The sequence below is a fragment of the Taudactylus pleione genome, unplaced genomic scaffold, assembly GCF_031769625.1.
Source record: "Taudactylus pleione unplaced genomic scaffold, aTauple2 ptg000174l, whole genome shotgun sequence".
NCBI classification, from domain to species: Eukaryota; Metazoa; Chordata; class Amphibia; order Anura; family Myobatrachidae; genus Taudactylus; species Taudactylus pleione.
The window spans coordinates 5328669-5400757 of record NW_028284576.1 but is presented as its reverse complement, the minus strand read 5'-3'; the positions used below and the strand labels follow the sequence as shown (position 1 = coordinate 5400757).

At 35.6% G+C, this 72089-nt stretch overlaps 14 non-coding genes across 14 annotated transcripts; all 14 read right to left on the bottom strand.

Annotated features, from left to right (window-relative positions):
* Window positions 1-18967: 18967 nt before the first annotated feature.
* On the bottom strand, window positions 18968-19041 carry TRNAN-AUU (transfer RNA asparagine (anticodon AUU)). The gene has a single exon. It is a non-coding gene; the product is annotated as a tRNA-Asn (tRNA).
* An 11205-nt stretch (window positions 19042-30246) lies between these two features.
* On the bottom strand, window positions 30247-30320 carry TRNAN-GUU (transfer RNA asparagine (anticodon GUU)). Its single transcript has one exon. It is a non-coding gene; the product is annotated as a tRNA-Asn (tRNA).
* Window positions 30321-33048: 2728 nt separating this feature from the next.
* On the bottom strand, window positions 33049-33122 carry TRNAN-GUU (transfer RNA asparagine (anticodon GUU)). The gene has a single exon. It is a non-coding gene; the product is annotated as a tRNA-Asn (tRNA).
* A 2728-nt stretch (window positions 33123-35850) lies between these two features.
* Window positions 35851-35924, bottom strand: TRNAN-GUU (transfer RNA asparagine (anticodon GUU)). Its single transcript has one exon. It is a non-coding gene; the product is annotated as a tRNA-Asn (tRNA).
* A 2729-nt stretch (window positions 35925-38653) lies between these two features.
* TRNAN-GUU (transfer RNA asparagine (anticodon GUU)) lies at window positions 38654-38727 on the bottom strand. Its single transcript has one exon. It is a non-coding gene; the product is annotated as a tRNA-Asn (tRNA).
* A 5390-nt stretch (window positions 38728-44117) lies between these two features.
* On the bottom strand, window positions 44118-44191 carry TRNAN-GUU (transfer RNA asparagine (anticodon GUU)). The gene has a single exon. It is a non-coding gene; the product is annotated as a tRNA-Asn (tRNA).
* Window positions 44192-45628: 1437 nt separating this feature from the next.
* TRNAN-GUU (transfer RNA asparagine (anticodon GUU)) lies at window positions 45629-45702 on the bottom strand. Its single transcript has one exon. It is a non-coding gene; the product is annotated as a tRNA-Asn (tRNA).
* Window positions 45703-49479: 3777 nt separating this feature from the next.
* Window positions 49480-49553, bottom strand: TRNAN-GUU (transfer RNA asparagine (anticodon GUU)). Its single transcript has one exon. It is a non-coding gene; the product is annotated as a tRNA-Asn (tRNA).
* A 1074-nt stretch (window positions 49554-50627) lies between these two features.
* Window positions 50628-50701, bottom strand: TRNAN-AUU (transfer RNA asparagine (anticodon AUU)). Its single transcript has one exon. It is a non-coding gene; the product is annotated as a tRNA-Asn (tRNA).
* A 1437-nt stretch (window positions 50702-52138) lies between these two features.
* TRNAN-GUU (transfer RNA asparagine (anticodon GUU)) lies at window positions 52139-52212 on the bottom strand. The gene has a single exon. It is a non-coding gene; the product is annotated as a tRNA-Asn (tRNA).
* A 1438-nt stretch (window positions 52213-53650) lies between these two features.
* Window positions 53651-53724, bottom strand: TRNAN-GUU (transfer RNA asparagine (anticodon GUU)). The gene has a single exon. It is a non-coding gene; the product is annotated as a tRNA-Asn (tRNA).
* Window positions 53725-62546: 8822 nt separating this feature from the next.
* On the bottom strand, window positions 62547-62620 carry TRNAN-GUU (transfer RNA asparagine (anticodon GUU)). Its single transcript has one exon. It is a non-coding gene; the product is annotated as a tRNA-Asn (tRNA).
* A 6034-nt stretch (window positions 62621-68654) lies between these two features.
* On the bottom strand, window positions 68655-68728 carry TRNAN-GUU (transfer RNA asparagine (anticodon GUU)). The gene has a single exon. It is a non-coding gene; the product is annotated as a tRNA-Asn (tRNA).
* A 2700-nt stretch (window positions 68729-71428) lies between these two features.
* Window positions 71429-71502, bottom strand: TRNAN-GUU (transfer RNA asparagine (anticodon GUU)). Its single transcript has one exon. It is a non-coding gene; the product is annotated as a tRNA-Asn (tRNA).
* Between the last annotated feature and the right edge of the window lie 587 nt (window positions 71503-72089).

Here is a 72089-nt window from a genome sequence, read left to right as displayed (position 1 = left end):
TTGCAGTGTTATGAAAAATTCTGGTGATGTATTCACAATGATAGATATGCCAAATTGTATTTACAATAAAGATAGAGAATGGTGGAACTGAGTTTTTTCAATAAAAAGCTAAATGGCATTTGGTAGCACTCAAAATATGTCTTATAAATGTTTGGGTATACTTAGGAATATCAGAAATATAATGAGATAAAAGGGAATATGACAGGGAGCTTGGCATTAAAATTCCTATGAGAAGGAAAGCAAGACAATGTATCTCTGTCCTCAATGGAAGTAAGTTGGGACAGTGCCACCAGATGTGGGACAGTTTCCTCAGCCCCACAAAGTCTCCAACACAATAGTGATAAAGAAGGAAACATTTTATGAAATCATTAAGGTACTAAATACCAACGATAATGGGATTTCACTAAACTTGAGGCTAATTGATGTTTTTGAGATGTTATCTCTAAATGTAATCCAGTCCTCTTGGTGTGAGTGGTGTAAATGGTTTTAACATCAAAGGGGAATTAGCTCAAATGGTAGAGCGCTCACTTAGCATGCGAGAGGTAACGGGATTGATGCCCTCATTCTCCAGATAAAATTTTGGAACCAAAATTTGCTTCAATATGTCAAGTGAAGAATAACATTCCTGACCAAAATTCTTCACTGTTTTCATTTTCTTCTGATGCCCCAGAGGAATGCTGAGTTACATATAGTTGTCTTGAAAATTACATGCAAACAATTTGGGGATGATTCAAAGAGCTGATACATCACATTTCCTGTGAGTAACTGACTATAAGCCACACTTATGGTAGCTCCAAACTTGCAGCAAATTGTTGTAGCCCCATAATGCTGCATAAAAAATTGATTTTGGGTTGCTAGGGGTCCAATTTCATCTGCTGTAACTGGTGTTACTATACTGTTGCAAGGTTAACTTATCCCCTTTGTAAATAATTTAATCAACTTCTCAGAATTAACCCAGTGGATCCCAGTATCTGGTATATATTAATACATTTTTCTTATTCTTCTGGCTAAAAGTCACTGTGAATTTTTAGCTTATTCTCTATATCTTCTTAGGACTGATCACTTGTTTTCAATTTGTAAAGTTCTTTCTAGTATTATCTAACACTAGCTGGAAAGCCATGGATGTAGAGTTAGTAAAGTCATAGCTGTTAATTTCCATGCAAGTTTGTGTATTGAGGTAAAATGAAGACAAATGCCTGGTAAATTTTGTCAAATACAGAATCCTCCTGCCACAGAATAACAAATACTAAACACATCCTTGGGTGGGCTTGAACCACCAACCTTTCGGTTAACAGCCGAACGCACTAACCAATTGCGCCACAGAGACACGTGAAAGTGCTTTCTAATGGATATTATCAGTAAGGCAAGATGAACCAGCAGAACTGAACTTAAACTACTTAAAAGTTTCTTTCTTGGATCATTTCTTACAAATGGACACTATAATATGAACTTGTGCAAAGTAAGAAATAACAGGATTATACCCTGTGAATTGAGAATTTTGTCAGGGTGTCAAAATATCTTAGTCATGATGGGGGCGAATCAAACCAGTTATAAAAGGGTTGAAATAGGGGGATTTCAGTTAGTCCAAGGATCCAAGTATATGAGAACTTATTTGCAGTGTTATGAAAAATTCTGGTGATGTATTCACAATGATAGATGTGCCAAATTGTATTTACAATAAAGATAGAGAATGGTGGAACTGAGTTTTTTCAATAAAAAGCTATAAGGCATTTGGTAGCACTCAAAATATGTCTTATATATTTGTGGGTATACTTAGGATTATCAGAAATATAATGAGATAAAAGGGAATATGACAGGGAGCTTGGCATTAAAATTCCTATGAGAAGGAAAGCTAGACAATGTATCTCTGTCCTCATTGGAAGTAAGTTGGGACAGTGCCACCAGATGTGGGACAGTTTCCTCAGCCGCACAAAGTCTCCAACACAATGGTGATAAAGAAGGAAACATTTTATGAAATCATTAAGGTACTAAATGTCAACGATAATGAGTTTTCACTAAACTTGAGGCTAATGGATGTTTTTCAGATGTTATCTCTACATGTAATCCAGTCCTCTTGGTGTGAGTGGTGTAAATGGTTTTAACATCAAAGGGGAATTAGCTCAAATGGTGGAGCACTCGCTTAGCATGCGAGAGGTATCGGGATCAGTGCCCGCATTCTCCACATAAGATTTTGGAAACAAAATTTGCTGCAATATATCAAGTGAAGAATAACATTCCTGATGAAAATTCTTCACTGTTTTCATTTTCTTCTGATGCCCCAGAGGAATGCTGAGTTACATATAGTTGTCTTGAAAATTACATGCAAACAATTTGGGGATGATTCAAAGAGCTGATACATCACATTTCCTGAGAGTAACTGACTATAAGCCACACTTATGGTAGCTCCAAACTTGCAGCAATTTGTTGTAGCCCCATAATGCTGCATAAAAAATTGATTTTGGGTTGCTAGGGGTCCAATTTCATCTGCTGTAACTGGTGTTACTATACTGTTGCAAGGTTAACTTATCCCCTTTGTAAATAATTGAATCAACTTCTCAGAATTAACCCAGTGGATCCCAGTATCTGGTATATATTAATAGATTTTTCTTATTCTTCTGGCTAAAAGTCACTGTGAATTTTTAGCTGATTCTCTATATCTTCTTAGGACTGATCACTTGTTTTCAATTTGTAAAGTTATTTCTAGTATTATCTAACACTAGCTGGAAAGCCATGGATGTAGAGTTATTAAAGTCATAGCTGTTAATTTCCATGTAAGTTTGTGTATTGAGGTAAAATGAAGACAAATGCCTGGTAAATTTTGTCAAATACAGAATCCTCCTGCCACAGAATAACAAATACTAAACACATCCTTGGGTGGGCTTGAACCACCAACCTTTCGGTTAACAGCCTAACGCACTAACCAATTGCGCCACAGAGACACGTGAAAGTGCTTTCTAATGGATATTATCAGTAAGGCAAGATGAACCAGCAGAACTGAACTTAAACTACTTAAAAGTTTCTTTCTTGGATCATTTCTTACAAATGGACACTATAATATGAACTTGTGCAAAGTAAGAAATAACAGGATTATACCCTGTGAATTGAGAATTTTGTCAGGGTGTCAAAATATCTTAGTCATGATGGGGGCGAATCAAACCAGTTATAAAAGGGTTGAAATAGGGGGATTTCAGTTAGTCAAAGGATCCAAGTATATGAGAACTTATTTGCAGTGTTATGAAAAATTCTGGTGATGTATTCAGAATGATAGATGTGCCAAATTGTATGTACAATAAAGATAGAGAATGGTGGAACTGAGTTTTTTCAATAAAAAGCTATATGGCATTTGGTAGCACTCAAAATATGTCTTATAAATTTGTGGGTATACTTAGGAATATCAGAAATATAATGAGATAAAAGGGAATATGACAGGGAGCTTGGTATTAAAATTCCTTTGAGAAGGAAAGCAAGAAAATGTTTCTCTGTCCTCAATGGAAGTAAGTTGGGACAGTGCCACCAGATGTGGGACAGTTTCCTCAGCCCCACAAAGTCTCCAACACAATGGTGATAAAGAAGGAAACATTTTATGAAATCATTAAGGTACTAAATGCCAACGATAATGGGATTTCACTAAACTTGAGGCTAATGGATGTTTTTGAGATGTTATCTCTAAATGTAATCCAGTCCACTTGGTGTGAGTGGTGTAAATGGTTTTAACATCAAAGGGGAATTAGCTCAAATGGTGGAGCACTCGCTTAGCATGCGAGAGGTAACGGGATCGGTGCCCGCATTCTCCACATAAGATTTTGGAAACAAAATTTGCTGCAATATTTTAAGTGAAGAATAACATTCCTGACCAAAATTCTTCACTGTTTTCATTTTCTTCTGATGCCCCAGAGGAATGCTGAGTTACATATAGTTGTCTTGAAAATTACATGCAAACAATTTGGGGATGATTCAAAGAGCTGATACATCACATTTCCTGTGAGTAACTGACTATAAGCCACACTTATGGTAGCTCCAAACTTGCAGCAATTTGTTGTAGCCCCATAATGCTGCATAAAAAATTGATTTTGGGTTGCTAGGGGTCCAATTTCATCTGCTGTAACTGGTGTTACTATACTGTTGCAAGGTTAACTTATCCCCTTTGTAAATAATTTAATCAACTTCTCAGAATTAACCCAGTGGATCCCAGTATCTGGTATATATTAATACATTTTTAAGTGCTTTCTAATGGATATTATCAGTAAGGCAAGATGAACCAGCAGAACTGAACTTAAACTACTTAAAAGTTTCTTTCTTGGATCATTTCTTACAAATGGACACTATAATATGAACTTGTGCAAAGTAAGAAATAACAGGATTATACCCTGTGAATTGAGAATTTTGTCAGGGTGTCAAAATATCTTAGTCATGATGGGGGCGAATCAAACCAGTTATAAAAGGGTTGAAATAGGGGGATTTCAGTTAGTCCAAGGATCCAAGTATATGAGAACTTATTTGCAGTGTTATGAAAAATTCTGGTGATGTATTCACAATGATAGATGTGCCAAATTGTATTTACAATAAAGATAGAGAATGGTGGAACTGAGTTTTTTCAATAAAAAGCTATAAGGCATTTGGTAGCACTCAAAATATGTCTTATATATTTGTGGGTATACTTAGGATTATCAGAAATATAATGAGATAAAAGGGAATATGACAGGGAGCTTGGCATTAAAATTCCTATGAGAAGGAAAGCTAGACAATGTATCTCTGTCCTCATTGGAAGTAAGTTGGGACAGTGCCACCAGATGTGGGACAGTTTCCTCAGCCGCACAAAGTCTCCAACACAATGGTGATAAAGAAGGAAACATTTTATGAAATCATTAAGGTACTAAATACCAACGATAATGGGATTTCACTAAACTTGAGGCTAATTGATGTTTTTGAGATGTTATCTCTAAATGTAATCCAGTCCTCTTGGTGTGAGTGGTGTAAATGGTTTTAACATCAAAGGGGAATTAGTTAAAATGGTAGAGCGCTCACTTAGCATGCGAGAGGTAACGGGATTGATGCCCTCATTCTCCAGATAAAATTTTGGAACCAAAATTTGCTTCAATATGTCAAGTGAAGAATAACATTCCTGACCAAAATTCTTCACTGTTTTCATTTTCTTCTGATGCCCCAGAGGAATGCTGAGTTACATATAGTTGTCTTGAAAATTACATTCAAATAATTTGGGGATGATTCAAAGAGCTGATACATCACATTTCCTGTGAGTAACTGACTATAAGCCACACTTATGGTAGCTCCAAACTTGCAGCAAATTGTTGTAGCCCCATAATGCTGCATAAAAAATTGATTTTGGGTTGCTAGGGGTCCAATTTCATCTGCTGTAACTGGTGTTACTATACTGTTGCAAGGTTAACTTATCCCCTTTGTAAATAATTTAATCAACTTCTCAGAATTAACCCAGTGGATCCCAGTATCTGGTATATATTAATACATTTTTCTTATTCTTCTGGCTAAAAGTCACTGTGAATTTTTAGCTTATTCTCTATATCTTCTTAGGACTGATCACTTGTTTTCAATTTGTAAAGTTCTTTCTAGTATTATCTAACACTAGCTGGAAAGCCATGGATGTAGAGTTAGTAAAGTCATAGCTGTTAATTTCCATGCAAGTTTGTGTATTGAGGTAAAATGAAGACAAATGCCTGGTAAATTTTGTCAAATACAGAATCCTCCTGCCACAGAATAACAAATACTAAACACATCCTTGGGTGGGCTTGAACCACCAACCTTTCGGTTAACAGTCGAACGCACTAACCAATTGCGCCACAGAGACACGTGAAAGTGCTTTCTAATGGATATTATCAGTAAGGCAAGATGAACCAGCAGAACTGAACTTAAACTACTTAAAAGTTTCTTTCTTGGATCATTTCTTACAAATGGACACTATAATATGAACTTGTGCAAAGTAAGAAATAACAGGATTATACCCTGTGAATTGAGAATTTTGTCAGGGTGTCAAAATATCTTAGTCATGATGGGGGCGAATCAAACCAGTTATAAAAGGGTTGAAATAGGGGGATTTCAGTTAGTCCAAGGATCCAAGTATATGAGAACTTATTTGCAGTGTTATGAAAAATTCTGGTGATGTATTCACAATGATAGATGTGCCAAATTGTATTTACAATAAAGATAGAGAATGGTGGAACTGAGTTTTTTCAATAAAAAGCTATAAGGCATTTGGTAGCACTCAAAATATGTCTTATATATTTGTGGGTATACTTAGGATTATCAGAAATATAATGAGATAAAAGGGAATATGACAGGGAGCTTGGCATTAAAATTCCTATGAGAAGGAAAGCTAGACAATGTATCTCTGTCCTCATTGGAAGTAAGTTGGGACAGTGCCACCAGATGTGGGACAGTTTCCTCAGCCGCACAAAGTCTCCAACACAATGGTGATAAAGAAGGAAACATTTTATGAAATCATTAAGGTACTAAATGCCAACGATAATGGGTTTTCACTAAACTTGAGGCTAATTAATGTTTTTCAGATGTTATCTCTACATGTAATCCAGTCCTCTTGGTGTGAGTGGTGTAAATGGTTTTAACATCAAAGGGGAATTAGCTCAAATGGTGGAGCACTCGCTTAGCATGCGAGAGGTAACGGGATCAGTGCCCGCATTCTCCACATAAGATTTTGGAAACAAAATTTGCTGCAATATATCAAGTGAAGAATAACATTCCTGATGAAAATTCTTCACTGTTTTCATTTTCTTCTGATGCCCCAGAGGAATGCTGAGTTACATATAGTTGTCTTGAAAATTACATGCAAACAATTTGGGGATGATTCAAAGAGCTGATACATCACATTTCCTGAGAGTAACTGACTATAAGCCACACTTATGGTAGCTCCAAACTTGCAGCAATTTGTTGTAGCCCCATAATGCTGCATAAAAAATTGATTTTGGGTTGCTAGGGGTCCAATTTCATCTGCTGTATCTGGTGTTACTATACTGTTGCAAGGTTAACTTATCCCCTTTGTAAATAATTTAATCAACTTCTCAGAATTAACCCAGTGGATCCCAGTATCTGGTATATATTAATACATTTTTCTTATTCTTCTGGCTAAAAGTCACTGTGAATTTTTAGCTTATTATCTATATCTTCTTAGGACTGATCACTTGTTTTCAATTTGTAAAGTTCTTTCTAGTATTATCTAACACTAGCTGGAAAGCCATGGATGTAGAGTTAGTAAAGTCATAGCTGTTAATTTCCATGCAAGTTTGTGTATTGAGGTAAAATGAAGACAAATGCCTGGTAAATTTTGTCAAATACAGAATCCTCCTGCCACAGAATAACAAATACTAAACACATCCTTGGGTGGGCTTGAACCACCAACCTTTCGGTTAACAGCCGAACGCACTAACCAATTGCGCCACAGAGACACGTGAAAGTGCTTTCTAATGGATATTATCAGTAAGGCAAGATGAACCAGCAGAACTGAACTTAAACTACTTAAAAGTTTCTTTCTTGGATCATTTCTTACAAATGGACACTATAATATGAACTTGTGCAAAGTAAGAAATAACAGGATTATACCCTGTGAATTGAGAATTTTGTCAGGGTGTCAAAATATCTTAGTCATGATGGGGGCGAATCAAACCAGTTATAAAAGGGTTGAAATAGGGGGATTTCAGTTAGTCCAAGGATCCAAGTATATGAGAACTTATTTGCAGTGTTATGAAAAATTCTGGTGATGTATTCACAATGATAGATGTGCCAAATTGTATTTACAATAAAGATAGAGAATGGTGGAACTGAGTTTTTTCAATAAAAAGCTATAAGGCATTTGGTAGCACTCAAAATATGTCTTATATATTTGTGGGTATACTTAGGATTATCAGAAATATAATGAGATAAAAGGGAATATGACAGGGAGCTTGGCATTAAAATTCCTATGAGAAGGAAAGCTAGACAATGTATCTCTGTCCTCATTGGAAGTAAGTTGGGACAGTGCCACCAGATGTGGGACAGTTTCCTCAGCCGCACAAAGTCTCCAACACAATGGTGATAAAGAAGGAAACATTTTATGAAATCATTAAGGTACTAAATACCAACGATAATGGGATTTCACTAAACTTGAGGCTAATTGATGTTTTTGAGATGTTATCTCTAAATGTAATCCAGTCCTCTTGGTGTGAGTGGTGTAAATGGTTTTAACATCAAAGGGGAATTAGTTAAAATGGTAGAGCGCTCACTTAGCATGCGAGAGGTAACGGGATTGATGCCCTCATTCTCCAGATAAAATTTTGGAACCAAAATTTGCTTCAATATGTCAAGTGAAGAATAACATTCCTGACCAAAATTCTTCACTGTTTTCATTTTCTTCTGATGCCCCAGAGGAATGCTGAGTTACATATAGTTGTCTTGAAAATTACATTCAAATAATTTGGGGATGATTCAAAGAGCTGATACATCACATTTCCTGTGAGTAACTGACTATAAGCCACACTTATGGTAGCTCCAAACTTGCAGCAAATTGTTGTAGCCCCATAATGCTGCATAAAAAATTGATTTTGGGTTGCTAGGGGTCCAATTTCATCTGCTGTAACTGGTGTTACTATACTGTTGCAAGGTTAACTTATCCCCTTTGTAAATAATTTAATCAACTTCTCAGAATTAACCCAGTGGATCCCAGTATCTGGTATATATTAATACATTTTTCTTATTCTTCTGGCTAAAAGTCACTGTGAATTTTTAGCTTATTCTCTATATCTTCTTAGGACTGATCACTTGTTTTCAATTTGTAAAGTTCTTTCTAGTATTATCTAACACTAGCTGGAAAGCCATGGATGTAGAGTTAGTAAAGTCATAGCTGTTAATTTCCATGCAAGTTTGTGTATTGAGGTAAAATGAAGACAAATGCCTGGTAAATTTTGTCAAATACAGAATCCTCCTGCCACAGAATAACAAATACTAAACACATCCTTGGGTGGGCTTGAACCACCAACCTTTCGGTTAACAGTCGAACGCACTAACCAATTGCGCCACAGAGACACGTGAAAGTGCTTTCTAATGGATATTATCAGTAAGGCAAGATGAACCAGCAGAACTGAACTTAAACTACTTAAAAGTTTCTTTCTTGGATCATTTCTTACAAATGGACACTATAATATGAACTTGTGCAAAGTAAGAAATAACAGGATTATACCCTGTGAATTGAGAATTTTGTCAGGGTGTCAAAATATCTTAGTCATGATGGGGGCGAATCAAACCAGTTATAAAAGGGTTGAAATAGGGGGATTTCAGTTAGTCCAAGGATCCAAGTATATGAGAACTTATTTGCAGTGTTATGAAAAATTCTGGTGATGTATTTACAATGATAGATGTGCCAAATTGTATTTACAATAAAGATAGAGAATGGTGGAACTGAGTTTTTTCAATAAAAAGCTATAAGGCATTTGGTAGCACTCAAAATATGTCTTATATATTTGTGGGTATACTTAGGATTATCAGAAATATAATGAGATAAAAGGGAATATGACAGGGAGCTTGGCATTAAAATTCCTATGAGAAGGAAAGCTAGACAATGTATCTCTGTCCTCATTGGAAGTAAGTTGGGACAGTGCCACCAGATGTGGGACAGTTTCCTCAGCCCCACAAAGTCTCCAACACAATGGTGATAAAGAAGGAAACATTTTATGAAATCATTAAGGTACTAAATGCCAACGATAATGGGATTTCACTAAACTTGAGGCTAATGGATGTTTTTGAGATGTTATCTCTAAATGTAATCCAGTCCTCTTGGTGTGAGTGGTGTAAATGGTTTTAACATCAAAGGGGAATTAGCTCAAATGGTGGAGCACTTGCTTAGCATGCGAGAGGTAACGGGATCGGTGCCCGCATTCTCCACAAAAGATTTTGGGAAAAAAATTTGCTGCAATATATCAAGTGAAGAATAACATTCCTGACCAAAATTCTTCACTGTTTTCATTTTCTTCTGATGCCCCAGAGGAATGCTGAGTTACATATAGTTGTCTTGAAAATTACATGCAAACAATTTGGGGATGATTCAAAGAGCTGATACATCACATTTCCTGAGAGTAACTGACTATAAGCCACACTTATGGTAGCTCCAAACTTGCAGCAATTTGTTGTAGCCCCATAATGCTGCATAAAAAATTGATTTTGGGTTGCTAGGGGTCCAATTTCATCTGCTGTAACTGGTGTTACTATACTGTTGCAAGGTTAACTTATCCCCTTTGTAAATAATTTAATCAACTTCTCAGAATTAACCCAGTGGATCCCAGTATCTGGTATATATTAATACATTTTTCTTATTCTTCTGGCTAAAAGTCACTGTGAATTTTTAGCTTATTCTCTATATCTTCTTAGGACTGATCACTTGTTTTCAATTTGTAAAGTTCTTTCTAGTATTATCTAACACTAGCTTGAAAGCCATGGATGTAGAGTTAGTAAAGTCATAGCTGTTAATTTCCATGTAAGTTTGTGTATTGAGGTAAAATGAAGACAAATGCCTGGTAAATTTTGTCAAATACAGAATCCTCCTGCCACAGAATAACAAATACTAAACACATCCTTGGGTGGGCTAGAACCACCAACCTTTCGGTTAACAGCCGAACGCACTAACCAATTGCGCCACAGAGACACGTGAAAGTGCTTTCTAATGGATATTATCAGTAAGGCAAGATGAACCAGCAGAACTGAACTTAAACTACTTAAAAGTTTCTTTCTTGGATCATTTCTTACAAATGGACACTATAATATGAACTTGTGCAAAGTAAGAAATAACAGGATTATACCCTGTGAATTGAGAATATTGTCAGGGTGTCAAAATATCTTAGTCATGATGGGGGCGAATCAAACCAGTTATAAAAGGGTTGAAATAGGGGGATTTCAGTTAGTCCAAGGATCCAAGTATATGAGAACTTATTTGCAGTGTTATGAAAAATTCTGGTGATGTATTCACAATGATAGATGTGCCAAATTGTATTTACAATAAAGATAGAGAATGGTGGAACTGAGTTTTTTCAATAAAAAGCTATAAGGCATTTGGTAGCACTCAAAATATGTCTTATATATTTGTGGGTATACTTAGGATTATCAGAAATATAATGAGATAAAAGGGAATATGACAGGGAGCTTGGCATTAAAATTCCTATTAGAAGGAAAGCTAGACAATGTATATCTGTCCTCATTGGAAGTAAGTTGGGACAGTGCCACCAGATGTGGGACAGTTTCCTCAGCCGCACAAAGTCTCCAACACAATGGTGATAAAGAAGGAAACATTTTATGAAATCATTAAGGTACTAAATGCCAACGATAATGGGTTTTCACTAAACTTGAGGCTAATGGATGTTTTTCAGATGTTATCTCTACATGTAATCCAGTCCTATTGGTGTGAGTGGTGTAAATGGTTTTAACATCAAAGGGGAATTAGCTCAAATGGTGGAGCACTCGCTTAGCATGCGAGAGGTAACGGGATCGGTGCCCGCATTCTCCACATAAGATTTTGGAAACAAAATTTGCTGCAATATATAAAGTGAAGAGTAACATTCCTGATGAAAATTCTTCACTGTTTTCATTTTCTTCTGATGCCCCAGAGGAATGCTGAGTTACATAAAGTTGTCTTGAAAATTACATGCAAACAATTTGGGGATGATTCAAAGAGCTGATACATCACATTTCCTGAGAGTAACTGACTATAAGCCACACTTATGGTAGCTCCAAACTTGCAGCAATTTGTTGTAGCCCCATAATGCTGCATAAAAAATTGATTTTGGGTTGCTAGGGGTCCAATTTCATCTGCTGTAACTGGTGTTACTATACTGTTGCAAGGTTAACTTATCCCCTTTGTAAATAATTGAATCAACTTCTCAGAATTAACCCAGTGAATCCCAGTATCTGGTATATATTAATACATTTTTCTTATTCTTCTGGCTAAAAGTCACTGTGAATTTTTAGCTTATTATCTATATCTTCTTAGGACTGATCACTTGTTTTCAATTTGTAAAGTTCTTTCTAGTATTATCTAACACTAGCTGGAAAGCCATGGATGTAGAGTTAGTAAAGTCATAGCTGTTAATTTCCATGCAAGTTTGTGTATTGAGGTAAAATGAAGACAAATGCCTGGTAAATTTTGTCAAATACAGAATCCTCCTGCCACAGAATAACAAATACTAAACACATCCTTGGGTGGGCTTGAACCACCAACCTTTCGGTTAACAGCCGAACGCACTAACCAATTGCGCCACAGAGACACGTGAAAGTGCTTTCTAATGGATATTATCAGTAAGGCAAGATGAACCAGCAGAACTGAACTTAAACTACTTAAAAGTTTCTTTCTTGGATCATTTCTTACAAATGGACACTATAAAATGAACTTGTGCAAAGTAAGAAATAACAGGATTATACCCTGTGAATTGAGAATTTTGTCAGGGTGTCAAAATATCTTAGTCATGATGGGGGCGAATCAAACCAGTTATAAAAGGGTTGAAATAGGGGGATTTCAGTAGGTCCAAGGATCCAAGTATATGAGAACTTGGTTAACAGCCGAACGCACTAACCAATTGCGCCACAGAGACACGTGAAAGTGCTTTCTAATGGATATTATCAGTAAGGCAAGATGAACCAGCAGAACTGAACTTAAACTACTTAAAAGTTTCTTTCTTGGATCATTTCTTACAAATGGACACTATAATATGAACTTGTGCAAAGTAAGAAATAACAGGATTATACCCTGTGAATTGAGAATTTTGTCAGGGTGTCAAAATATCTTAGTCATGATGGGGGCGAATCAAACCAGTTATAAAAGGGTTGAAATAGGGGGATTTCAGTTAGTCCAAGGATCCAAGTATATGAGAACTTATTTGCAGTGTTATGAAAAATTCTGGTGATGTATTCACAATGATAGATGTGCCAAATTGTATTTACAATAAAGATAGAGAATGGTGGAACTGAGTTTTTTCAATAAAAAGCTATAAGGCATTTGGTAGCACTCAAAATATGTCTTATATATTTGTGGGTATACTTAGGATTATCAGAAATATAATGAGATAAAAGGGAATATGACAGGGAGCTTGGCATTAAAATTCCTATGAGAAGGAAAGCTAGACAATGTATCTCTGTCCTCATTGGAAGTAAGTTGGGACAGTGCCACCAGATGTGGGACAGTTTCCTCAGCCGCACAAAGTCTCCAACACAATGGTGATAAAGAAGGAAACATTTTATGAAATCATTAAGGTACTAAATGCCAATGATAATGGGATTTCACTAAACTTGAGGCTAATGGATGTTTTTGAGATGTTATCTCTAAATGTAATCCAGTCCTCTTGGTGTGAGTGGTGTAAATGGTTTTAACATCAAAGGGGAATTAGCTTAAATGGTGGAGCACTCGCTTAGCATGCGAGAGGTAACGGGATCGGTGCCCGCATTCTCCACATAAGATTTTGGAAACAAAATTTGCTGCAATATATCAAGTGAAGAATAACATTCCTGACCAAAATTCTTCACTGTTTTCATTTTCTTCTGATGCCCCAGAGGAATGCTGAGTTACATATAGTTGTCTTGAAAATTACATGCAAACAATTTGGGGATGATTCAAAGAGCTGATACATCACATTTCCTGAGAGTAACTGACTATAAGCCACACTTATGGTAGCTCCAAACTTGCAGCAATTTGTTGTAGCCCCATAATGCTGCATAAAAAATTGATTTTGGGTTGCTAGGGGTCCAATTTCATCTGCTGTAACTGGTGTTACTATACTGTTGCAAGGTTAACTTATCCCCTTTGTAAATAATTTAATCAACTTCTCAGAATTAACCCAGTGGATCCCAGTATCTGGTATATATTAATACATTTTTCTTATTCTTCTGGCTAAAAGTCACTGTGAATTTTTAGCTTATTCTCTATATCTTCTTAGGACTGATCACTTGTTTTCAATTTGTAAAGTTCTTTCTAGTATTATCTAACACTAGCTGGAAAGCCATGGATGTAGAGTTTGTAAAGTCATAGCTGTTAATTTCCATGTAAGTTTGTGTATTGAGGTAAAATGAAGACAAATGCCTGGTAAATTTTGTCAAATACAGAATCCTCCTGCCACAGAATAACAAATACTAAACACATCCTTGGGTGGGCTAGAACCACCAACCTTTCGGTTAACAGCCGAACGCACTAACCAATTGCGCCACAGAGACACGTGAAAGTGCTTTTTAATGGATATTATCAGTAAGGCAAGATGAACCAGCAGAACTGAACTTAAACTACTTAAAAGTTTCTTTCTTGGATCATTTCTTACAAATGGACACTATAATATGAACTTGTGCAAAGTAAGAAATAACAGGATTATACCCTGTGAATTGAGAATTTTGTCAGGGTGTCAAAATATCTTAGTCATGATGGGGGTGAATCAAACCAGTTATAAAAGGGTTGAAATAGGGGGATTTCAGTTAGTCCAAGGATCCAAGTATATGAGAACTTATTTGCAGTGTTATGAAAAATTCTGGTGATGTATTCACAATGATAGATGTGCCAAATTGTATTTACAATAAAGATAGAGACTGGTGGAACTGAGTTTTTTCAATAAAAAGCTATAAGGCATTTGGTAGCACTCAAAATATGTCTTATAAATTTGTGGGTATACTTAGGAATATCAGAAATATAATGAGATAAAAGGGAATATGACAGGGAGCTTGGCATTAAAATTCCTATGAGAAGGAAAGCAAGACAATGTATCTCTGTCCTCATTGGAAGTAAGTTGGGACAGTGCCACCAGATGTGGGACAGTTTCCTCAGCCGCACAAAGTCTCCAACACAATGGTGATAAAGAAGGAACATTTTATGAAATCATTAAGGTACTAAATGCCAAAGATAATGGGATTTCACTAAACTTGAGGCTAATGGATGTTTTTGAGATGTTATCTCTAAATGTAATCCAGTCCTCTTGGTGTGAGTGGTGTAAATGGTTTTAACATCAAAGGGGAATTAGCTCAAATGGTGGAGCACTCGCTTAACATGCGAGAGGTAACGGGATCGGTGCCCGCATTCTCCACATAAGATTTTGGAAACAAAATTTGCTGCAATATATCAAGTGAAGAATAACATTCCTGACCTAAATTCTTCACTGTTTTCATTTTCTTCTGATGCCCCAGAGGAATGCTGAGTTACATATAGTTGTCTTGAAAATTACATGCAAACAATTTGGGGATGATTCAAAGAGCTGATACATCACATTTCCTGAGAGTAACTGACTATAAGCCACACTTATGGTAGCTCCAAACTTGCAGCAATTTGTTGTAGCCCCATAATGCTGCATAAAAAATTGATTTTGGGTTGCTAGGGGTCCAATTTCATCTGCTGTAACTGGTGTTACTATACTGTTGCAAGGTTAACTTATCCCCTTTGTAAATAATTTAATCAACTTCTCAGAATTAACCCAGTGGATCCCAGTATCTGGTATATATTAATACATTTTTCTTATTCTTCTGGCTAAAAGTCACTGTGAATTTTTAGCTTATTCTCTATATCTTCTTAGGACTGATCACTTGTTTTCAATTTGTAAAGTTCTTTCTAGTATTATCTAACACTAGCTGGAAAGCCATGGATGTAGAGTTAGTAAAGTCATAGCAGTTAATTTCCATGTAAGTTTGTGTATTGAGGTAAAATGAAGACAAATGCCTGGTAAATTTTGTCAAATACAGAATCCTCCTGCCACAGAATAACAAATACTAAACACATCCTTGGGTGGGCTTGAACCACCAACCTTTCGGTTAACAACCGAACGCACTAACCAATTGCGCCACAGAGACACATGAAAGTGCTTTCTAATGGATATTATCAGTAAGGCAAGATGAACCAGCAGAACTGAACTTAAACTACTTAAAAGTTTCTTTTTTGGATCATTTCTTACAAATGGACACTATAATATGAACTTGTGCAAAGTAAGAAATAACAGGATTATACCCTGTGAATTGAGAATTTTGTCAGGGTGTCAAAATATCTTAGTCATGATGGGGGCGAATCAAACCAGTTATAAAAGGGTTGAAATAGGGGGATTTCAGTTAGTCCAAGGATCCAAGTATATGAGAACTTATTTGCAGTGTTATGAAAAATTCTGGTGATGTATTCACAATGATAGATGTGCCAAATTGTATTTACAATAAAGATAGAGACTGGTGGAACTGAGTTTTTTCAATAAAAAGCTATAAGGCATTTGGTAGCACTCAAAATATGTCTTATAAATTTGTGGGTATACTTAGGAATATCAGAAATATAATGAGATAAAAGGGAATATGACAGGGAGCTTGGCATTAAAATTCCTATGAGAAGGAAAGCAAGACAATGTATCTCTGTCCTCATTGGAAGTAAGTTGGGACAGTGCCACCAGATGTGGGACAGTTTCCTCAGCCGCACAAAGTCTCCAACACAATGGTGATAAAGAAGGAAACATTTTATGAAATCATTAAGGTACTAAATGCCAACGATAATGGGATTTCACTAAACTTGAGGCTAATGGATGTTTTTGAGATGTTATCTCTAAATGTAATCCAGTCCTCTTGGTGTGAGTGGTGTAAAAGGTTTTAACATCAAAGGGGAATTAGCTCAAATGGTGGAGCACTCGCTTAGCATGCGAGAGGTAACGGAATCGATGCCCGCATTCTCCACATAAGATTTTGGAACCAAAATTTGCTGCAATATATCAAGTGAAGAATAACATTCCTGACCAAAATTCTTCACTGTTTTCATTTTCTTCTGATGCCCCAGAGGAATGCTGAGTTACATATAGTTGTCTTGAAAATTATATGCAAACAATTTGGGGATGATTCAAAGAGCTGATACATCACATTTCCTGTGAGTAACTGACTATAAGCCACACTTATGGTAGCTCCAAACTTGCAGCAATTTGCTGTAGCCCCATAATTCTGCATACAAAATGATATTGGGTTGCTAGGGGTCCAATTTCATCTGCTGTAACTGGTGTTACTATACTGTTGCAAGGTTAACTTATCCCCTTTGTAAATAATTGAATCAACTTCTCAGAATTAACCCAGTCGATCCCAGTATCTGGTATATATTAATACATTTTTCTTATTCTTCTGGCTAAAAGTCACTGTGAATTTTTAGCTTATTCTCTATATCTTCTTAGGACTGATCACTTGTTTTCAATTTGTAAAGTTCTTTCTAGTATTATCTAACACTAGCTGGAAAGCCATGGATGTAGAGTTAGTAAAGTCATAGCTGTTAATTTCCATGTAAGTTTGTGTATTGAGGTAAAATGAAGACAAATGCCTGGTAAATTTTGTCAAATACAGAATCCTCCTGCCACAGAATAACAAATACTAAACACATCCTTGGATGGGCTTGAACCACCAACCTTTCGGTTAACAGCCGAACACACTAACCAATTGCGCCACAGAGACACGTGAAACTGCTTTCTAATGGATATTATCAGTAAGGCAAGATGAACCAGCAGAACTGAACTTAAACTACTTAAAAGTTTCTTTCTTGGATTATTTCTTACAAATGGACACTATAATATGAACTTGTGCAAAGTAAGAAATAACAGGATTATACCCTGTGAATTGAGAATTTTGTCAGGGTGTCAAAATATCTTAGTCATGATGGGGGCGAATCAAACCAGTTATAAAAGGGTTGAAATAGGGGGATTTCAGTTAGTCCAAGGATCCAAGTATATGAGAACTTATTTGCAGTGTTATGAAAAATTCTGGTGATGTATTCACAATGATAGATGTGCCAAATTGTATTTACAATAAAGATAGAGACTGGTGGAACTGAGTTTTTTCAATAAAAAGCTATAAGGCATTTGGTAGCACTCAAAATATGTCTTATAAATTTGTGGGTATACTTAGGAATATCAGAAATATAATGAGATAAAAGGGAATATGACAGGGAGCTTGGCATTAAAATTCCTATGAGAAGGAAAGCAAGACAATGTATCTCTGTCCTCATTGGAAGTAAGTTGGGACAGTGCCACCAGATGTGGGACAGTTTCCTCAGCCGCACAAAGTCTCCAACACAATGGTGATAAAGAAGGAAACATTTTATGAAATCATTAAGGTACTAAATGCCAACGATAATGGGATTTCACTAAACTTGAGGCTAATGGATGTTTTTGAGATGTTATCTCTAAATGTAATCCAGTCCTCTTGGTGTGAGTGGTGTAAATGGTTTTAACATCAAAGGGGAATTAGCTCAAATGGTGGAGCACTCGCTTAGCATGCGAGAGGTAACGGAATCGATGCCCGCATTCTCCACATAAGATTTTGGAACCAAAATTTGCTGCAATATATCAAGTGAAGAATAACATTCCTGACCAAAATTCTTCACTGTTTTCATTTTCTTCTGATGCCCCAGAGGAATGCTGAGTTACATATAATTGTCTTGAAAATTACATGCAAACAATTTGGGGATGATTCAAAGAGCTGATACATCACATTTCCTGTGAGTAACTGACTATAAGCCACACTTATGGTAGCTCCAAACTTGCAGCAATTTGCTGTAGCCCCATAATGCTGCATATAAAATTGATATTGGGTTGCTAGGGGTCCAATTTCATCTGCTGTAACTGGTGTTACTATACTGTTGCAAGGTTAACTTATCCCCTTTGTAAATAATTGAATCAACTTCTCAGAATTAACCCAGTGGATCCCAGTATCTGGTATATATTAATACATTTTTCTTATTCTTCTGGCTAAAAGTCACTGTGAATTTTTAGCTTATTCTCTATATCTTCTTGGACTGATCACTTGTTTTCAATTTGTAAAGTTCTTTCTAGTATTATCTAACACTAGCTGGAAAGCCGTGGATGTAGAGTTAGTAAAGTCATAGCTGTTAATTTCCATGTAAGTTTGTGTATTGAGGTAAAATGAAGACAAATGCCTGGTATATTTTGTCAAATACAGAATCCGCCTGCCACAGAATAACAAATACTAAACACGTCCTTGGGTGGGCTTGAACCACCAATCTTTCAGTTAATAGCCAAATGCGCTAACCAATTGCGCCACAGAGACACATGAAAGTGATTTCTAATGGATATTATTAGTAAGTGAAGATGAACCAGCAGAAGTGAACTTAAACTACTTAAAAGTTTCTTTCTTGGATCATTTCTTACAAATGGACACTATAATATGAACTTGTGCAAAGTAAGAAATAACAGGATTATACCCTGTGAATTGAGAATTTTGTCAGGGTGTCAAAATATCTTAGTCATGATGGGGGCGAATCAAACCAGTTATAAAAGGGTTGAAATAGGGGGATTTCAGTTAGTCCAAGGATCCAAGTATATGAGAACTTATTTGCAGTGTTATGAAAAATTCTGGTGATGTATTCACAATGATAGATGTGCCAAATTGTATTTACAATAAAGATAGAGACTGGTGGAACTGAGTTTTTTCAATAAAAAGCTATAAGGCATTTGGTAGCACTCAAAATATGTCTTATAAATTTGTGGGTATACTTAGGAATATCAGAAATATAATGAGATAAAAGGGAATATGACAGGGAGCTTGGCATTAAAATTCCTATGAGAAGGAAAGCAAGACAATGTATCTCTGTCCTCATTGGAAGTAAGTTGGGACAGTGCCACCAGATGTGGGACAGTTTCCTCAGCCGCACAAAGTCTCCAACACAATGGTGATAAAGAAGGAAACATTTTATGAAATCATTAAGGTACTAAATGCCAACGATAATGGGATTTCACTAAACTTGAGGCTAATGGATGTTTTTGAGATGTTATCTCTAAATGTAATCCAGTCCTCTTGGTGTGAGTGGTGTAAAAGGTTTTAACATCAAAGGGGAATTAGCTCAAATGGTGGAGCACTCGCTTAGCATGCGAGAGGTAACGGAATAGATGCACGCATTCTCCACATAAGATTTTGGAAACAAAATTTGCTGCAATATATCAAGTGAAGAATAACATTCCTGACCAAAATTCTTCACTGTTTTCATTTTCTTCTGATGCCCCAGATGAATGCTGAGTTACATATAATTGTCTTGAAAATTACATGCAAACAATTTGGGGATAATTCAAAGAGCTGATACATCACATTTCCTGTGAGTAACTAACTATAAGCCACACTTATGGTAGCTCCAAACTTGCAGCAATTTGCTGTAGCCCCATAATGCTGCATAAAAAATTGATTTTGGGTTGCTAGGGGTCCAATTTCATCTGCTGTAACTGGTGTTACTATACTGTTGCAAGGTTAACTTATCCCCTTTGTAAATAATTTAATCAACTTCTCAGAATTAACCCAGTGGATCCCAGTATCTGGTATATATTAATACATTTTTCTTATTCTTCTGGCTAAAAGTCACTGTGAATTTTTAGCTTATTCTCTATATCTTCTTGGACTGATCACTTGTTTTCAATTTGTAAAGTTCTTTCTAGTATTATCTAACACTAGCTGGAAAGCCGTGGATGTAGAGTTAGTAAAGTCATAGCTGTTAATTTCCATGTAAGTTTGTGTATTGAGGTAAAATGAAGACAAATGCTGGTAAATTTTGTCAAATACAGAATCCTCCTGCCACAGAATAACAAATACTAAACACATCCTTGGGTGGGCTTGAACCACCAACCTTTCGGTTAACAGCTGAACGCACTAACCAATTGCGCCACAGAGACACATGAAAGTGATTTCTAATGGATTTTATTAGTAAGTGAAGATGAACCAGCAGAAGTGAACTTAAACTCCTTAAAATTTTCTTTCTTGGATCATTTCTTACAAATGGACACTATAATATGAACTTGTGCAAAGTAAGAAATAACAGGATTATACCCTGTGAATTGAGAATTTTGTCAGGGTGTCAAAATATCTTAGTCATGATGGGGGCGAATCAAACCAGTTATAAAAGGGTTGAAATAGGGGGATTTCAGTTAGTCCAAGGATCCAAGTATATGAGAACTTATTTGCAGTGTTATGAAAAATTCTGGTGATGTATTCACAATGATAGATGTGCCAAATTGTATTTACAATAAAGATAGAGACTGGTGGAACTGAGTTTTTTCAATAAAAAGCTATAAGGCATTTGGTAGCACTCAAAATATGTCTTATAAATTTGTGGGTATACTTAGGAATATCAGAAATATAATGAGATAAAAGGGAATATGACAGGGAGCTTGGCATTAAAATTCCTATGAGAAGGAAAGCAAGACAATGTATCTCTGTCCTCATTGGAAGTAAGTTGGGACAGTGCCACCAGATGTGGGACAGTTTCCTCAGCCGCACAAAGTCTCCAACACAATGGTGATAAAGAAGGAAACATTTTATGAAATCATTAAGGTACTAAATGCCAACGATAATGGGATTTCACTAAACTTGAGGCTAATGGATGTTTTTGAGATGTTATCTCTAAATGTAATCCAGTCCTCTTGGTGTGAGTGGTGTAAAAGGTTTTAACATCAAAGGGGAATTAGCTCAAATGGTGGAGCACTCGCTTAGCATGCGAGAGGTAACGGAATAGATGCCCGCATTCTCCACATAAGATTTTGGAACCAAAATTTGCTGCAATATATCAAGTGAAGAATAACATTCCTGACCAAAATTCTTCACTGTTTTCATTTTCTTCTGATGCCCCAGAGGAATGCTGAGTTACATATAATTGTCTTGAAAATTACATGCAAACAATTTGGGGATAATTCAAAGAGCTGATACATCACATTTCCTGTGAGTAACTAACTATAAGCCACACTTATGGTAGCTCCAAACTTGCAGCAATTTGCTGTAGCCCCATAATGCTGCATAAAAAATTGATTTTGGGTTGCTAGGGGTCCAATTTCATCTGCTGTAACTGGTGTTACTATACTGTTGCAAGGTTAACTTATCCCCTTTGTAAATAATTTAATCAACTTCTCAGAATTAACCCAGTGGATCCCAGTATCTGGTATATATTAATACATTTTTCTTATTCTTCTGGCTAAAAGTCACTGTGAATTTTTAGCTTATTCTCTATATCTTCTTAGGACTGATCACTTGTTTTCAATTTGTAAAGTTCTTTCTAGTATTATCTAACACTAGCTGGAAAGCCATGGATGTAGAGTTAGTAAAGTCATAGCTGTTAATTTCCATGTAAGTTTGTGTATTGAGGTAAAATGAAGACAAATGCCTGGTAAATTTTGTCAAATACAGAATCCTCCTGCCACAGAATAACAAATACTAAACACATCCTTGGGTGGGCTTGAACCACCAACCTTTCGGTTAACAGCCGAACGCACTAACCAATTGCGCCACAGAGACACGTGAAAGTGCTTTCTAATGGATATTATCAGTAAGGCAAGATGAACCAGCAGAACTGAACTTAAACTACTTAAAAGTTTCTTTCTTGGATTATTTCTTACAAAAGGACACTATAATATGAACTTGTGCAAAGTAAGAAATAACAGGATTATACCCTGTGAATTGAGAATTTTGTCAGGGTGTCAAAATATCTTAGTCATGATGGGGGCGAATCAAACCAGTTATAAAAGGGTTGAAATAGGGGGATTTCAGTTAGTCCAAGGATCCAAGTATATGAGAACTTATTTGCAGTGTTATGAAAAATTCTGGTGATGTATTCACAATGATAGATGTGCCAAATTGTATTTACAATAAAGATAGAGACTGGTGGAACTGAGTTTTTTCAATAAAAAGCTATAAGGCATTTGGTAGCACTCAAAATATGTCTTATAAATTTGTGGGTATACTTAGGAATATCAGAAATATAATGAGATAAAAGGGAATATGACAGGGAGCTTGGCATTAAAATTCCTATGAGAAGGAAAGCAAGACAATGTATCTCTGTCCTCATTGGAAGTAAGTTGGGACAGTGCCACCAGATGTGGGACAGTTTCCTCAGCCGCACAAAGTCTCCAACACAATGGTGATAAAGAAGGAAACATTTTATGAAATCATTAAGGTACTAAATGCCAACGATAATGGGATTTCACTAAACTTGAGGCTAATGGATGTTTTAGAGATGTTATCTCTAAATGTAATCCAGTCCTCTTGGTGTGAGTGGTGTAAATGGTTTTAACATCAAAGGGGAATTAGCTCAAATGGTGGAGCACTCGCTTAGCATGCGAGAGGTAACGGGATCGGTGCCCGCATTCTCCACATAAGATTTTGGAAACAAAATTTGCTGCAATATATCAAGTGAAGAATAACATTCCTGATGAAAATTCTTCACTGTTTTCATTTTCTTCTGATGCCCCAGAGGAATGCTGAGTTACATATAGTTGTCTTGAAAATTACATGCAAACAATTTGGGGATGATTCAAAGAGCTGATACATCACATTTCCTGAGAGTAACTGTCTATAAGCCACACTTATGGTAGCTACAAACTTGCAGCAATTTGTTGTAGCCCCATAATGCTGCATAAAAAATTGATTTTGGGTTGCTAGGGGTCCAATTTCATCTGCTGTAACTGGTGTTACTATACTGTTGCAAGGTTAACTTATCCCCTTTGTAAATAATTTAATCAACTTCTCAGAATTAACCCAGTGGATCCCAGTATCTGGTATATATTAATACATTTTTCTTATTCTTCTGGCTAAAAGTCACTGTGAATTTTTAGCTTATTCTCTATATCTTCTTGGACTGATCACTTGTTTTCAATTTGTAAAGTTCTTTCTAGTATTATCTAACACTAGCTGGAAAGCCGTGGATGTAGAGTTAGTAAAGTCATAGCTGTTAATTTCCATGTAAGTTTGTGTATTGAGGTAAAATGAAGACAAATGCTGGTAAATTTTGTCAAATACAGAATCCTCCTGCCACAGAATAACAAATACTAAACACATCCTTGGGTGGGCTTGAACCACCAACCTTTCGGTTAACAGCTGAACGCACTAACCAATTGCGCCACAGAGACACATGAAAGTGATTTCTAATGGATATTATTAGTAAGTGAAGATGAACCAGCAGAAGTGAACTTAAACTACTTAAAAGTTTCTTTCTTGGATCATTTCTTACAAATGGACACTATAATATGAACTTGTGCAAAGTAAGAAATAACAGGATTATACCCTGTGAATTGAGAATTTTGTCAGGGTGTCAAAATATCTTAGTCATGATGGGGGCGAATCAAACCAGTTATAAAAGGGTTGAAATAGGGGGATTTCAGTTAGTCCAAGGATCCAAGTATATGAGAACTTATTTGCAGTGTTATGAAAAATTCTGGTGATGTATTCACAATGATAGATGTGCCAAATTGTATTTACAATAAAGATAGAGACTGGTGGAACTGAGTTTTTTCAATAAAAAGCTATAAGGCATTTGGTAGCACTCAAAATATGTCTTATAAATTTGTGGGTATACTTAGGAATATCAGAAATATAATGAGATAAAAGGGAATATGACAGGGAGCTTGGCATTAAAATTCCTATGAGAAGGAAAGCAAGACAATGTATCTCTGTCCTCATTGGAAGTAAGTTGGGACAGTGCCACCAGATGTGGGACAGTTTCCTCAGCCGCACAAAGTCTCCAACACAATGGTGATAAAGAAGGAAAAATTTTATGAAATCATTAAGGTACTAAATGCCAACGATAATGGGATTTCACTAAACTTGAGGCTAATGGATGTTTTAGAGATGTTATCTCTAAATGTAATCCAGTCCTCTTGGTGTGAGTGGTGTAAATGGTTTTAACATCAAAGGGGAATTAGCTCAAATGGTGGAGCACTCGCTTAGCATGCGAGAGGTAACGGGATCGGTGCCCGCATTCTCCACATAAGATTTTGGAAACAGAATTTGCTGCAATATATCAAGTGAAGAATAACATTCCTGACCAAAATTCTTCACTTAATTCATTTTCTTCTGATGCCCCAGAGGAATGCTGAGTTACATATAGTTGTCTTGAAAATTACATGCAAACAATTTGGGGATGATTCAAAGAGCTGATACATCACATTTCCTGAGTGTAACTGACTATAAGCCACACTTATGGTAGCTACAAACTTGCAGCAATTTGTTGTAGCCCCATAATGCTGCATAAAAAATTGATTTTGGGTTGCTAGGGGTCCAATTTCATCTGCTGTAACTGGTGTTACTATACTGTTGCAAGGTTAACTTATCCCCTTTGTAAATAATTTAATCAACTTCTCAGAATTAACCCAGTGGATCCCAGTATCTGGTATATATTAATACATTTTTCTTATTCTTCTGGCTAAAAGTCACTGTGAATTTTTAGCTTATTCTCTATATCTTCTTAGAACTGATCACTTGTTTTCAATTTGTAAAGTTAATTCTAGTATTATCTAACACTAGCTGGAAAGCCATGGATGTAGAGTTAGTAAAGTCATAGCTGCTAATTTCCATGTAAGTTTGTGTATTGAGGTAAAATGAAGACAAATGCCTTGTAAATTTTGTCAAATACAGAATCCTCCTGCCACAGAATAACAAACACTAAACACGTCCTTGGGTGGGCTTGAACCACCAACCTTTCGGTTAACAGCCGAACGCACTAACCAGTTGCGCCACAGAGACACATAAAAGTGCTTTCTAATGGATATTATCAGTAAGGGAAGATAAACCAGCAGAACTGAACTTAAACTACTTAAAAGTTTCTTTCTTGGATCATTTCTTACAAATGGACACTATAATATGAACTTGTGCAAAGTAAGAAATAACAGGATTATACCCTGTGAATTGAGAATTTTGTCAGGGTGTCAACATATCTTAGTCATGATGGGGGCGAATCAAAACAGTTATAAAAGGGTTGAAATAGGAGGATTTTAGTTAGTCCAAGGATCCAAGTATATGAGAACTTATTTGCAGTGTTATGAAAAATTCTGGTGAGGTATTCACAATGATAGATGTGCCAAATTGTATTTACAATAAGGATAGAGAATGGTGGAACTGAGTTTTTTCAATAAAAAGCTATATGGCTTTTGGTAGCACTCAAAATATGTCTTATAAATTTGTGGGTATACTTAGGAATATCAGAAATATAATGAGATAAAAGGGAATATGACAGGGAGCTTGGCATTAAAATTCCTATGAGAAGGAAAGCAAGACAATGTATCTCTGTCCTCAATGGAAGTAAGTTGGGACAGTGCCACCAGATGTGGGACAGTTTCCTCAGCCCCACAAAGTCTCCAACACAATAGTGATAAAGAAGGAAACATTTTATGAAATCATTAAGGTACTAAATACCAACAATAATGGGATTTCACTAAACTTGAGGCTAATGGATGTTTTTGAGATGTTATCTCTAAATGTAATTCAGTCCTCTTGGTGTGAGTGGTGTAAATGGTTTTAATATCAAAGGGGAATTAGCTCAAATGGTAGAGCGCTCACTTAGCATGCGAGAGGTAACAGGATTGATACCCTCATTCTCCAGATAAGATTTGGGAACCAAAATTTGCTTCAATATGTCAAGTGAAGAATAACTTTCCTGACAAAAATTCTTCAGTGTTTTTATTTTCTTCTGATGCCCCAGAGGAATGCTGAGTTACATATAGTTGTCTTGAAATTGACATGCAAACAATTTGGGGTTGATTCAAAGAGCTGATACACCACATTTCCTGTGAGTAACTGACTATAAGCTTCACTTACGGTAGCTCCAAACTTGCAGCAATTTGTTGTAGCCCCATAATGCTGCATAAAAATGTGATATCGGGTTGCTAGGGGTCCTATTTCAACTGCTGTAACTGGTGTTACTATACTGTTGCAAGGTTAACTTACCCCCTTTGTAAATAATTGAATCAACTTCTCAGAATTAACCCAGTGGATCCCAGTATCTGGTATATATTAATACATTTTTCTTATTCTTCTGGCTAAAAGTCACTGTGAATTTTTAGCTTATTCACTATATCTTCTTAGGACAGATCACTTGTTTTCAATTTGTAAAGATCTTTCTAGTATTATCTAACACTAGCTGGAAAGCCATGGATGTAGAGTTAGTAAAGTCATAGCTGTTAATTTCCATGTAAGTTTGTGTATTGAGGTAAAATGAAGACAAATGCCTTGTAAATTTTGTCAAATACAGAACCCTCCTGCCACAGAATAACAAACACTAAACACGTCCTTGGGTGGGCTTGAACCACCAACTATTTGGTTAACAGCCGAGCGCACTAACCAGTTGCACCACAGAGACATGTGAAAGTGCTTTCTAATGGATATTATCAGTAAGGGAAGATGAACCAGCAGAACTGAACTTAAACCACTTAAAAGTTTATTTCTTGGATCATTTCTTACAAATGGACACTATAATATGAAGTTGTGCAAAGTAAGAAATAACAGGATTATACCCTGTGAATTGAGAATTTTGTCAGGGTGTCAAAATATCTTAGTCATGATGGGGGCGAATCAAACCAGTTATAAAAGGGTTGAAATAGGGGGATGTCAGTTAGTCCAAGGATCCAAATATATGAGAACTTATTTGCAGTGTTATGAAAAATTCTGGTTATGTATTCACAATGATAGATGTGCCAAATTGTATTTATAGTAAAGATAGAGAATGGTGGAACTGAGTTTTTTCAATATAAAGCTATATGGCATTTGGTAGCACTCAAAATATCTGTTATAAATTTGTGGGTATACTTAGGAATATCAGAAATATAATGAGATAAAAGGGAATATGACAGGGAGTTGGACATTAAAATTCCTATGAGAATTAAAGCAAGACAATGTATCTCTGTCCACAATGGAAGTAAGTTGGGACAGTGCCACCAGATGTGGGACAGTTTCCTCAACCCCACAAAGTCTCCAACACAATGGTGATAAAGAAGGAAACATTTTATGAAATCATTAAACGTACTAAATACCAACGATAATGGGATTTCCCTAAACTTGAGGCTAATGGATGTTTTTGAGATGTTATCTCTAAATGTAATCCGGTACTTTAGGTGTGAGTGGTGTAAATTGTTTTATCATCTTTGGGAATTAGCTCAGATGGTAGAACGCTCGCTTAGCATGCGAGAGTTAGCGGGATCGATGCCCGCATTCTCCAGATAAGATTCTGGAACCAAATTTTGCTGCAATATAACAAGTGAAGAATAACATTCCTGACCAAAATTCTTCACTGTTTTCATTTTCTTCTGATGCCCCAGAGGACTGCTGAGTTACATATAGTTATCTTGAAAATTACATGCAAACAATTTGGGGTTGATTTAAAGAGCTGATACACCACATTTCCTGTGAGCAACTGACTATAAGCCACACTTACGGTAGCTCCAAACTTGCAGCAATTTGTTGTAGCCCCATAATGCTGCCAAAAAAAGTGATATCGGGTTGCTAGGGGTCCAATTTCAACTGCTGTAACTAGTGTTACTATACTTTTGCAAGGTTAACTTACCCCCTTTGTAAATAATTGAATAAACTTCCCAGAATTAACCCAGGGAATCCCAGTATCTGGTATATATTAATTCAATTTTCTTATTCTTCTGACTAAAAGTCACTGTGAATTTTTAGCTTATTCTCTATATCGTCTTAGGACTGATCACTTGTTTTCAATTTGTAAAGTTCGTTCTAGTATTATCTAACACTAGCTGGAAAGCCATGGATGTAGAGTTAGTAAATTCATATCTGTTAATTTCCATGTAAGTTTGTGTATTAAGGTAAAATGAAGACAAATGCCTGGTAAATTTTGTCAAATACAGAATCCTCCTGCCACAGAATAACAAATACTAAATATGTCCCTTGGTGGGATGGAACCACCAACCTTTCGGTTAACAGCCGAACGCGCTAACCAATTGCACCACAGAGACACATGAAAGTGCTTTCTAATGGATATAATCAGTAAGGGAAGATGAACCAGCAGAACTGAACTTAAACTGTTTAAAAGTTTCTAACTTGGATCATTTCTTACAAATGTACACTATAATATGAACATGTGCAAAGTAAGAAATAACAGGATTATTCCCTGTGAATTGAGAATTTTGTCAGGGTGTCAAAATATCTTAGTCATGATGGGGGTGAATCAATTTAGTTTTAAAAGGGTTGAAATAGGGGGATTTCAGTTAGTCCAAGGATCCAAGTATATGAGAACTTATTTGCAGTGTTATGAAAAATTCTGGTGATGTATTCACAATGATAGATGTGCCAAATTGTATTTTTAATAAAGATAGAGAATGGTGGAACTGAGTTTTTTCAATATAAAGCTATATGGCATTTGGTAGCACTCAAAATATGTGTTATAATTTTGTGGGTATACTTAGGAATATCAGAAATATAATGAGATAAAAGGGAATATGACAGGGAGTTGGGCATTAAAATTCCTATGAGAAGGTAAGTAAGACAATGTATCTCTGTCCACAATGGAAGTAAGTTGGGACAGTGCCACCAGATGTGGGACAGTTTCCTCAGCCCCTCAAAGTCTCCAACACAATGATGATAAAGAAGGAAACATTTTATGAAATCATTAAGGTACTAAATACCAACGATAATGGGATTTCACTAAACTTGAGGCTAATGGATGTTTTTGAGATGTTATCTCTAAATGTAATCCAGTCCTCTTGGTGTGAGCGGTGTAAATGCTTTTAACATCAAAGGGGAATTAGCTCAAATGGTAGAGTGCTAGCTTAGCATGCGAGAGGTAGTGGGATCGATTCCCGCATTCTCCAGATAAGATTTTGGAACCAAAATTTGCTGCAATATATCAAGTGAAGAATAACATTCCTGACCAAAATTCTTCAATGTTTTTATTTTCTTCTGATGCCCTAGAGGAATGCAGAGTTACATATAGTTGTCTTGAAAGTTACATGCAAACAATTTGGGGTTGATTCAAAGAGCTGATACACCACATTTAATGTGAGTAACTGACTATAAGCCACACTTATGGTAGCTCCAAACTTGCACCAATTTGTTGTAGCACCATATGCTGTATAAAAAAGTGATATCGGGTTGCTAGTCGTCCAATTTCAACTGCTGTAACTGGTGTTACTATACTGTTGCAAGGTTAACTTACCCCCTTTGTAAATAATTGAATCAACTTCTCAGAATTAACCCAGTGGATCCCAGTATCTGGTATATATTAATACATTTTTTCTTATTCTTCTGGCTAAAAGTCACTGTGAATTTTTAGCTTATTCTCTATATCTTCTTAGGACTGATCACTTGTTTTCAATTTGTAAAGTTCTTTCTATTATTATCTAACACTAGCTGGAAAGCCATGGATGTTGAGTTAGTAAAGTCATAGCTGTTAATTTCCATGTAAGTTGTGTATTGAGGTAAAATTAAGACAAATATCTGGTAAATTTCGTCAAATAAAGATTCCTCCTGCCACAGAATAACAAATACTAAACACGTCCCTGGGTGGGCTTTAACCACCAACCTTTCAGTTAACAGCCGAACGCGCTAACCAATTGCGCCACAGAGACACGTGAAAGTGCTTTCTAATGAATATTATCAGTAAGCGAAGATGAACCAGAAGAATTGAACTTAAACTGCTTAAAAGTTTCTAACTTGGATCATTTCTTACAAATGGACACTATAATATGAACATGTGCAAAGTAAGAAATAACAGGATTATACCCTGTAAATTGAGAATTTTGTCAGGGTGTGAAAATATCTTAGTCGTGATGGGTGCGAATCAATCCAGTTATAAAAGGGTTGAAATAGGGGGATTTCAGTTAGTCCAAGGATCCAAGTATATGAGAACTTATTTGCAGTGTTATGAAAAATTCTGGTGATGTATTCACAATGATAGATGTGCCAAATTGTATTTAGAATAAAGATAGAGAATGGTGGAACTGAGTTTTTTCAATATAAAGCTATATGGCATTTGGTAGCACTCAAAATATGTGTTATAAATTTGTGGGTATACTTAGGAATATCAGAAATATAATGAGATAAAAGGGAATATGACAGGGAGTTGGGCATTAAAATTCCAATGAGAAGGTAAGTAAGACAATGTATCTCTGTCCACAATGGAAGTAAGTTGGGACACGCGCTAACCAATTGCGCCACAGAGACACGTGAAAGTGCTTTCTAAGGGATATTATCAGTAAGCGAAGATGAACCAGCAGAACTGAACTTAAACTACTTAAAAGTTTCTAACTTGGATCATTTCTTACAAATGGACACTATAATATGAACTTGTGCAAAGTAAGAAATAACAGGATTATACCCTGTGAATTGAGAATTTTGTCAGGGTGTCAAAATATCTTAGTCATGATGGGGGCGAATCAATCCAGTTATAAAAGGGTTGAAATAGGGGGATTTCAGTTAGTCCAAGGATCCAAGTATATGAGAACTTATTTGCAGTGTTATGAAAAATTCTGGTGATGTATTCACAATGATAGATGTGCCAAATTGTATTTATAATAAAGATAGAGAATGGTGGAACTGAGTTTTTTCAATATAAAGCTATATGGCATTTGGTAGCACTCAAAATATGTGTTATAAATTTGTGGGTATACTTAGGAATATCAGAAATATAATGAGATAAAAGGGAATATGACAGGGAGTTGGGCATTAAAATTCCAATGAGAAGGTAAGTAAGACAATGTATCTCTGTCCACAATGGAAGTAAGTTGGGACACGCGCTAACCAATTGCGCCACAGAGACACGTGAAAGTGCTTTCTAAGGGATATTATCAGTAAGCGAAGATGAACCAGCAGAACTGAACTTAAACTACTTAAAAGTTTCTAACTTGGATCATTTCTTACAAATGGACACTATAATATGAACTTGTGCAAAGTAAGAAATAACAGGATTATACCCTGTGAATTGAGAATTTTGTCAGGGTGTCAAAATATCTTAGTCATGATGGGGGCGAATCAATCCAGTTATAAAAGGGTTGAAATAGGGGGATTTCAGTTAGTCCAAGGATCCAAGTATATGAGAACTTATTTGCAGTGTTATGAAAAATTCTGGTGATGTATTCACAATGATAGATGTGCCAAATTGTATTTATAATAAAGATAGAGAATGGTGGAACTGAGTTTTTTCAATATAAAGCTATATGGCATTTGCTAGCAATTAAAATATGTGTTATAAATTTTGTGGGTATACTTAGGAATATCAGAAATATAATGAGATAAAAAGGAATAAGACAGGGAGTTGGGCATTAAAATTCCAATGAGAAGGTAAGTAAGACAATGTATCTCTGTCCACAATGGAAGTAAGTTGGGACAGTGCCACCAGATGTGGGACAGTTTCCTCAGCCCCACAAAGTCTCCAACACAATGGTGATAAAGAAGGAAACATTTTATGAAATCATTAAGTTACTAAATACCAACGATAATGGGATTTCACTAAACTTGAGGCTAATGGATGTTTTTGAGATGTTATCTCTAAATGTAATCCAGTCCTCTTGGTGTGAGCGGTGTAAATGCTTTTAACATCAAAGGGGAATTAGCTCAAATGGTAGAGTGCTAGCTTAGCATGCGAGAGGTAGTGGGATCGATTCCCGCATTCTCCAGATAAGATTTTGGAACCAAAATTTGCTGCAATATATCAAGTGAAGAATAACGTTCCTGACCAAAATTCTTCAATGTTTTTATTTTCTTCTGATGCCCTAGAGGAATGCAGAGTTACATATAGTTGTCTTGAAAGTTACATGCAAACAATTTGGGGTTGATTCAAAGAGCTGATACACCACATTTAATGTGAGTAACTGACTATAAGCCACACTTATGGTAGCTCCAAACTTGCACCAATTTGTTGTAGCACCATATGCTGTATAAAAAAGTGATATCGGGTTGCTAGTCGTCCAATTTCAACTGCTGTAACTGGTGTTACTATACTGTTGCAAGGTTAACTTACCCCCTTTGTAAATAATTGAATCAACTTCTCAGAATTAACCCAGTGGATCCCAGTATCTGGTATATATTAATACATTTTTTCTTATTCTTCTGGCTAAAAGTCACTGTGAATTTTTAGCTTATTCTCTATATCTTCTTAGGACTGATCACTTGTTTTCAATTTGTAAAGTTCTTTCTATTATTATCTAACACTAGCTGGAAAGCCATGGATGTTGAGTTAGTAAAGTCATAGCTGTTAATTTCCATGTAAGTTGTGTATTGAGGTAAAATTAAGACAAATATCTGGTAAATTTCGTCAAATAAAGATTCCTCCTGCCACAGAATAACAAATACTAAACACGTCCCTGGGTGGGCTTTAACCACCAACCTTTCAGTTAACAGCCGAACGCGCTAACCAATTGCGCCACAGAGACACGTGAAAGTGCTTTCTAATGAATATTATCAGTAAGCGAAGATGAACCAGAAGAATTGAACTTAAACTGCTTAAAAGTTTCTAACTTGGATCATTTCTTACAAATGGACACTATAATATGAACATGTGCAAAGTAAGAAATAACAGGATTATACCCTGTAAATTGAGAATTTTGTCAGTGTGTGAAAATATCTTAGTCGTGATGGGTGCGAATCAATCCAGTTATAAAAGGGTTGAAATAGGGGGATTTCAGTTAGTCCAAGGATCCAAGTATATGAGAACTTATTTGCAGTGTTATGAAAAATTCTGGTGATGTATTCACAATGATAGATGTGCCAAATTGTATTTAGAATAAAGATAGAGAATGGTGGAACTGAGTTTTTTCAATATAAAGCTATATGGCATTTGGTAGCACTCAAAATATGTGTTATAAATTTGTGGGTATACTTAGGAATATCAGAAATATAATGAGATAAAAGGGAATATGACAGGGAGTTGGGCATTAAAATTCCAATGAGAAGGTAAGTAAGACAATGTATCTCTGTCCACAATGGAAGTAAGTTGGGACACGCGCTAACCAATTGCGCCACAGAGACACGTGAAAGTGCTTTCTAAGGGATATTATCAGTAAGCGAAGATGAACCAGCAGAACTGAACTTAAACTACTTAAAAGTTTCTAACTTGGATCATTTCTTACAAATGGACACTATAATATGAACTTGTGCAAAGTAAGAAATAACAGGATTATACCCTGTGAATTGAGAATTTTGTCAGGGTGTCAAAATATCTTAGTCATGATGGGGGCGAATCAATCCAGTTATAAAAGGGTTGAAATAGGGGGATTTCAGTTAGTCCAAGGATCCAAGTATATGAGAACTTATTTGCAGTGTTATGAAAAATTCTGGTGATGTATTCACAATGATAGATGTGCCAAATTGTATTTATAATAAAGATAGAGAATGGTGGAACTGAGTTTTTTCAATATAAAGCTATATGGCATTTGGTAGCACTCAAAATATGTGTTATAAATTTGTGGGTATACTTAGGAATATCAGAAATATAATGAGATAAAAGGGAATATGACAGGGAGTTGGGCATTAAAATTCCAATGAGAAGGTAAGTAAGACAATGTATCTCTGTCCACAATGGAAGTAAGTTGGGACACGCGCTAACCAATTGCGCCACAGAGACACGTGAAAGTGCTTTCTAAGGGATATTATCAGTAAGCGAAGATGAACCAGCAGAACTGAACTTAAACTACTTAAAAGTTTCTAACTTGGATCATTTCTTACAAATGGACACTATAATATGAACTTGTGCAAAGTAAGAAATAACAGGATTATACCCTGTGAATTGAGAATTTTGTCAGGGTGTCAAAATATCTTAGTCATGATGGGGGCGAATCAATCCAGTTATAAAAGGGTTGAAATAGGGGGATTTCAGTTAGTCCAAGGATCCAAGTATATGAGAACTTATTTGCAGTGTTATGAAAAATTCTGGTGATGTATTCACAATGATAGATGTGCCAAATTGTATTTATAATAAAGATAGAGAATGGTGGAACTGAGTTTTTTCAATATAAAGCTATATGGCATTTGCTAGCAATTAAAATATGTGTTATAAATTTTGTGGGTATACTTAGGAATATCAGAAATATAATGAGATAAAAAGGAATAAGACAGGGAGTTGGGCATTAAAATTCCAATGAGAAGGTAAGTAAGACAATGTATCTCTGTCCACAATGGAAGTAAGTTGGGACAGTGCCACCAGATGTGGGACAGTTTCCTCAGCCCCACAAAGTCTCCAACACAATGGTGATAAAGAAGGAAACATTTTATGAAATCATTAAGTTACTAAATACCAACGATAATGGGATTTCACTAAACTTGAGGCTAATGGATGTTTTTGAGATGTTATCTCTAAATGTAATCCAGTCCTCTTGGTGTGAGCGGTGTAAATGCTTTTAACATCAAAGGGGAATTAGCTCAAATGGTAGAGTGCTAGCTTAGCATGCGAGAGGTAGTGGGATCGATTCCCGCATTCTCCAGATAAGATTTTGGAACCAAAATTTGCTGCAATATATCAAGTGAAGAATAACGTTCCTGACCAAAATTCTTCAATGTTTTTATTTTCTTCTGATGCCCTAGAGGAATGCAGAGTTACATATAGTTGTCTTGAAAGTTACATGCAAACAATTTGGGGTTGATTCAAAGAGCTGATACACCACATTTAATGTGAGTAACTGACTATAAGCCACACTTATGGTAGCTCCAAACTTGCACCAATTTGTTGTAGCACCATATGCTGTATAAAAAAGTGATATCGGGTTGCTAGTCGTCCAATTTCAACTGCTGTAACTGGTGTTACTATACTGTTGCAAGGTTAACTTACCCCCTTTGTAAATAATTGAATCAACTTCTCAGAATTAACCCAGTGGATCCCAGTATCTGGTATATATTAATACATTTTTTCTTATTCTTCTGGCTAAAAGTCACTGTGAATTTTTAGCTTATTCTCTATATCTTCTTAGGACTGATCACTTGTTTTCAATTTGTAAAGTTCTTTCTATTATTATCTAACACTAGCTGGAAAGCCATGGATGTTGAGTTAGTAAAGTCATAGCTGTTAATTTCCATGTAAGTTGTGTATTGAGGTAAAATTAAGACAAATATCTGGTAAATTTCGTCAAATAAAGATTCCTCCTGCCACAGAATAACAAATACTAAACACGTCCCTGGGTGGGCTTTAACCACCAACCTTTCAGTTAACAGCCGAACGCGCTAACCAATTGCGCCACAGAGACACGTGAAAGTGCTTTCTAATGAATATTATCAGTAAGCGAAGATGAACCAGAAGAATTGAACTTAAACTGCTTAAAAGTTTCTAACTTGGATCATTTCTTACAAATGGACACTATAATATGAACATGTGCAAAGTAAGAAATAACAGGATTATACCCTGTAAATTGAGAATTTTGTCAGGGTGTGAAAATATCTTAGTCGTGATGGGTGCGAATCAATCCAGTTATAAAAGGGTTGAAATAGGGGGATTTCAGTTAGTCCAAGGATCCAAGTATATGAGAACTTATTTGCAGTGTTATGAAAAATTCTGGTGATGTATTCACAATGATAGATGTGCCAAATTGTATTTAGAATAAAGATAGAGAATGGTGGAACTGAGTTTTTTCAATATAAAGCTATATGGCATTTGGTAGCACTCAAAATATGTGTTATAAATTTGTGGGTATACTTAGGAATATCAGAAATATAATGAGATAAAAGGGAATATGACAGGGAGTTGGGCATTAAAATTCCAATGAGAAGGTAAGTAAGACAATGTATCTCTGTCCACAATGGAAGTAAGTTGGGACACGCGCTAACCAATTGCGCCACAGAGACACGTGAAAGTGCTTTCTAAGGGATATTATCAGTAAGCGAAGATGAACCAGCAGAACTGAACTTAAACTACTTAAAAGTTTCTAACTTGGATCATTTCTTACAAATGGACACTATAATATGAACTTGTGCAAAGTAAGAAATAACAGGATTATACCCTGTGAATTGAGAATTTTGTCAGGGTGTCAAAATATCTTAGTCATGATGGGGGCGAATCAATCCAGTTATAAAAGGGTTGAAATAGGGGGATTTCAGTTAGTCCAAGGATCCAAGTATATGAGAACTTATTTGCAGTGTTATGAAAAATTCTGGTGATGTATTCACAATGATAGATGTGCCAAATTGTATTTATAATAAAGATAGAGAATGGTGGAACTGAGTTTTTTCAATATAAAGCTATATGGCATTTGGTAGCACTCAAAATATGTGTTATAAATTTGTGGGTATACTTAGGAATATCAGAAATATAATGAGATAAAAGGGAATATGACAGGGAGTTGGGCATTAAAATTCCAATGAGAAGGTAAGTAAGACAATGTATCTCTGTCCACAATGGAAGTAAGTTGGGACACGCGCTAACCAATTGCGCCACAGAGACACGTGAAAGTGCTTTCTAAGGGATATTATCAGTAAGCGAAGATGAACCAGCAGAACTGAACTTAAACTACTTAAAAGTTTCTAACTTGGATCATTTCTTACAAATGGACACTATAATATGAACTTGTGCAAAGTAAGAAATAACAGGATTATACCCTGTGAATTGAGAATTTTGTCAGGGTGTCAAAATATCTTAGTCATGATGGGGGCGAATCAATCCAGTTATAAAAGGGTTGAAATAGGGGGATTTCAGTTAGTCCAAGGATCCAAGTATATGAGAACTTATTTGCAGTGTTATGAAAAATTCTGGTGATGTATTCACAATGATAGATGTGCCAAATTGTATTTATAATAAAGATAGAGAATGGTGGAACTGAGTTTTTTCAATATAAAGCTATATGGCATTTGCTAGCAATTAAAATATGTGTTATAAATTTTGTGGGTATACTTAGGAATATCAGAAATATAATGAGATAAAAAGGAATAAGACAGGGAGTTGGGCATTAAAATTCCAATGAGAAGGTAAGTAAGACAATGTATCTCTGTCCACAATGGAAGTAAGTTGGGACAGTGCCACCAGATGTGGGACAGTTTCCTCAGCCCCACAAAGTCTCCAACACAATGGTGATAAAGAAGGAAACATTTTATGAAATCATTAAGTTACTAAATACCAACGATAATGGGATTTCACTAAACTTGAGGCTAATGGATGTTTTTGAGATGTTATCTCTAAATGTAATCCAGTCCTCTTGGTGTGAGCGGTGTAAATGCTTTTAACATCAAAGGGGAATTAGCTCAAATGGTAGAGTGCTAGCTTAGCATGCGAGAGGTAGTGGGATCGATTCCCGCATTCTCCAGATAAGATTTTGGAACCAAAATTTGCTGCAATATATCAAGTGAAGAATAACGTTCCTGACCAAAATTCTTCAATGTTTTTATTTTCTTCTGATGCCCTAGAGGAATGCAGAGTTACATATAGTTGTCTTGAAAGTTACATGCAAACAATTTGGGGTTGATTCAAAGAGCTGATACACCACATTTAATGTGAGTAACTGACTATAAGCCACACTTATGGTAGCTCCAAACTTGCACCAATTTGTTGTAGCACCATATGCTGTATAAAAAAGTGATATCGGGTTGCTAGTCGTCCAATTTCAACTGCTGTAACTGGTGTTACTATACTGTTGCAAGGTTAACTTACCCCCTTTGTAAATAATTGAATCAACTTCTCAGAATTAACCCAGTGGATCCCAGTATCTGGTATATATTAATACATTTTTTCTTATTCTTCTGGCTAAAAGTCACTGTGAATTTTTAGCTTATTCTCTATATCTTCTTAGGACTGATCACTTGTTTTCAATTTGTAAAGTTCTTTCTATTATTATCTAACACTAGCTGGAAAGCCATGGATGTTGAGTTAGTAAAGTCATAGCTGTTAATTTCCATGTAAGTTTGTGTATTGAGGTAAAATTAAGACAAATATCTGGTAAATTTCGTCAAATAAAGATTCCTCCTGCCACAGAATAACAAATACTAAACACGTCCCTGGGTGGGCTTTAACCACCAACCTTTCAGTTAACAGCCGAACGCGCTAACCAATTGCGCCACAGAGACACGTGAAAGTGCTTTCTAATGAATATTATCAGTAAGCGAAGATGAACCAGCAGAATTGAACTTAAACTGCTTAAAAGTTTCTAACTTGGATCATTTCTTACAAATGGACACTATAATATGAACATGTGCAAAGTAAGAAATAACAGGATTATACCCTGTAAATTGAGAATTTTGTCAGGGTGTGAAAATATCTTAGTCGTGATGGGTGCGAATCAATCCAGTTATAAAAGGGTTGAAATAGGGGGATTTCAGTTAGTCCAAGGATCCAAGTATATGAGAACTTATTTGCAGTGTTATGAAAAATTCTGGTGATGTATTCACAATGATAGATGTGCCAAATTGTATTTAGAATAAAGATAGAGAATGGTGGAACTGAGTTTTTTCAATATAAAGCTATATGGCATTTGGTAGCACTCAAAATATGTGTTATAAATTTGTGGGTATACTTAGGAATATCAGAAATATAATGAGATAAAAGGGAATATGACAGGGAGTTGGGCATTAAAATTCCAATGAGAAGGTAAGTAAGACAATGTATCTCTGTCCACAATGGAAGTAAGTTGGGACACGCGCTAACCAATTGCGCCACAGAGACACGTGAAAGTGCTTTCTAAGGGATATTATCAGTAAGCGAAGATGAACCAGCAGAACTGAACTTAAACTACTTAAAAGTTTCTAACTTGGATCATTTCTTACAAATGGACACTATAATATGAACTTGTGCAAAGTAAGAAATAACAGGATTATACCCTGTGAATTGAGAATTTTGTCAGGGTGTCAAAATATCTTAGTCATGATGGGGGCGAATCAATCCAGTTATAAAAGGGTTGAAATAGGGGGATTTCAGTTAGTCCAAGGATCCAAGTATATGAGAACTTATTTGCAGTGTTATGAAAAATTCTGGTGATGTATTCACAATGATAGATGTGCCAAATTGTATTTAGAATAAAGATAGAGAATGGTGGAACTGAGTTTTTTCAATATAAAGCTATATGGCATTTGGTAGCACTCAAAATATGTGTTATAAATTTGTGGGTATACTTAGGAATATCAGAAATATAATGAGATAAAAGGGAATATGACAGGGAGTTGGGCATTAAAATTCCAATGAGAAGGTAAGTAAGACAATGTATCTCTGTCCACAATGGAAGTAAGTTGGGACACGCGCTAACCAATTGCGCCACAGAGACACGTGAAAGTGCTTTCTAAGGGATATTATCAGTAAGCGAAGATGAACCAGCAGAACTGAACTTAAACTACTTAAAAGTTTCTAACTTGGATCATTTCTTACAAATGGACACTATAATATGAACTTGTGCAAAGTAAGAAATAACAGGATTATACCCTGTGAATTGAGAATTTTGTCAGGGTGTCAAAATATCTTAGTCATGATGGGGGCGAATCAATCCAGTTATAAAAGGGTTGAAATAGGGGGATTTCAGTTAGTCCAAGGATCCAAGTATATGAGAACTTATTTGCAGTGTTATGAAAAATTCTGGTGATGTATTCACAATGATAGATGTGCCAAATTGTATTTATAATAAAGATAGAGAATGGTGGAACTGAGTTTTTTCAATATAAAGCTATATGGCATTTGCTAGCAATTAAAATATGTGTTATAAATTTTGTGGGTATACTTAGGAATATCAGAAATATAATGAGATAAAAAGGAATAAGACAGGGAGTTGGGCATTAAAATTCCAATGAGAAGGTAAGTAAGACAATGTATCTCTGTCCACAATGGAAGTAAGTTGGGACAGTGCCACCAGATGTGGGACAGTTTCCTCAGCCCCACAAAGTCTCCAACACAATGGTGATAAAGAAGGAAACATTTTATGAAATCATTAAGGTACTAAATACCAGCGATAATGGGATTTCACTAAACTTGAGGCTAATGGATGTTTTTGAGATGTTATTTCCAAATGTAATCCAGTCCGCATTCTCCAGATAAGATTTTGGAACCAAAATTTGATTCAATATATCAAGTGAAGAATAACATTCCTGACCAAAATTCTTCACTGTTTTTATTTTTTTCTGATGCCCCAGAGGAATGCTGAGTTACATATAGTTGTCTTGAAAATTACATGCAAACAATTTGGGGATGATTCAAAGAGCTGATACACCACATTTCCTGTGAGTAACTGACTATAAGCTACACTTATGGTAGCTCCAAACTTGCACCAATTTGTTGTAGCCCCATAATGCTACATAAAAAAGTGATATCGGATTGCTAGGGGTCCAATTTCAACTGCTGTAACTTGTGTTACTATACTGTTGCAAGATTAACTTACTCCCATTTTAAATAATTGAATCAACTTCTCTGAATTAACCCAGTGAATCCCAGTATCTGCTATATATTAATACATTTTTCTTATTCTTCTGGCTAAAAGTCACTGTGAATTTTTAGCTTATTCTCTATGTCTTCTTAGGACTGATCACTTGTTTTCAATTTGTAAAGTTCTTTCTAGTATTATCTAACACTAGCTGGAAAGCCATGGATGTAGAGTTAGTAAAGTCATAGCTGTTAATTTCCATGTAAGTTTGTGTATTGAGGTAAAATGAAGACAAATGCCTGGTAAATTTTGTCAAATACCACAAAATAACAAATACTAAACACGTCCCTGGGTGGTCTTGAACTACCAACCTTTCGGTTAACAGCCGAACTCGCTAACCAATTGCGCCTCAGAGACACGTGAAAGTGCTTTCTAATGGATATTATCAGTAAGGGAAGATGAACCAGCAGAACTGATCTTAAACTGCATAAAAGTTTCTAACTTGGATCATTTCTTACAATATCAAAAATATAATGAGATAAAAGGGAATATGACAGGGAGTTGGGCATTAAAATTCCAATGAGAAGGTAAGTAAGACAATGGATCTCTGTCCACAATGGAAGTAAGTTGGCGACAGTGCCACCAGATGTGGGACAGTTTCCTCAGCCCCACAAAGTCTCCAACACAATGGTGATAAAGAAGGAAACATTTTATGAAATCATTAAGGTACTAAATACCAACGATAATGGGATTTCACTAAACTTGAGGCTAATGGATGTTTTTGAGATGTTATCTCTAAATGTAATCCAGTCCTCTTGGTGTGAGCGGTGTAAATGCTTTTAACATCAAAGGGGAATTAGCTCAAATGGTAGAGTGCTAGCTTAGCATGCGAGAGGTAGTGGGATCGATTCCTGCATTCTCCAGATAAGATTTTGGAACCAAAATTTGCTGCAATATATCAAGTGAAGAATAACATTCCTGACCAAAATTCTTCAATGTTTTTATTTTCTTCTGATGCCCTAGAGGAATGCAGAGTTACATATAGTTGTCTTGAAAGTTACATGCAAACAATTTGGGGTTGATTCAAAGAGCTGATACACCACATTTAATGTGAGTAACTGACTATAAGCCACACTTATGGTAGCTCCAAACTTGCACCAATTTGTTGTAGCACCATATGCTGTATAAAAAAGTGATATCGGGTTGCTAGTCGTCCAATTTCAACTGCTGTAACTGGTGTTACTATACTGTTGCAAGGTTAACTTACCCCCTTTGTAAATAATTGAATCAACTTCTCAGAATTAACCCAGTGGATCCCAGTATCTGGTATATATTAATACATTTTTTCTTATTCTTCTGGCTAAAAGTCACTGTGAATTTTTAGCTTATTCTCTATATCTTCTTAGGACTGATCACTTGTTTTCAATTTGTAAAGTTCTTTCTATTATTATCTAACACTAGCTGGAAAGCCATGGATGTTGAGTTAGTAAAGTCATAGCTGTTAATTTCCATGTAAGTTTGTGTATTGAGGTAAAATTAAGACAAATGTCTGGTAAATTTCGTCAAATAAAGATTCCTCCTGCCACAGAATAACAAATACTAAACACGTCCCTGGGTGGGCTTTAACCACCAACCTTTCAGTTAACAGCCGAATGCGCTAACCAATTGCGCCACAGAGACACGTGAAAGTGCTTTCTAATGAATATTATCAGTAAGCGAAGATGAACCAGCAGAATTGAACTTAAACTGCTTAAAAGTTTCTAACTTGGATCATTTCTTACAAATGGACACTATAATATGAACATGTGCAAAGTAAGAAATAACAGGATTATACCCTGTAAATTGAGAATTTTGTCAGGGTGTGAAAATATCTTAGTCGTGATGGGTGCGAATCAATCCAGTTATAAAAGGGTTGAAATAGGGGGATTTCAGTTAGTCCAAGGATCCAAGTATATGAGAACTTATTTGCAGTGTTATGAAAAATTCTGGTGATGTATTCACAATGATAGATGTGCCAAATTGTATTTAGAATAAAGATAGAGAATGGTGGAACTGAGTTTTTTCAATATAAAGCTATATGGCATTTGGTAGCACTCAAAATATGTGTTATAAATTTGTGGGTATACTTAGGAAAATCAGAAATATAATGAGATAAAAGGGAATATGACAGGGAGTTGGGCATTAAAATTCCAATGAGAAGGTAAGTAAGACAATGTATCTCTGTCCACAATGGAAGTAAGTTGGGACAGTGCCACCAGATGTGGGACAGTTTCCTCAGCCCCACAAAGTCTCCAACACAATGGTGATAAAGAAGGAAACATTTTATGAAATCATTAAGGTACTAAATACCAACGATAATGGGATTTCACTAAACTTGAGGCTAATGGAAGTTTTTGAGATGTTATTTCTAAATGTAATCCAGTCCGCATTCTCCAGATAAGATTTTGCAACCAAAATTTGCTGCAATATATCAAGTGAAGAATAACATTCCAGACCAAAATTCTTCACTGTTTTTATTTTCTTCTGATGCCCCAGAGGAATGCGGAGTGACATATAGTTGTCTTGAAAATTACATGCAAACAATTTGAGGTTGCTTCAAAGAGCTGATCCACCACATTTCCTGTGAGTAACTGACTATAAGCCACACTTATGGTAGCTCCAAACTTGCACCAATTTGTTGTAGCCCCATAATGCTGCATAAAAAAGTGATATTGTGTTACTGGGGGTCCAATTTCAACTGCTGTATCTGGTATTACTAGACATTTGCAAGGTAACTTACCCCCTTTTTAAATAATTGAATCCACTTCTCAGAATTAACCCAGTGGATCGCAGTATCTGATATATATTAATAAATTTTTCTTATTCTTCTGGCTAAAAGTCAATGTGAATTTTTAGCTTATTCTCTATATCTTCTTAGAACTGATCACTTGTTTTCAATTTGTAAAGTTCTTTCTAGTATTATCTAACACTAGCTGGAAAGCCATGGATGTAGAGTTAGTAAAGTCATAGCTGTTAATTTCCATGTAAGTTTGTGTATTGAGGTAAAATGATGACAAATGCCAGGTAAATTTCATCAAATATAGAATCCTCCAGCCACAGAATAACAAATACTAAACACGTCCCTGGGTGGGCTTGAACCACCAACCTTTCAGTTAACAGCCGAATGCGCTAACCAATTGCGCCACAGAGACACGTGAAAGTGCTTTCTAATGGATATTATCAGTAAGCGAAGATGAACCAGCAGAACTGAACTTCAACTACTTAAAAGTTTCTAACTTGGATCATTTCTTACAAATGGACACTATAATATGAACTTGTGCAAAGTAAGAAATAACAGGATTATACCCTGTGAATTGAGAATTTTGTCAGGGTGTCAAAATATCTTAGTCATGATGGGGGCTAATCAATCCAGTTATAAAAGGGTTGAAATAGGGGGATTTCAGTTAGTCCAAGGATCCAAGTATATGAGAACTTATTTGCAGTGTTATGAAAAATTCTGGTGATGTATTCACAATGATAGATGTGCCAAATTGTATTTATAATAAAGATAGAGAATGGTGGAACTGAGTTTTTTCAATATAAAGCTATATGGCATTTGGTAGCACTCAAAATATGTGTTATAAATTTGTGGGTATACTTAGGAAAATCAGAAATATAATGAGATAAAAGGGAATATGACAAGGAGTTGGGCATTAAAATTCCAATGAGAAGGTAAGTAAGACAATGTATCTCTGTCCACAATGGAAGTAAGTTGGGACAGTGCCACCAGATGTGGGACAGTTTCCTCAGCCCCACAAAGTCTCCAACACAATGGTGATAAAGAAGGAAACATTTTATGAAATCATTAAGGTACTAAATACCAACGATAATGGGATTTCACTAAACTTGAGGCTAATGGAAGTTTTTGAGATGTTATTTCTAAATGTAATCCAGTCCGCATTCTCCAGATAAGATTTTGCAACCAAAATTTGCTGCAATATATCAAGTGAAGAATAACATTCCAGACCAAAATTCTTCACTGTTTTTATTTTCTTCTGATGCCCCAGAGGAATGCGGAGTGACATATAGTTGTCTTGAAAATTACATGCAAACAATTTGAGGTTGCTTCAAAGAGCTGATCCACCACATTTCCTGTGAGTAACTGACTATAAGCCACACTTATGGTAGCTCCAAACTTGCACCAATTTGTTGTAGCCCCATAATGCTGCATAAAAAAGTGATATTGTGTTACTGGGGGTCCAATTTCAACTGCTGTATCTGGTATTACTAGACATTTGCAAGGTAACTTACCCCCTTTTTAAATAATTGAATCCACTTCTCAGAATTAACCCAGTGGATCGCAGTATCTGATATATATTAATACATTTTTCTTATTCTTCTGGCTAAAAGTCAATGTGAATTTTTAGCTTATTCTCTATATCTTCTTAGAACTGATCACTTGTTTTCAATTTGTAAAGTTCTTTCTAGTATTATCTAACACTAGCTGGAAAGCCATGGATGTAGAGTTAGTAAAGTCATAGCTGTTAATTTCCATGTAAGTTTGTGTATTGAGGTAAAATGATGACAAATGCCAGGTAAATTTCATCAAATATAGAATCCTCCAGCCACAGAATAACAAATACTAAACACGTCCCTGGGTGGGCTTGAACCACCAACCTTTCAGTTAACAGCCGAATGCGCTAACCAATTGCGCCACAGAGACACGTGAAAGTGCTTTCTAATGGATATTATCAGTAAGCGAAGATGAACCAGCAGAACTGAACTTCAACTACTTAAAAGTTTCTAACTTGGATCATTTCTTACAAATGGACACTATAATATGAACTTGTGCAAAGTAAGAAATAACAGGATTATACCCTGTGAATTGAGAATTTTGTCAGGGTGTCAAAATATCTTAGTCATGATGGGGGCGAATCAATCCAGTTATAAAAGGGTTGAAATAGGGGGATTTCAGTTAGTCCAAGGATCCAAGTATATGAGAACTTATTTGCAGTGTTATGAAAAATTCTGGTGATGTATTCACAATGATAGATGTGCCAAATTGTATTTATAATAAAGATAGAGAATGGTGGAACTGAGTTTTTTCAATATAAAGCTATATGGCATTTGCTAGCACTTAAAATATGTGTTATAAATTTGTGGGTATACTTAGGAATATCAGAAATATAATGAGATAAAAGGGAATATGACAGGGAGTTGGGCATTAAAATTCCAATGAGAAGGTAAGTAAGACAATGTATCTCTGTCCACAATGGAAGTAAGTTGGGACACGCGCTAACCAATTGCGCCACAGAGACACGTGAAAGTGCTTTCTAAGGGATATTATCAGTAAGCGAAGATGAACTAGCAGAACTGAACTTAAACTACTTAAAAGTTTCTAACTTGGATCATTTCTTACAAATGGACACTATAATATGAACTTGTGCAAAGTAAGAAATAACAGGATTATACCCTGTGAATTGAGAATTTTGTCAGGGTGTCAAAATATCTTAGTCATGATGGGGGCGAATCAGTCCAGTTATAAAAGGGTTGAAATAGAGGGATTTCAGTTAGTCCAAGGATCCAAATATATGAGAACTTATTTGCAGTGTTATGAAAAATTCTGGTGATGTATTCACAATGATAGATGTGCCAAATTGTATTTATAATAAAGATAGAGAATGGTGGAACTGAGTTTTTTCAATATAAAGCTATATGGCATTTGCTAGCACTTAAAATATGTGTTATAAATTTGTGGGTATACTTAGGAATATCAGAAATATAATGAGATAAAAGGGAATATGACAGGGAGTTGGGCATTAAAATTCCAATGAGAAGGTAAGTAAGACAATGTATCTCTGTCCACAATGGAAGTAAGCTGGGACACGCGCTAACCAATTGCGCCACAGAGACACGTGAAAGTGCTTTCTAATGGATATTATCAGTAAGCGAAGATGAACCAGCAGAACTGAACTTAAACTACTTAAAAGTTTCTAACTTGGATCATTTCTTACAAATGGACACCATAATATGAACTTGTGCAGAGTAAGAAATAACAGGATTATACCCTGTGAATTGAGAATTTTGTCAGGGTGTGAAAATATCTTAGTCATGATGGGGGCGAATCAATCCAGTTATAAAAGGGTTGAAATAGGGGGATTTCACTTAGTCCAAGGATCCAAGTATATGAGAACTTATTTGCAGTGTTATAAAAAATTCTGGTGATGTATTCACAATGATAGATGTGCCAAATTGTATTTATAATAAAGATAGAGAATGGTGGAACTGAGTTTTTTCAATATAAAGCTATATGGCATTTGCTAGCACTTAAAATATGTGTTATAAATTTTGTGGGTATACTTAGGAATATCAGAAATATAATGAGATAAAAAGGAATAAGACAGGGAGTTGGGCATTAAAATTCCAATGAGAAGGTAAGTAAGACAATGTATCTCTGTCCACAATGGAAGTAAGTTGGGACAGTGCCACCAGATGTGGGACAGTTTCCTCAGCCCCACAAAGTCTCCAACACAATGGTGATAAAGAAGGAAACATTTTATGAAATCATTAAGGTACTAAATACCAGCGATAATGGGATTTCACTAAACTTGAGGCTAATGGATGTTTTTGAGATGTTATTTCTAAATGTAATCCAGTCCACATTCTCCAGATAAGATTTTGGAACCAAAATTTGATTCAATATATCAAGTGAAGAATAACATTCCTGACCAAAATTCTTCACTGTTTTTATTTTTTTCTGATGCCCCAGAGGAATGCTGAGTTACATATAGTTGTCTTGAAAATTACATGCAAACAATTTGGGGATGATTCAAAGAGCTGATACACCACATTTCCTGTGAGTAACTGACTATAAGCTACACTTATGGTAGCTCCAAACTTGCACCAATTTGTTGTAGCCCCATAATGCTACATAAAAAAGTGATATCGGATTGCTAGGGGTCCAATTTCAACTGCTGTAACTTGTGTTACTATACTGTTGCAAGATTAACTTACTCCCTTTTTAAATAATTGAATCAACTTCTCAGAATTAACCCAGTGGATCCCAGTATCTGGTATATATTAATACATTTTTCTTATTCTTCTGGCTAAAAGTCACTGTGAATTTTTAGCTTATTCTCTATATCTTCTTAGGACTGATCACTTGTTTTCAATTTGCAAAGTTCTTTCTAGTATTATCTAACACTAGCTGGAAAGCCATGGATGTAGAGTTAGTAAAGTCATAGCTGTTAATTTCCATGTAAGTTTGTGTATTGAGGTAAAATGAAGACAAATGCCTGGTAAATTTTGTCTAATACCACAAAATAACAAATACTAAACACGTCCCTGGGTGGTCTTGAACTACCAACCTTTCGGTTAACAGCCGAACGCGCTAACCAATTGCGACACAGAGACACGTGAAATTGCTTTCTAATGGATATTATCAGTAAGGGAAGATGAACCAGCAGAACTGAACTTAAACTGCATAAAAGTTTCTAACTTGGATCATTTCTTACAATATCAAAAATATAATGAGATAAAAGGGAATATGACAGGGAGTTGGGCATTAAAATTCCAATGAGAAGGTAAGTAAGACAATGTATCTCTGTCCACAATGGAAGTAAGTTGGGACAGTGCCACCAGATGTGGGACAGTTTCCTCAGCCCCACAAAGTCTCCAACACAATGGTGATAAAGAAGGAAACATTTTATGAAATCAATAAGGTACTAAATACCAACGATAATGGGATTTCACTAAACTTGAGGCTAATGGAAGTTTTTGAGATGTTATTTCTAAATGTAATCCAGTCCGCATTCTCCAGATAAGATTTTGCAACCAAAATTTGCTGCAATATATCAAGTGAAGAATAACATTCCAGACCAAAATTCTTCACTGTTTTTATTTTCTTCTGATGCCCCAGAGGAATGCGGAGTGACATATAGTTGTCTTGAAAATTACATGCAAACAATTTGGGGTTGATTCAAAGAGCTGATACACCACATTTCCTGTGAGTAACTGACTATAAGCCACACTTATGGTAGCTCCAAACTTGCACCAACTTGTTGTAGCCCCATAATGCTGCATAAAAAAGTGATATGTTGTTACTAGGGGTCCAATTTCAACTGCTGTAACTGGTATTACTAGACATTTGCAAGGTAACTTACCCCCTTTTTAAATAATTGAATCCACTTCTCAGAATTAACCCAGTGGATCCCAGTATCTGGTATATATTAATAAATTTTTCTTATTCTTCTGGCTAAAAGTCACTGTGAATTTTTAGCTTATTCTCTATATCTTCTTAGAACTGATCACTTGTTTTCAATTTGTAAAGTTCTTTCTAGTATTATCTAACACTAGCTGGAAAGCCATGGATGTAGAGTTAGTAAAGTCATAGCTGTTAATTTCCATGTAAGTTTGTGTATTGAGGTAAAATGATGACAAATGCCAGGTAAATTTCGTCAAAAATAGAATCCTCCAGCCACAGAATAACAAATACTAAACACGTCCCTGGGTGGGCTTGAACCACCAACCTTTCAGTTAACAGCCGAACGCGCTAACCAATTGCGCCACAGAGACACGTGAAAGTGCTTTCTAATGGATATTATCAGTAAGGGAAGATGAACCAGCAGAACTGAACTTAAACTGCATAAAAGTTTCTAACTTGGATCATTTCTTACAATATCAAAAATATAATGAGATAAAAGGGAATATGACAGGGAGTTGGGCATTAAAATTCCAATGAGAAGGTAAGTAAGACAATGTATCTCTGTCCACAATGGAAGTAAGTTGGTGACAGTGCCACCAGATGTGGGACAGTTTCCTCAGCCCCACAAAGTCTCCAACACAATGGTGATAAAGAACGAAACATTTTATGAAATCATTAAGGTACTAAATACCAACGATAATGGGATTTCACTAAACTTGAGGCTAATGGATGTTTTTGAGATGTTATTTCTAAATGTAATCCATTCCGCATTCTCCAGATAAGATTTTGGAACCAAAATTTGCTTCAATATATCAAGTGAAGAATAACATTCCTGACCAAAATTTTTCACTGTTTTCATTTTCTTCTGATGCCCCAGAGGACTGCTGAGTTACATATAGTTATCATGAAAATTACATGCAAACAATTTGGGGTTGATTCAAAGAGCTGATACACCACATTTCCTGTGAGTAACTGACTATAAGCCACACTTACGGTAGCTCCAAACTTGCAGCAATTTGTTGTAGCCCCATAATGCTCCAAAAAAAGTGATATCGGGTTGCTAGGGGTCCAATTTCAACTGCTGTAACTGGTGTTACTATACTGTTGCAAGGTTAACTTACCCCCTTTGTAAATAATTGAATCAACTTCTCAGAATTAACCCAGGGAATCCCAGTATCTGGTATATATTAATTCAATTTTCTTATTCTTCTGGCTAAAAGTCACTGTGAATTTTTAGCTTAATCTCTATATATTCTTAGGACTGATCTCTTGTTTTCAATTTGTAAAGTTTTTTCTAGTATTATCTAACACTAGTTGAAAGCCATGGATGTAGAGTTAGTAAAGTCATAGCTGTTAATTTCCATGTAAGTTTGTGTATTGAGGTAAAATGAAGACAAATGCCTGTTAAATTTTGTCTAATACCACAAAATAACAAATACTAAACACGTCCCTGGGTGGGCTTGAACCACCAACCTTTTTGTTAATAGCCTAACGCGCTATCCAATTGCACCACAGAGACACGTGAAATTGCTTTCTAATGGATATTAACAGTAAGGGAAGATGAACCAGCAGAACTGAACTTAAACTGCTTAAAAGTTTCTAACTTGGATCATTTCTTACAAATGGACACTATAATATGAAGTTGTGCAAAGTAAGAAATAACAGGATTATACCCTGTGAATTGAGAATTTTGTCAGGGTGTGAAAATATCTTAGTCATGATGGGGGCGAATCAAACCAGTTATAAAAGGGTTGAAATAGGGGGATTTCAGTTAGTCCAAGGATCCAAGTATATGAGAACTTATTTGCAGTGATATGAAAAACTCTGGTGATGTATTCACAATGATAGATGTGCCAAATTGTATTTAAAATAAAGATAGAGAATGGTGGAACTGAGTTTTTTCAATATAAAGCTATATGGCATTTGGTAGCACTCAAAATATGTGTTATAAATTTGTGGGTATACTTAGGAAAATCAGAAATATAATGAGATAAAAGGGAATATGACAGGGAGTTGGGCATTAAAATTTGTATGAGAAGGTAAGTAAGACAATGTATATCTGTCCACAATTGAAGTAAGTTGGGACAGTGCCACCAGATGTGGGACAGTTTCCTCAGCCCCACAAAGTCTCCAACACAATGGTGATATAGAAGGAAACATTTTATGAAATCATTAAGGTACTAAATACCAACGATAATGGGATTTCACTAAACTTGAGGCTAATGGATGTTTTTGAGATGTTATTTCTAAATGTAATCCATTCCGCATTCTCCAGATAAGATTTTGGAACCAAAATTTGCTTCAATATATCAAGTGAAGAATAACATTCCTGACCAAAATTTTTCACTGTTTTCATTTTCTTCTGATGCCCCAGAGGACTGCTGAGTTACATATAGTTATCATGAAAATTACATGCAAACAATTTGGGGTTGATTCAAAGAGCTGATACACCACATTTCCTGTGAGTAACTGACTATAAGCCACACTTACGGTAGCTCCAAACTTGCAGCAATTTGTTGTAGCCCCATAATGCTGCAAAAAAAGTGATATCGGGTTGCTAGGGGTCCAATTTCAACTGCTGTAACTGGTGTTACTATACTGTTGCAAGGTTAACTTACCCCCTTTGTAAATAATTGAATCAACTTCTCAGAATTAACCCAGGGAATCCCAGTATCTGGTATATATTAATTCAATTTTCTTATTCTTCTGGCTAAAAGTCACTGTGAATTTTTAGCTTATTCTCTATATCTTCTTAGGACTGATCTCTAGTTTTCAATTTGTAAAGTTCTTTCTAGTATTATCTAACACAAGCTGGAAAGCCATGGATGTAGAGTTAGTAAAGTCATAGCTGTTAATTTCCATGTAAGTTTGTGTATTGAGGTAAAATGAAGACAAATGTCTGGTAAATTTCGTCAAATAAAGAATCCTCCTGCCACAGAATAACAAATACTAAACACGTCCCTGGGTGGGCTTGAACCACCAACCTTTCAGTTAACAGCCGAACGCGCTAACCAATTGCGCCACAGAGACACGTGAAAGTGCTTTCTAATGAATATTATCAGTAAGCGAAGATGAACCAGCAGAACTGAACTTAAACTGCTTAAAAGTTTCTAACTTGGATCATTTCTTACAAATGGACACTATAATATGAACATGTGCAAAGTAAGAAATAACAGGATTATACCCTGTAAATTGAGAATTTTGTCAGGGTGTGAAAATATCTTAGTCGTGATGGGGGCGAATCAATCCAGTTATAAAAGGGTTGAAATAGGGGGATTTCAGTTAGTCCAAGGATCCAAGTATATGAGAACTTATTTGCAGTGTTATGAAAAATTCTGGTGATGTATTCACAATGATAGATGTGCCAAATTGTATTTATAATAAAGATAGAGAATAGTGTAACTGAGTTTTTTCAATATAAAGCTATATGGCATTTGGTAGCACTCAAAATATGTGTTATAAATTTGTGGGTATACTTAGGAATATCAGAAATATAATGAGATAAAAGGGAATATGACAGGGAGTTGGGCATTAAAATTCCGATGAGAAGGTAAGTAAGACAATGTATCTCTGTCCACAATGGAAGTAAGTTGGGACAGTGCCACCAGATGTGGGACAGTTTCCTCAGCCCCACAAAGTCTCCAACACAATGGTGATAAAGAAGGAAACATTTTATGAAATCATTAAGGTACTAAATACCAACGATAATGGGATTTCACTAAACTTGAGGCTAATGGAAGTTTTTGAGATGTTATTTCTAAATGTAATCCAGTCCGCATTCTCCAGATAAGATTTTGCAACCAAAATTTGCTGCAATATATCAAGTGAAGAATAACATTCCAGACCAAAATTCTTCACTGTTTTTATTTTCTTCTGATGCCCCAGAGGAATGCGGAGTGACATATAGTTGTCTTGAAAATTACATGCAAACAATTTGGGGTTGATTCAAAGAGCTGATACACCACATTTCCTGTGAGTAACTGACTATAAGCCACACTTATGGTAGCTCCAAACTTGCACCAATTTGTTGTAGCCCCATAATGCTGCATAAAAAAGTGATATGGTGTTACTAGGGGTCCAATTTCAACTGCTGTAACTGGTATTACTATAATGTTGCAAGGTTAACTTACCCCCTTTGTAAATAATTGAATCAACTTCTCAGAATTAACCCAGTGGATCCCAGTATCTGGTATATATTAATACATTTTTATTTTTCTTCTTGCTAAAAGTCACTTTGAATTTTTAGCTTATTCTCTATATCTTCTTAGGACTGATCACTTGTGTTCAATTTGTAAAGTTCTTTCTAGTATTATCTAACACTAGCTGGAAAGCCATGGATGTAGAGTTAGTAAAGTCATAGCTGTTAATTTCCATGTAAGTTTGTGTATTGAGGTAAAATGAAGACAAATGTCTGGTAAATTTCGTCAAATAAAGAATCCTCCTGCCACAGAATAACAAATACTAAACACGTCCCTGGGTGGGCTTGAACCACCAACCTTTCAGTTAACAGCCGAACGCGCTAACCAATTGCGCCACAGAGACACGTGAAAGTGCTTTCTAATGAATATTATCAGTAAGCGAAGATGAACCAGCAGAAATGAACTTAAACTGCTTAAAAGTTTCTAACTTGGATCATTTCTTACAAATGGACACTATAATATGAACATGTGCAAAGTAAGAAATAACAGGATTATACCCTGTAAATTGAGAATTTTGTCAGGGTGTGAAAATATCTTAGTCGTGATGGGGGCAAATCAATCCAGTTATAAAAGGGTTGAAATAGGGGGATTTCAGTTAGTCCAAGGATCCAAGTATATGAGAACTTATTTGCAGTGTTATGAAAAATTCTGGTGATGTATTCACAATGATAGATGTGCCAAATTGTATTTATAATAAAGATAGAGAATAGTGTAACTGAGTTTTTTCAATATAAAGCTATATGGCATTTGGTAGCACTCAAAATATGTGTTATAAATTTGTGGGTATACTTAGGAATATCAGAAATATAATGAGATAAAAGGGAATATGACAGGGAGTTGGGCATTAAAATTCTGATGAGAAGGTAAGTAAGACAATGTATCTCTGTCCACAATGGAAGTAAGTTGGGACAGTGCCACCAGATGTGGGACAGTTTCCTCAGCCCCACAAAGTCTCCAACACAATGGTGATAAAGAAGGAAACATTTTATGAAATCATTAAGGTACTAAATACCAACGATAATGGGATTTCACTAAACTTGAGGCTAATGGATGTTTTTGAGATTTTATTTCTAAATGTAATCCAGTCCGCATTCTCCAGATAAGATTTTGGAACCAAAATTTGCTGCAATATATCAAGTGAAGAATAACACTCCAGACCAAAATTCTTCACTGTTTTTATTTTCTTCTGATGCCCCAGAGGAATGCTGAGTTACATATAGTTGTCTTGAAAATTACATGCAAACAATTTGGGGTTGATTCAAAGAGCTGATACACCACATTTCCTGTGAGTAACTGACTATAAGCTACACTTATGGTAACTCCAAACTTGCACCAATTTGTTGTAGCCCCATAATGCTGCATAAAAAAGTGATATCGGGTTGCTAGGGGTCCAATTTCAACTGCTGTAACTGGTGTTACTATAATGTTGCAAGGTTAACTTACCCCCTTTGTAAATAATTGAATCAACTTCTCAGAATTAACCCAGTGGATCCCAGTATCTGGTATATATTAATAAATTTTTATTATTCTTCTTGCTAAAAGTCACTTTGAATTTTTAGCTTATTCTCTATATCTTCTTAGGACTGATCACTTGTGTTCAATTTGTAAAGTTCTTTCTAGTATTATCTATCACTAGCTGGAAAGCCATGGATGTAGAGTTAGTAAAGTCATAGCTGTTAATTTCCATGTAAGTTTGTGTATTGAGGTAAAATGAATACAAATGCCAGGTAATTTTTGTCAAATACAGAATCCTCCTGCCACAGAATAACAAATACTAAACACGTCCCTGGGTGAGATGGAACCACCAACCTTTCGGTTAACAGCCGAACGCGCTAACCAATTGCACCACAGAGACACGTGAAAGTGCTTTCTAATGGATATAATCAGTAAGGGAAGTTGAACCAGCAGAACTGAACTTAAACTGTTTAAAAGTTTCTAACTTGGATCAATTCTTACAAATGTACACTATAATATGAACATGTGCAAAGTAAGAAATAACAGGATTATTCCCTGTGAATTGAGAATTTTGTCAGGGTGTCAAAATATCTTAGTCATGATGGGGGTGAATCAATTTAGTTTTAAAAGGGTTGAAATAGGGGGATTTCAGTTAGTCCAAGGATCCTAGTATATGAGAACTTATTTGCAGTGTTATGAAAAATTCTGGTGATGTATTCACAATGATAGATGTGCCAAATTGTATTTTTAATAAAGATAGAGAATGGTGGAACTGAGTTTTTTCAATATAAATCTATATGGCATTTGGTAGCACTCAAAATATGTGTTATAAATTTGTGGGTATACTTAGGAATATCAGAAATATAATGAGATAAAAGGGAATATGACATGGAGTTGGGCATTAAAATTCCTATGAGAAGGTAAGTAATACAATGTATCTCTGTCCACAATGGAAGTAAGTTGGGACAGTGCCACCAGATGTGGGACAGTTTCCTCAGCCCCACAAAGTCTCCAACACAATGGTGATAAAGAAGGAAACATTTTATGAAATCATTAAGGTACTAAATACCAACGATAATGGGATTTCACTAAACTTGAGGCTAATGGAAGTTTTTTAGATGTTATTTCTAAATGTAATCCAGTCCGCATTCTCCAGATAAGATTTTGCAACCAAAATTTGCTGCAATATATCAAGTGAAGAATAACATTCCAGACCAAAATTCTTCACTGTTTTTATTTTCTTCTGATGCCCCAGAGGAATGCGGAGTGACATATAGTTGTCTTGAAAATTACATGCAAACAATTTGGGGTTGATTCAAAGAGCTGATACACCACATTTAATGTGAGTAACTGACTATAAGCCACACTTATGGTAGCTCCAAACTTGCAGCAATTTGTTGTAGCCCCATAATGCTGCATAAAAAAGTGATATCGGGTTGCTAGGGGTCCAATTTCAACTGCTGTAACTGGTGTTACTATACTGTTGCAAGGTTAACTTACCCCCTTTGTAAATGATTGAATCAACTTCTCAGAATTAACCCAGTGGATCCCAGTATTGTGTACATATTAATACATTTTTCTTATTCTTCTGGCTAAAAGTCACTGTGAATTTTTAGCTTATTCTCTATGTCTTCTTAGGACTGATCACTTGTTTTCAATTTGTAAAGTTCTTTCTAGTATTATCTAACACTAGCTGGAAAGCCATGGATGTAGAGTTAGTAAAGTCATAGCTGTTAATTTCCATGTAAGTTTGTGTATTGAGGTAAAATGAAGACAAATGCCTGGTAAATTTTGTCAAATACCACAAAATAACAAATACTAAACACGTCCCTGGGTGGTCTTGAACTACCAACCTTTCGGTTAAAAGCCGAACTTGCTAACCAATTGCGCCTCAGAGACACGTGAAAGTGCTTTCTAATGGATATTATCAGTAAGGGAAGATGAACCAGCAGAACTGAAATTAAACTGCATAAAAGTTTCTAACTTGGATCATTTCTTACAAATGGACACTATAATATGAACTTGTGCAAAGTAAAAACTAACAGGATTATACCCTGTGAATTGAGAATTTTGTCAGGGTGTGAAAATATCTTAGTCATGATGAGGGCAAATCAATCCAGTTATAAAAGGGTTGAAATAGGGGGATTTCAGATAGTCCAAGGATCCAAGTATATGAGAACTTATTTGCAGTGTTATGAAAAATTCTATTGATGTATTCACAATGATAGATGTGCCAAATTGTATTTAGAATAAAGATAGAAAATGGTGGAACTGAGTTTTTTCAATATAAAGCTATATGGCATTTGGTAGCACTCAAAATATGTGTTATAAATTTGTGGGTATACTTAGGAATATCAGAAATATAATGAGATAAAAGGGAATATGACAGGGAGTTGGGCATTAAAATTCCTATGAGAAGGTAAGTAAGACAATGTATCTCTGTCCACAATGGAAGTAAGTTGGGACAGTGCCACCAGATGTGGGACAGTTTCCTCAGCCCCACAAAGTCTCCAACACAATGATGATAAAGAAGGAAACATTTAATGAAATCATTAGTGTACTAAATACCAACGATAATGGGATTTCACTAAACTTGAGGCTAATGGATGTTTTTGAGATGTTATTTCTAAATGTAATCCAGTTTGCATTCTCCAGATAAGATTTTGGAACCAGAATTTGCTGCAATATATCAAGTGAAACATAACATTCCTGACCAAAATTCTTCACTGTTTTTATTTTCTTCTGATGCCCCTGAGGACTGCTGAGTTACATATAGTTGTCTTGAAAATTACATGCAAACAATTTGGGGTTGATTCAAAGAGCTGATAAACCACATTTCTTGTGAGAAACTGACTATAGGCATCATTTATGGTAGCTCCAAACTTGCACGAATTTGTTGTAGCCCCATAATGCTGCATAAAAAAGTGATATCGGGTTGCTCGGGGTCCAATTTCAACTGCTGTAACTGGTGTTACTATAATGTTGCAAGGTTAACTTACCCCCTTTGTAAATAATTGAATCAACTTCTCAGAATTAACCCAGTGGATCCCAGTATCTGGTATATATTAATACATTTTTATTATTCTTCTGGCTAAAAGTCACTTTGAATTTTTAGCTTATTCTCTATATCTTCTTAGGACTGATCACTTGTGTTCAATTTGTAAAGTTCTTTCTAGTATTATCTAACACTAGCTGGAAAACCATGGATGTAGAGTTAGTAAAGTCATAGCTGTTAATTTCCATGTAAGTTTGTGTATTGAGGTAAAATGAATACAAATGCCTGGTAATTTTTGTCAAATACAGAATACTCTTGCCACAGAATAACAAATACTAAACATGTCCCTGGGTGGGATGGAACCACCAACCTTTCAGTTAACAGCCGAACGCGCTAACCAATTGCACCACAGAGACACGTGAAAGTGTTTTCTAATGGATATAATCAGTAAGGGAAGATGAACCAGCAGAACTGAACTTAAACTGTTTAAAAGTTTCTAACTTGGATCATTTCTTACAAATGTACACTATAATAAGAACATGTGCAAAGTAAGAAATAACAGGATTATTCCCTGTGAATTGAGAATTTTGTCAGGGTGTCAAAATATCTTAGTCATGATGGGGGTGAATCAATTTAGTTATAAAAGGGTTGAAATAGGGGGATTTCAGTTAGTCCAAGGATCCTAGTATATGAGAACTTATTTGCAGTGTTATGAAAAATTCTGGTGATGTATTCTCATTGATAGATGTGCCAAATTGTATTTTTAATAAAGATAGAGAATGGTGGAACTGAGTTTTTTCAATATAAAGCTATATGGCATTTGGTAGCACTCAAAATATGTGTTATAAATTTGTGGGTATACTTAGGAATATCAGAAATATAATGAGATAAAAGGGAATATGACAGGGAGTTGGGCATTAAAATTCCTATGAGAAGGTAAGTAAGACAATGTATCTCTGTCCACAATTGAAGTAAGTTGGGACAGTGCCACCAGATGTGGGACAGTTTCCTCAGCCCCACAAAGTCTCCAACACAATGGTGATAAAGAAGGAAACATTTTATGAAATCATTAAGGAACTAAATACCAACGATAATGGGATTTCACTAAACTAGAGGCTAATGGATGTTTTTGAGATGTTATCTCTAAATGTAATCCAGTCCTCTTGGTGTGAGTGGTGTAAATGCTTTTAACATCAAAGGGGAATTAGCTCAAATGGTAGAGCGCTCGCATTGCATGCGAGAGGTAGCGGGATAGATGCCCGCATTCTCCTGATAAGATTTTGGAACCAAAATTTGATTCAATATATCAAGTGAAGAATAATATTCCTGACCAAAATTCTTCACTGTTTTTATTTTTTTCTGATGCCCCAGAGGAATGCTGAGTTACATATAGTTGTCTTGAAAATTACATGCAAACAATTTGGGGTTAATTCAAAGAGCTGATACACCACATTTCCTGTGAGTAACTGACTATAAGCCACACTTATGGTAGCTCCAAACTTGCACCAATTTGTTGTAGCCTCATAATTCTATATAAAAAAGTGATATCGGATTGCTAGGGGTCCAATTTCAACTGCTGTAACTTGTGTTACTATACTGTTGCAAGATTAACTTACTCCCTTTTTAAATAATTGAATCAACTTCTCAGAATTAACCCAGTGGATCCCAGTATCTGGTATATATTAATACATTTTTCTTATTCTTCTGGCTAATAGTCACTGTGAATTTTTAGCTTATTCTCTATATCTTCTTATGACTGATCACTTGTTTTCAATTTGTAAAGTTATTTCTAGTATTATCTAACACTAGCTGGAAAGCCATGGATGTAGAGTTAGTAAAGTCATAGCTGTTAATTTCCATGTAAGTTTGTGTATTTAGGTAAAAAGAAGACAAATGCCGGGTAAATTTTGTCTAATACCACAAAATAACAAATACTAAACATGTCCCTGGGTGGTCTTGAACTACCAACCTTTCGGTTAACAGCCGAACGTGCTAACCAATTGCGCCACAGAGACACGTGAAAGTGATTTCTAATGGATATTATCAGTAAGGGAAGATGAACCAGCAGAACTGAACTTAAACTGCATAAAAGTTTCTAACTTGGATCATTTCTTACAATATCAAAAATATAATGAGATAAAAGGGAATATGACAGGGAGTTGGGCATTAAAATTCCAATGAGAAGGTAAGTAAGACAATGTATCTCTGTCCACAATGGAAGTAAGTTGGGACAGTGCCACCAGATGTGGGACAGTTTCCTCAGCCCCTCAAAGTCTCCAACACAATGGTGATAAAGATGGAAACATTTTATGAAATCATTAAGGTACTAAATACCAACGATAATGGGATTTCACTAAACTTGTTGCTAATAGATGTTTTTGAGATGTTATCTCTAAATGTAATCCAGTCCTCTTGGTGTGAGTGGTGTAAATGCTTTTAACATCAAAGGGGAATTAGCTCAAATGGTAGAGTGCTCGCTTAGCATGCGAGAGGTAGTGGTATCGATTCCCGCATTCTCCAAATAAGATTTTGGAACCAAAATTTCCTGCAATATATCAAGTGAAGAATAACATTCCTGACCAAAATTCTTCACTGTTTTTATTTTCTTCTGATGCCCCAGAGGAATGCAGAGTTACATATAGTTGTCTTGAAAGTTACATGCAAACAATTTGGGGTTGATTCAAAGAGCTGATATACCACATTTAATGTGAGTAACTGACTATAAGCCACACTTATGGTAGCTCCAAACTTGCACCAATTTGTTGTAGCACCATATGCTGTATAAAAAAGTGATATCGGGTTGCTAGTCGTCCAATTTCAACTGCTGTAACTGGTGTTACTATTCTGTTGCAAGGTTAACTTACCCCCTTTTTAAATAATTGAATCAACTTCTCAGAATTAACCCAGTGGATCCCAGTATCTTGTATATATTAATACATTTTTTGTTATTCTTCTGGCTAAAATTCACTGTGAATTTTTAGCTTATTCTCTATATCTTCTTAGGACTGATCACTTGTTTTCAATTTGTAAAGTTCTTTCTATTATTATCTAACACTAGTTGGAAAGCCATGGATGTTGAGTTAGTAAAGTCATAGCTGTTAATTTCCATGTAAGTTTGTGTATTGAGGTAAAATGAAGACAAATGTCTGGTAAATTTCGTCAAATAAAGAATCCTCCTGCCACAGAATAACAAATACTAAACACGTCCCTGGGTGGGCTTGAACCACCAACCTTTCAGTTAGCAGCCGAACGCACTAACCAATTGCGCCACAGAGACACGTGAAAGTGCTTTCTAATGAATATTATCAGTAAGCGAAGATGAACCAGCAGAACTGAACTTAAACTGCTTAAAAGTTTCTAACTTGGATCATTTCTTACAAATGGACACTATAATATGAACATGTGCAAAGTAAGAAATAACAGGATTATACCCTGTAAATTGAGAATTTTGTCAGGGTGTGAAAATATCTTAGTCATGATGAGGGCAAATCAATCCAGTTATAAAAGGGTTGAAATAGGGGGATTTCAGATAGTCCAAGGATCCAAGTATATGAGAACTTATTTGCAGTGTTATGAAAAATTCTATTGATGTATTCACAATGATAGATGTGCCAAATTGTATTTAGAATAAAGATAGAAAATGGTGGAACTGAGTTTTTTCAATATAAAGCTATATGGCATTGGGTAGCACTCAAAATATGTGTTATAAATTTGTGGGTATACTTAGGAATATCAGAAATATAATGAGATAAAAGGGAATATGACAGGGAGTTGGGCATTAAAATTCCTATGAGAAGGTAAGTAAGACAATGTATCTCTGTCCACAATGGAAGTAAGTTGGGACAGTGCCACCAGATGTGGGACAGATTCCTCAGCCCCACAAAGTCTTCAACACAATGATGATAAAGAAGAAAACATTTAATGAAATCATTAGTGTACTAAATACCAACGATAATGGGATTTCACTAAACTTGAGGCTAATGGATGTTTTTGAGATGTTATTTCTAAATGTAATCCAGTCTGCATTCTCCAGATAAGATTTTGGAACCAAAATTTGCTGCAATATATCAAGTGAAACATAACATTCCTGACCAAAATTCTTCACTGTTTTTATTTTCTTCGGATGCCCCTGAGGACTGCTGAGTTACATATAGTTGTCTTGAAAATTACATACAAACAATTTGGGGTTGATTCAAAGAGCTGATAAACCACATTTCTTGTGAGAAACTGACTATAGGCATCATTTATGGTAGCTCCAAACTTGCACCAATTTGTTGTAGCCCCATAATGCTGCATAAAAAAGTGATATCGGGTTGCTAGGGGTCCAATTTCAACTGCTGTAACTGGTGTTACTATAATGTTGCAAGGTTAACTTACCCCCTTTGTAAATAATTGAATCAACTTCTCAGAATTAACCCAGTGGATCCCAGTATCTGGTATATATTAATACATTTTTATTATTCTTCTGGCTAAAAGTCACTTTGAATTTTTAGCTTATTCTCTATATCTTCTTAGGACTGATCACTTGTGTTCAATTTGTAAAGTTCTTTCTAGTATTATCTAACACTAGCTGGAAAACCATGGATGTAGAGTTAGTAAAGTCATAGCTGTTAATTTCCATGTAAGTTTGTGTATTGAGGTAAAATGAATACAAATGCCTGGTAATTTTTGTCAAATACAGAATCCTCCTGCCACAGAATAACAAATACTAAACATGTCCCTGGGTGGGATGGAACCACCAACCTTTCGGTTAACAGCCGAACGCGCTAACCAATTGCACCACAGAGACACGTGAAAGTGTTTTCTAATGGATATAATCAGTAAGGGAAGATGAACCAGCAGAACTGAACTTAAACTGTTTAAAAGTTTCTAACTTGGATCATTTCTTACAAATGTACACTATAATATGAACATGTGCAAAGTAAGAATAACAGGATTATTCCCTGTGAATTGAGAATTTTGTCAAGGTGTCAAAATATCTTAGTCATGATGGGGGTGAATCAATTTAGTTATAAAAGGGTTGAAATAGGGGGATTTCAGTTAGTCCAAGGATCCTAGTATATGAGAACTTATTTGCAGTGTTATGAAAAATTCTGGTGATGTATTCACAATGATAGATGTGCCAAATTGTATTTAGAATAAAGATAGAGAATGGTGGAACTGAGTTTTTTCAATATAAAGCTATATGGCATTTGGTAGCACTCAAAATATGTGTTATAAATTTGTGGGTATACTTAGGAATATCAGAAATATAATGAGATAAAAGGGAATATGACAGGGAGTTGGGCATTAAAATTCTGATGAGAAGGTAAGTAAGACAATGTATCTCTGTCCACAATGGAAGTAAGTTGGGACAGTGCCACCAGATGTGGGACAGTTTCCTCAGCCCCACAAAGTCTCCAACACAATGGTGATAAAGAAGGAAACATTTTATGAAATCATTAAGGTACTAAATACCAACGATAATGGGATTTCACTAAACTTGAGGCTAATGGAAGTTTTTGAGATGTTATTTCTAAATGTAATCCAGTCCGCATTCTCCAGATAAGATTTTGCAACCAAAATTTGCTGCAATATATCAAGTGAAGAATAACATTCCAGACCAAAATTCTTCACTGTTTTTATTTTCTTCTGATGCCCCAGAAGAATGCGGAGTGACATATAGTTGTCTTGAAAATTACATGCAAACAATTTGGGGTTGATTCAAAGAGCTGATACACCACATTTCCTGTGAGTAACTGACTATAAGCCACACTTATGGTAGCTCCAAACTTGCAGCAATTTGTTGTAGCCCCATAATGCTACATAAAAAAGTGATATTGGATTGCTAGGGGTCCAATTTCAACTGCTGTAACTGTTGTTACTATACTGTTGCAAGGTTAACTTACCCCCTTTGTAAATGATTGAATCAACTTCTCAGAATTAACCCAGTGGATCCCAGTATTGTGTACATATTAATACATTTTTCTTATTCTTCTGGCTAAAAGTCACTGTGAATTTTTAGCTTATTCTCTATGTCTTCTTAGGACTGATCACTTGTTTTCAATTTGTAAAGTTCTTTCTAGTATTATCTAACACTAGCTGGAAAGCCATGGATGTAGAGTTAGTAAAGTCATAGCTGTTAATTTCCATGTAAGTTTGTGTATTGAGGTAAAATGAAGACAAATGCCTGGTAAATTTTGTCAAATACCACAAAATAACAAATACTAAACACGTCCCTGGGTGGTCTTGAACTACCAACCTTTCGGTTAACAGCCGAACTCGCTAACCAATTGCGCCTCAGAGACACGTGAAAGTGCTTTCTAATGGATATTATCAGTAAGGGAAGATGAACCAGCAGAACTGAACTTAAACTGCATGAAAGTTTCTAACTTGGATCATTTCTTACAAATGGACACTATAATATGAACTTGTGCAAAGTAAGAAATAACAGGATTATACCCTGTGAATTGAGAATTTTGTCAGGGTGTGAAAATATCTTAGTCATGATGAGGGCAAATCAATCCAGTTATAAAAGGGTTGAAATAGGGGGATTTCAGATAGTCCAAGGATCCAAGTATATGAGAACTTATTTGCAGTGTTATGAAAAATTCTATTGATGTATTCACAATGATAGATGTGCCAAATTGTATTTAGAATAAAGATAGAAAATGGTGGAACTGAGTTTTTTCAATATAAAGCTATATGGCATTGGGTAGCACTCAAAATATGTGTTATAAATTTGTGGGTATACTTAGGAATATCAGAAATATAATGAGATAAAAGGGAATATGACAGGGAGTTGGGCATTAAAATTCCTATGAGAAGGTAAGTAAGACAATGTATCTCTGTCCACAATGGAAGTAAGTTGGGACAGTGCCACCAGATGTGGGACAGTTTCCTCAGCCCCACAAAGTCTCCAACACAATGGTGATAAAGAAGGAAACATTTTATGAAATCATTAAGGTACTAAATACCAACGATAATGGGATTTCACTAAACTTGAGGCTAATGGAAGTTTTTGAGATGTTATTTCTAAATGTAATCCAGTCCGCATTCTCCAGATAAGATTTTGCAACCAAAATTTGCTGCAATATATCAAGTGAAGAATAACATTCCAGACCAAAATTCTTCAATGTTTTTATTTTCTTCTGATGCCGCAGAAGAATGCGGAGTGACATATAGTTGTCTTGAAAATTACATGCAAACAATTTGGGGTTGATTCAAAGAGCTGATACACCACATTTCCTGTGAGTAACTGACTATAAGCCACAATTATGGTAGCTCCAAACTTGCAGCAATTTGTTGTAGCCCCATAATGCTACATAAAAAAGTGATATTGGATTGCTAGGGGTCCAATTTCAACTACTGTAACTGGTGTTACTATACTGTTGCAAGGTTAACTTACCCCCTTTGTAAATGATTGAATCAACTTCTCAGAATTAACCCAGTGGATCCCAGTATTGTGTACATATTAATACATTTTTCTTATTCTTCTGGCTAAAAGTCACTGTGAATTTTTAGCTTATTCTCTATGTCTTCTTAGGACTGATCACTTGTTTTCAATTTGTAAAGTTCTTTCTAGTATTATCTAACACTAGCTGGAAAGCCATGGATGTAGAGTTAGTAAAGTCATAGCTGTTAATTTCCATGTAAGTTTGTGTATTGAGGTAAAATGAAGACAAATGCCTGGTAAATTTTGTCAAATACCACAAAATAACAAATACTAAACACTTCCCTGGGTGGTCTTGAACTACCAACCTTTCGGTTAACAGCCGAACTCGCTAACCAATTGCGCCTCAGAGACACGTGAAAGTGCTTTCTAATGGATATTATCAGTAAGGGAAGATGAACCAGCAGAACTGAACTTAAACTGCATGAAAGTTTCTAACTTGGATCATTTCTTACAAATGGACACTATAATATGAACTTGTGCAAAGTAAGAAATAACAGGATTATACCCTGTGAATTGAGAATTTTGTCAGGGTGTGAAAATATCTTAGTCATGATGAGGGCAAATCAATCCAGTTATAAAAGGGTTGAAATAGGGGGATTTCAGATAGTCCAAGGATCCAAGTATATGAGAACTTATTTGCAGTGTTATGAAAAATTCTATTGATGTATTCACAATGATAGATGTGCCAAATTGTATTTAGAATAAAGATAGAAAATGGTGGAACTGAGTTTTTTCAATATAAAGCTATATGGCATTTGGTAGCACTCAAAATATGTGTTATAAATTTGTGGGTATACTTAGGAATATCAGAAATATAATGAGATAAAAGGGAATATGACAGGGAGTTGGGCATTAAAATTCCTATGAGAAGGTAAGTAAGACAATGTATCTCTGTCCACAATGGAAGTAAGTTGGGACAGTGCCACCAGATGTGGGACAGTTTCCTCAGCCCCACAAAGTCTCCAACACAATGATGATAAATAAGGAAACATTTAATGAAATCATTAGTGTACTAAATACCAACGATAATGGGATTTCACTAAACTTGAGGCTAATGGATGTTTTTGAGATGTTATTTCTAAATGTAATCCAGTCTGCATTCTCCAGATAAGATTTTGGAACCAGAATTTGCTGCAATATATCAAGTGAAACATAACATTCCTGACCAAAATTCTTCACTGTTTTTATTTTCTTCTGATGCCCCTGAGGACTGCTGAGTTACATATAGTTGTCTTGAAAATTACATGCAAACAATTTGGGGTTGATTCAAAGAGCTGAAAAACCACATTTCTTGTGAGAAAATGACTATAGGCATCATTTATGGTAGCTCCAAACTTGCACGAATTTGTTGTAGCCCCATAATGCTGCATAAAAAAGTGATATTGGGTTGCTCGGGGTCCAATTTCAACTGCTGTAACTGGTGTTACTATAATGTTGCAAGGTTAACTTACCCCCTTTGTAAATAATTGAATCAACTTCTCAGAATTAACCCAGTGGATCCCAGTATCTGGTATATATTAATAAATTTTTATTATTCTTCTGGCTAAAAGTCACTTTGAATTTTTAGCTTATTCTCTATATCTTCTTAGGACTGATCACTTGTGTTCAATTTGTAAAGTTCTTTCTAGTATTATCTAACACTAGCTGGAAAACCATGGATGTAGAGTTAGTAAAGTCATAGCTGTTAATTTCCATGTAAGTTTGTGTATTGAGGTAAAATGAATACAAATGCCTGGTAATTTTTGTCAAATACAGAATACTCTTGCCACAGAATAACAAATACTAAACATGTCCCTGGGTGGGATGGAACCACCAACCTTTCAGTTAACAGCCGAACGCGCTAACCAATTGCACCACAGAGACACCTGAAAGTGTTTTCTAATGGATATAATCAGTAAGGGAAGATGAACCAGCAGAACTGAACTTAAACTGTTTAAAAGTTTCTAACTTGGATCATTTCTTACAAATGTACACTATAATAAGAACATGTGCAAAGTAAGAAATAACAGGATTATTCCCTGTGAATTGAGATTTTTGTCAGGGTGTCAAAATATCTTAGTCATGATGGGGGTGAATCAATTTAGTTATAAAAGGGTTGAAATAGGGGGATTTCAGTTAGTCCAAGGATCCTAGTATATGAGAACTTATTTGCAGTGTTATGAAAAATTCTGGTGATGTATTCTCATTGATAGATGTGCCAAATTGTATTTTTAATAAAGATAGAGAATGGTGGAACTGAGTTTTTTCAATATAAAGCTATATGGCATTTGGTAGCACTCAAAATATGTGTTATAAATTTGTGGGTATACTTAGGAATATCAGAAATATAATGAGATAAAAGGGAATATGACAGGGAGTTGGGCATTAAAATTCCTATGAGAAGGTAAGTAAGACAATGTATCTCTGTCCACAATTGAAGTAAGTTGGGACAGTGCCACCAGATGTGGGACAGTTTCCTCAGCCCCACAAAGTCTCCAACACAATGGTGATAAAGAAGGAAACATTTTATGAAATCATTAAGGAACTAAATACCAACGATAATGGGATTTCACTAAACTAGAGGCTAATGGATGTTTTTGAGATGTTATCTCTAAATGTAATCCAGTCCTCTTGGTGTGAGTGGTGTAAATGCTTTTAACATCAAAGGGGAATTAGCTCAAATGGTAGAGCGCTCGCTTTGCATGCGAGAGGTAGCGGGATAGATGCCCGCATTCTCCTGATAAGATTTTGGAACCAAAATTTGATTCAATATATCAAGTGAAGAATAATATTCCTGACCAAAATTCTTCACTGTTTTTATTTTTTTCTGATGCCCCAGAGGAATGCTGAGTTACATATAGTTGTCTTGAAAATTACATGCAAACAATTTGGGGTTGATTCAAAGAGCTGATACACCACATTTCCTGTGAGTAACTGACTATAAGCCACACTTATGGTAGCTCCAAACTTGCACCAATTTGTTGTAGCCCCATAATTCTATATAAAAAAGTGATATCGGATTGCTAGGGGTCCAATTTAAACTGCTGTAACTTGTGTTACTATACTGTTGCAAGATTAACTTACTCCCTTTTTAAATAATTGAATCAACTTCTCAGAATTAACCCAGTGGATCCCAGTATCTGGTATATATTAATACATTTTTCTTATTCTTCTGGCTAAAAGTCACTGTGAATTTTTAGCTTATTCTCTATATCTTCTTATGACTGATCACTTGTTTTCAATTTGTAAAGTTATTTCTAGTATTATCTAACACTAGCTGGAAAGCCATGGATGTAGAGTTAGTAAAGTCATAGCTGTTAATTTCCATGTAAGTTTGTGTATTGAGGTAAAAAGAAGACAAATGCCGGGTAAATTTTGTCTAATACCACAAAATAACAAATACTAAACATGTCCCTGGGTGGTCTTGAACTACCAACCTTTCGGTTAACAGCCGAACGCGCTAACCAATTGCGCCACAGAGACACGTGAAAGTGATTTCTAATGGATATTATCAGTAAGGGAAGATGAACCAGCAGAACTGAACTTAAACTGCATAAAAGTTTCTAACTTGGATCATTTCTTACAATATCAAAAATATAATGAGATAAAAGGGAATATGACAGGGAGTTGGGCATTAAAATTCCAATGAGAAGGTAAGTAAGACAATGTATCTCTGTCCACAATGGAAGTAAGTTGGGACAGTGCCACCAGATGTGGGACAGTTTCCTCAGCCCCTCAAAGTCTCCAACACAATGGTGATAAAGATGGAAACATTTTATGAAATCATTAAGGTACTAAATACCAACGATAATGGGATTTCACTAAACTTGAGGCTAATAGATGTTTTTGAGATGTTATCTCTAAATGTAATCCAGTCCTCTTGGTGTGAGTGGTGTAAATGCTTTTAACATCAAAGGGGAATTAGCTCAAATGGTAGAGTGCTCGCTTAGCATGCGAGAGGTAGTGGTATCGATTCCCGCATTCTCCAAATAAGATTTTGGAACCAAAATTTGCTGCAATATATCAAGTGAAGAATAACATTCCTGACCAAAATTCTTCACTGTTTTTATTTTCTTCTGATGCCCCAGAGGAATGCAGAGTTACATATAGTTGTCTTGAAAGTTACATGCAAACAATTTGGGGTTGATTCAAAGAGCTGATATACCACATTTAATGTGAGTAACTGACTATAAGCCACACTTATGGTAGCTCCAAACTTGCACCAATTTGTTGTAGCACCATATGCTGTATAAAAAAGTGATATCGGGTTGCTAGTCGTCCAATTTCAACTGCTGTAACTGGTGTTACTATTCTGTTGCAAGGTTAACTTACCCCCTTTTTAAATAATTGAATCAACTTCTCAGAATTAACCCAGTGGATCCCAGTATCTTGTATATATTAATACATTTTTTGTTATTCTTCTGGCTAAAATTCACTGTGAATTTTTAGCTTATTCTCTATATCTTCTTAGGACTGATCACTTGTTTTCAATTTGTAAAGTTCTTTCTATTATTATCTAACACTAGTTGGAAAGCCATGGATGTTGAGTTAGTAAAGTCATAGCTGTTAATTTCCATGTAAGTTTGTGTATTGAGGTAAAATGAAGACAAATGTCTGGTAAATTTCGTCAAATAAAGAATCCTCCTGCCACAGAATAACAAATACTAAACACGTCCCTGGGTGGGCTTGAAACACCAACCTTTCAGTTAGCAGCCGAACGCACTAACCAATTGCGCCACAGAGACACATGAAAGTGCTTTCTAATGAATATTATCAGTAAGCGAAGATGAACCAGCAGAACTGAACTTAAACTGCTTAAAAGTTTCTAACTTGGATCATTTCTTACAAATGGACACTATAATATGAACATGTGCAAAGTAAGAAATAACAGGATTATACCCTGTAAATTGAGAATTTTGTCAGGGTGTGAAAATATCTTAGTCATGATGAGGGCAAATCAATCCAGTTATAAAAGGGTTGAAATAGGGGGATTTCAGATAGTCCAAGGATCCAAGTATATGAGAACTTATTTGCAGTGTTATGAAAAATTCTATTGATGTATTCACAATGATAGATGTGCCAAATTGTATTTAGAATAAAGATAGAAAATGGTGGAACTGAGTTTTTTCAATATAAAGCTATATGGCATTGGGTAGCACTCAAAATATGTGTTATAAATTTGTGGGTATACTTAGGAATATCAGAAATATAATGAGATAAAAGGGAATATGACAGGGAGTTGGGCATTAAAATTCCTATGAGAAGGTAAGTAAGACAATGTATCTCTGTCCACAATGGAAGTAAGTTGGGACAGTGCCACCAGATGTGGGACAGATTCCTCAGCCCCACAAAGTCTCCAACACAATGATGATAAAGAAGAAAACATTTAATGAAATCATTAGTGTACTAAATACCAACGATAATGGGATTTCACTAAACTTGAGGCTAATGGATGTTTTTGAGATGTTATTTCTAAATGTAATCCAGTCTGCATTCTCCAGATAAGATTTTGGAACCAAAATTTGCTGCAATATATCAAGTGAAACATAACATTCCTGACCAAAATTCTTCACTGTTTTTATTTTCTTCGGATGCCCCTGAGGACTGCTGAGTTACATATAGTTGTCTTGAAAATTACATACAAACAATTTGGGGTTGATTCAAAGAGCTGATAAACCACATTTCTTGTGAGAAACTGACTATAGGCATCATTTATGGTAGCTCCAAACTTGCACCAATTTGTTGTAGCCCCATAATGCTGCATAAAAAAGTGATATCGGGTTGCTAGGGGTCCAATTTCAACTGCTGTAACTGGTGTTACTATAATGTTGCAAGGTTAACTTACCCCCTTTGTAAATAATTGAATCAACTTCTCAGAATTAACCCAGTGGATCCCAGTATCTGGTATATATTAATACATTTTTATTATTCTTCTGGCTAAAAGTCACTTTGAATTTTTAGCTTATTCTCTATATCTTCTTAGGACTGATCACTTGTGTTCAATTTGTAAAGTTCTTTCTAGTATTATCTAACACTAGCTGGAAAACCATGGATGTAGAGTTAGTAAAGTCATAGCTGTTAATTTCCATGTAAGTTTGTGTATTGAGGTAAAATGAATACAAATGCCTGGTAATTTTTGTCAAATACAGAATCCTCCTGCCACAGAATAACAAATACTAAACATGTCCCTGGGTGGGATGGAACCACCAACCTTTCGGTTAACAGCCGAACGCGCTAACCAATTGCACCACAGAGACACGTGAAAGTGTTTTCTAATGGATATAATCAGTAAGGGAAGATGAACCAGCAGAACTGAACTTAAACTGTTTAAAAGTTTCTAACTTGGATCATTTCTTACAAATGTACACTATAATATGAACATGTGCAAAGTAAGAAATAACAGGATTATTCCCTGTGAATTGAGAATTTTGTCAGGGTGTCAAAATATCTTAGTCATGATGGGGGTGAATCAATTTAGTTATAAAAGGGTTGAAATAGGGGGATTTCAGTTAGTCCAAGGATCCTAGTATATGAGAACTTATTTGCAGTGTTATGAAAAATTCTGGTGATGTATTCACAATGATAGATGTGCCAAATTGTATTTAGAATAAAGATAGAGAATGGTGGAACTGAGTTTTTTCAATATAAAGCTATATGGCATTTGGTAGCACTCAAAATATGTGTTATAAATTTGTGGGTATACTTAGGAATATCAGAAATATAATGAGATAAAAGGGAATATGACAGGGAGTTGGGCATTAAAATTCCGATGAGAAGGTAAGTAAGACAATGTATCTCTGTCCACAATGGAAGTAAGTTGGGACAGTGCCACCAGATGTGGGAC